Source organism: Chionomys nivalis, chromosome 15 (assembly GCF_950005125.1).
Source record: "Chionomys nivalis chromosome 15, mChiNiv1.1, whole genome shotgun sequence".
Classification (NCBI taxonomy): Eukaryota; Metazoa; Chordata; class Mammalia; order Rodentia; family Cricetidae; genus Chionomys; species Chionomys nivalis.
The window spans coordinates 29,987,375-30,059,463 of NC_080100.1; the positions used below are offsets into that span (position 1 = coordinate 29,987,375).

General features: G+C 42.0%; 1 protein-coding gene across 1 annotated transcript; it reads right to left on the minus strand.

The window, feature by feature from the left end:
* Nucleotides 1-5,368: 5,368 nt before the first annotated feature.
* Emb (embigin) lies at nucleotides 5,369-54,829 on the minus strand. The gene is made up of 9 exons (XM_057789868.1): nucleotides 54,506-54,829; nucleotides 43,099-43,188; nucleotides 27,655-27,847; nucleotides 27,358-27,446; nucleotides 20,086-20,213; nucleotides 16,983-17,262; nucleotides 14,091-14,124; nucleotides 11,421-11,475; nucleotides 5,369-10,920 (listed from the first exon to the last, which is right to left on the minus strand). The coding sequence occupies exons 1-9, from the start codon at nucleotides 54,612-54,614 to the stop codon at nucleotides 10,903-10,905; spliced, it is 996 nt and encodes a 331-aa protein (XP_057645851.1). The 5' UTR covers nucleotides 54,615-54,829; the 3' UTR covers nucleotides 5,369-10,902.
* Nucleotides 54,830-72,089: the final 17,260 nt, after the last annotated feature.

Here is a 72,089-nt window from a genome sequence, read left to right on the forward strand (position 1 = left end):
GTCCTTAACAGCTTTTTGTGGGGGGCATGATTTCCTTTCTCTGAAATAAATGCCCGGAAGTGAGACTGCTCAGTCATCCAGTGTGTTTACTGTCTTAAGAACCAGTCAGACCACCATCCACAGTGGCCCCATCTTCCCACAAGCAGTGTGTTAGAGACATGATTTCAGGTAACCCTCATTCCGTATTGATTTTTCAGTGTGTTTTCCTTGTCTTTCTGTTGTATGTACAATGGTTGTGATTGCTGAGATTTTAATTTTATTTTTCTTAACATCTAGAAGGCTGAATGACTTCACTGTATTTTCGTGTCATCTCCATGTGCTTGATTACAACAGAACGATGCCAAACTCATGGAGAGGTGAAGAGAAATGCATTAAATAGCTCCAGCCTGCCGCTCATCAGGGTTAAGCTTAACTGACTTGAAATGTGACCAGAGCACTGGCATAAACCTAGTGGGGCAAAACCACCTACAACAAAGCTAATACTGTGTCCTGCATGCATGTCTGCCTGCAGGCCAGAAGAAGGCACCAGATCTCATTACAAATGGTTGTGAGCCACCATGTGGTTGCTAGAATTGAACTAAGGACCTCTGGAAGAGCAGCCAGTGCTCTTAACCACTGAATTATTTCTCCAGTCCCCACGAAGCTAATTTTATAAGACCATATGACTTAATGGGGTTGCTACGCACAGTACAAAGTGTCCACTGTGGGTAACACAGTTGTGGCTCACTGCCCATGCTCAGTGTGGGCTGAGGACAATGCACCCTGCACCAATAGCCCCAGGAAAGAACACATCACAAAACTGAATGTGCACTTTTAGAAGGATGTAACCAGTTTGAGCATCGCTGAAAAGCATAAAAAAAAAAAAAAAAAAACTTTGACTTCAGGAATAGGGGTTTAGCACATGCCTGCACGAGTAAGGTGCTAATTGCCAATTCCAGCATCCTGAGTGGATACCACCCGGAGTGGTACAGCTTTCCAGTTAGTTTTCGCATGCTGCATGGCCCTCGGTAGTCAGGCTGTGTGGTAGCTGTAAGGTTCCTATCATCTAAGATGCTAATTTATGTTTAGGAGTTGTTTTGTAAACAACTGAGGAAAGCTGGGAGTGGGAAAGGTATTCTTCCTAAAGATAAACACACATTATACGGACTGAGATGGCTCTGTTTAGGGTACATATACACATACATACATACACACACACACCATAACAACTAGAAGTAAAAAGCAGGCCATAGATTTGAAAGAGAGTGGGAGGGTAGATGGGACAGTTTAGAGGAAGGAAATGATATATTATAATCTTAAAAAAATTTTTTTTTTTAGATGTATTTATTTACTATGTATACAACATTCTGCCTCGATGTATGCCCACACGCCAGAGGAGGGCGCCAGATCTCAGTACAGATGGTTGTGAGCCACCATGTGGTTGCTGGGAATTGAACTCAGGACCTCTGGAAGAGCAGTCAGTTCTCTTAACCTCTGAGCCATCTCTCCAGCCCCTTAAAAAAATTTTTTAAAGAGTTAGCTATACTCTCTATTGTCTTTTACAACAGTATTGCCTGGTTCATCTTTAAGACATTTCTTTTATTTCTTTTTCTTTCCTTTTCAGTCTTACAGATAGCTCTCCAATTTTATTCATATTTATTTTTAAAATGGATTTTTATGTCATTGATTTTCTGTATGGCCTGTGTTCTGAGCTTCATTGATTTCTCTCCTTGTCTTCGTTATCTGCTTTCTTCTGCTGACTGGGACTGCCCGGCAGTAGGAGAGTGTGGTCATGCCTGTCACTAGCTGGGAAAGTAAAAGCAACTGTGTTGGATTATATTATTCTTTTTTAGCTTCCTTAAAGGTAAGGAAGACTTTTCCTCTTTTCTAATCAAAGAATCTAAGGCCACAAATGCCTCTCTTGACGTGGCCTTTGATGAACCTTACACGTTTTTCTGCCAAATGTATTTTTTAAAAATTTCCATTTAAAGTTTCTCTGTAGCTTACAGCTTTGCATGTGTGAGCACACACATGTGGGGCTTCATATAGCCTCCCCCTCGTTTCTTTCTTTTGCTGTGTTTGTTGTTTTGAAATAGTCCTGTTCAGTGGGTCAGAATAAACTCAGTTTTACAGTAATCCTCCTGTCTCAGTCTCCTGAGCTGCTGACATTACAGGCAGCTAACTGCTGCTGTTCTCTCAACTTGTTATTGAGGTTCTTGACTGAAATTGTAGAGTTCCTTCAGTCCTGTCAGTGACTGTTGAGTCTCCGATGTGCTTTGCACCTCCCTCATTTGGCACACCTTTCTGGGTGGGTCAATTTTTTTACTACTGCCTAGTGTCCCTCCTATCTCTGCCAACTGTCTTCACAGAACATCCAGTACACTGAATATCAACATAGCCTCTCCTGCTTCCTTTCAGTTAGGGTTTTTACACGTGACATACATTTCCAGGCCTTCACTTTCAGATTCTCACTGCAGAGAGTTGGGTTCTTAATTATCTATGTTCTGCAAATGTCCGTGTTGTTGATTTAAAAGTCTACTGAGATTTACAGTGTTATTGATATTATTAAGGCCTGGGCTTGCAAGTTTTCTTGTCTTATGTTTCTTCTTGATGTTATTTTTTTTTTCTCACCTGCATTACGGGGGAATAATTAGGCCATCTAGAATTGATCATTTTGTTGGTTTGGCAATTTCATCCATATACGTTATGCATCCTGCTTATTCTCTCGCACACATCTTGCCTTATCTCCCCCATCCCATCCCCTAATAGTTTCATTGTATCTTTTAAGAATTTGCCACAGGCTTTAAACAGCTTCCTTTAGCAGGTGCTCTATGGGCTATATAAGTCATCACAGGTTACGTGATTTCAATCTACTATTGACATTTTACTAGCTGAAGTGCGTTATGGGAACTCTGACTTCTTGGATGTCCTTTTTCTGCTGGTAAGAACACTAAGCATTCCCTTTCCGTTTGTATTGCACTATCAAGCAGTGCAGGTCTGCAATTTGTGCTTCCCCGGGCAAGCACAACAGAAACATGGAACTGTTGGTTTTATCCACGGCCACTGTTCCTGTCTACTGCTCTCCCCCTCTCCTGTTGTTCCAAGATTCCCTGTCATTCCTTTTCCCCCCAAGAGAACTTTCTCTAGACATTCTTCCCAGGCTGGCCTACTAGCGATGAAGGTGCTTAGCTGATCCTCACTGAGCTTCAGTTGTTTCTCCTGTGGAGCTGAGGGACCGAGTCCAGGGATTTTACAGCTGGCAAGTGCCCCACCGCTGAGCGTCACCCCTGTGGTCTTCCACTAGAATGTCCTGCTTGCCTTTGATGCTTGAAGGATCATTTCCAGACATACAGAATTCTGAATCGACAGTGTGAACCTGATTACAACATGGAGACATGGCATGCCATGGCCTCTGACCACAAACCTGCTGTTGATCAACCTGTCCTTTTCCAAGAGATACCAGAGAAGAACTCGGTCCAAAATATTGTCTTGGGGCTGGAGACACGCTCGGCAGTTAAAAGTGCCTGAGGCTCTTCCCCCAAATCAGAGTTCACATGCCTTGGACAGTCCACACTCACTTGTAACTCTGGCTCTAGGGGACTCAATGTCCTGTTGGGACCATTTGGAGTCCTGGCCTCCAGCTGTTCTTTCCTGCTAGAGATCTTTACTTTCCTTCTGATTTGAGTTACTGAAAGCTGTGTCAAAATTGTTTACCAGTTCTGCTTCAAAAGCACATGTTGCCTTGCCGTGAGGATCAGAGGATAAGGTTTTCACCTGTCGGCCCACCTGACTGTTGGGTATATAAGCCTCCATGGTGCTACTGAATAAAGGGCTTCTTATCAGCGACTGGAGGTCCATGTCTCTGTTTCTCTATCTGTGAATTTGTGTGTTTCAACCTCCAGCACCATGCCTGAAGCTCGCAAACTGTATGGTAGCGCAAAGAGCACAACTGGCATGGTGTGCGTTGCAATGTCCTCTTCTGGCCTCTGCAGGAACATGAAAGCATGTGCACTTACAGGAGATAGACATAATAAAAAATAAGTCGTTTTGCGAGATTATGTAGATTCCATGATTTTGATTACCATGTATCCTGCTGTCTATTTCACTTCACTTATTCTGTTTGAGGCTTCCTCGTTTCAGTGAATATATTCAGTTTACTCACTTAGTTGGCTTAGTTCTGTTTTGGGGAACCGGGTCTCACTGGTAGTCAAGACTGGCTTCAAACTCCCTGTTTTCTACTTCAGCTTCCTGACGGCTTGAGAAATTATTTTAGTAGTAGCATTTGAATAAAGTGAGAATCATTTTCTTTGTTTTATAAAGCCTAAGATTATCAGCTGCAATTACCAGAATAAGATAAGTAAATATGTAATAACTAAAATATAATCGTAAAATAATAAAAATAAGCAAAATAAAAAATAGGTAAAATAAGTAAAAATATGCCTGTTCTGTATGTCTACAAGTTGACCACCAGCCATTAGCTTTTAAATTAATCATAATTTTAAATTAATCACAATTACTCATATCCAGTAAATTGTCCTAACATGCTAGGGATGAACACTTGTTAATTAGCTATTAATCATGCTGATATGTAGCTACTTTGATAAAGATAGGAGTCAAATATAATATTACTAAACTAATCCAGTGTATTGCTTAATAATCTTTTCTGTAACTATTAGTCATTAACTTGCCCTACTTGAGATTCTCTTTTATCACATTAGATGTTTCCATAGAATGATTGTTTGAAAATTTTTAGTTTCAAATAAAAACCTGAAGCATTTTACAATAATTTTCGCTGAATCAATCTAACTTGATTAATGAAAAGCTAAAAGGAAATGACTCAGGAAAACAAGCAAATTTAATCTAGTCACCAATTTCATCTTAAATGTTTTTTTTTAAGTCATGGTCATAGTTGTAATTGAAACTTTCAGAACATGTTTTAGTGTTTTGAAAATGGCTTTCTGGTTGACTTTCAATTTAGTGTGTTAAAACAGACTCAACTAAGTCTTTTTGTGTGTTAGGCTTGAGGACAATGAGTTGTTCAGTAAAACTTTTTTGGTACACAAAAATAATCGGTGTTTTCTATTATCTAGTGCCTTTATAACCACCTTTAAATCATTAAAAATAAAAAAATATTGGGCTGGAGAGGTAGCTTAGTGTACCTAGAATTGCTTACTGCTTTCACAGAGAACTAGAATTCAGTCTTCATCCACACTGGTGATGGCAGCTCTCAACATCCTGTAACTACTACAGCTCCAAGAGTTCCCAGGTCTTCTGGTCTGTGCGCGCGCGTGCGCACACACACACACACACACACACACACACACACATGAATTAATCAAGTGAAAACTTTGAAAACACATTCCCCAATACTAAAGTTTAAATCCTTAGAATACATTTTATTGAGCTTAATTGTATATTAAATTCATTCACAACATGGAAATTTTCACAATGTTCCTGTGTTGACATTTCTGGTGTTACATGATATAAAAAGTCGGCGATGAGAATCTAAACACACATGGAAAAGAAACATAGCTATTAAAAAAATATAATCAATGGTACTTGATTTAAGCAAAATTAAACATTTATGATCAAATATCTATTCTAAAAGTTAAAAAATATAAGTAGCTATTCTTTTTGTAACATTAAGTAGCATCACATATGTAATAAATCTAATACTTTTATGAATATCAATAAACTTTAGAAAAATAATGTGATAATTTTCCACAAATTACATTATTTGTTTTAATAAAATGCTTTAAAACATTAAACACACCAGACAAACACACTATCTTTAACCAAGACCCTAAACAGGTTTCCATAACATGCTCCCATTGAGCTGTAAAGGGACAAGGAAGGCAAACCATAAATCGTTCGTGGAACTCAAAGTAATTTGTCTGTTCCATTCATGTGCGATTTTCAATCATTTCACAGGCAAATTTGTTTCTAAAGGATCTGCCATCATTGGCTCACTGGATTCACACAAACATGGCTACTACCACACAGGAACCAAGGAGTGCACAAATCCAAGGAACTGGCCAGTAGTTCATCGACCCAGCAGCGCAAGCAAGATGTTCTTCGCTAACTTCTCTTACGACCCGCGCATCCAACTTCCGAATGCCAGACCACAGTCATCCTAAGATACTTAGAAGCAATAAAACTTTAAACTGAGTAAATGATGTCATTATAGGCACTTCCCCACAGCAGCACTCGCCTGACACCTACTGAAAATGGTGATTTCCCCGCATTAGCTAAAATTGGCTATTTCCTTGAAAGTTCATTTCTGTCAATCATTCCAGCTTGCTGCTGCCTCTGTGACAGAACCCACACAGAGCAGCCGCCTCCTCCCTAGGGGCTGAATGTGAGACCAGAGGGCCTGCTTTCTCAGTGAAGTTATACGTAGCATCTTTCTCATTGTCAGTGTCTGGGTGATAAATCACATGGTCATTCTCACTACTCACAAATACAACCAGAAAATAAAAAATGTCTTAAATATGTGTTGATTCCCCAGCACCTGCGTGAGGACGCAAGAATGACAAAAAGTGGGTCCCAACTACAGTAAGATTATGGATCTTGTGCTATGACCTGCCACCTAAAAGAGTGAAATTTAAAAAAAGAAAGGTAATTGATAACGACCTCAATTTTTAGGATGTCAATTAGTCACCCAGTGCTATTGAACTGGTCAGCTGAGCCTAAATCTGGATTTCAGTTGTGATCATGTACATCGTGGGTTTGTGTGGTTTTCATACGGTCTCTGAGCTTGAGATTGTGCACTGAGGAAAACAGGACCATTTACGACAGGAGTAAAAAGAACTTTAAAGCATATGTTAAAGTGAGTGCGTAGCGTGCAATGCATTCAACAAACTAGCTAAGTACCTAAGTGTGTGTTACTTAAAGTTGCAAACCAATCAAGTCTTCCTTCCTCTTCCACTCACGCCGTCAATATTTTTCTGAGTGCGGACGGCACACAGGTGGCCGTAACTGTTGCTCTATTAACACCAGAGCACTTGGGCACCTTTCCGAGAGCTGAACCACTGAGCAGAAATTCCCTAATTTTTTTCCCTAGATTTACTTAATTACCAAAGGTTCACTTTCCTATGGAAAGTTTAACAGAAAGCAAATAATTAAAACTGTCTCAAAGATGAGGATCAGAAACAAAAAGGTTGAAATGAAAGGTTTTTCCCCCTTCTTTTGATCAATTCGACGAAAAGTATGCTTTCAGTGTTCAAAATGTAATAATAAATCTTTCTGTCACATGCTGCTGTTAATATTAAATTTTGAAGTAAATTTTGAGATGTTCAAAGACATACAAAACTTGGGGAAGTGGAACGGGTATGTTAGTAGGGTGAGCCCAAGTGCCAGCTCTCTGCGCCATCCAAAGGAATCTAATCATCAAAATCCTGCATATTTAGGGCCAATGTGTCACCTTATGAAATAAAAGGCTTCTGTGCATACTGACCACGGGATTCTAAGTGTGACAGGAATTAACCCCATCAGAATGGATGTGATCTACCCTGTACAACCGCAGGATTTGCATAACTTGGGTTCTTCTGTATAAAATTGTTTTGCAATTTTAACATTTAATAATTAAAATAAGTTTTCTAAACACAGGTACACACATTTTACATCACCTATAACTTTTTCCTTGTACGAAATACTGGGCACACAACTAAAGCAGAAAAATTACCCTGACAACAACACGGAGTTGTTAGCACATGGGATCAACTCTACCCCACGGATATGTGAATTTCCCCTAAACCTTAACATGCTGAAGGTTAATCTTGAGTTAGTGTGACGGGTTAAGCATCAGAGACACATTCTGGGCTAATCCAAGACCCTGGGAAGAGACAGGTAACTAGGTGACGTGCAGAAATGACAACAATGTGCTGAAACCTGGCACGTCATGTGAGACCTTTGTGTTTAAGAAGAAAGACTGAGAAACTCCGTGAAAAATGGAGGACTGGACAGTGAGGCCAAGGTAGGGAAACCTACACCATAACCTTGCAGCTGGTGAAGGGGAAGTGGGAGAGGTTCTGGGAGGATTAATGGCAGTTTAAGAAAATCAAAGGAAACCAGGCGGTGGTGGCGCACGCCTTTAATTTCAGCACTCAGAGAGGCAGAGGCAAGGGGGTCTCTGTGTGAGTTCGAGGACAGCCTGGTATACAGAGTGAGTTCCAGGACAGCCAGAAATACACAGAGAAACCCTGTCTCAAACCTCCCCACCTCCAAAAGAAAAGAAAAAGAAAGAGAGAAAGAAAAAAGAACATCAAAGAAAGAGGGATAGATTGGATTCCTGGTCAATAAAGAAAAGATCATAAACAATTTTAGGTTTGGGTCCGAAGGACTCACCAGTAAGGGAAGGAAAAAAAAGGAAAAGATTGCAAAAGGAAATTTATATTTCAATACAAACCGAATTTAAGATTATCTGGACATTTTATGGCATCATTACATCTAGTTATTATATTGAAAATCCATCAACTGAAAAGATTGGTAGATTTTCCCAGGTGTCTACAACATAGTCAGGGTAGTTTTCCTGCTTTCGTCTTTGTTTTTGCAGTCAGTTTACAATGGGTCCTTAGACAATCCATTTATCGTCTGGTAAGGCTAGTCAACAGAAGCAGTCCATTTTAATCTAATAGGGATGGGACAATTTCCAGAAGTACTCCAGAGAGACCCTGGAAGGCCAAAATGTTACTTAGATAACTTATCATTTACAAAAACAACATATATTACCCATTAGCATTTCAAATGTATCATATAAGTATTTCAGATTATTTTACTTTTGTGTAGCTTTTTTTTCCACGTAAACAATTTCAACTTTGATGGAGGTGGGTCTTGCATTTATCTGTTGCTTTCATTGGTTAATTAATAAAGAAAACTGCTTGGCCCTGATAGGACAAAAAATTAGATAGGCGGAGTAAACAGAACAGAATGCTGGGAGAAAGAAGCCGAGTCAGGCAGTCGCCATGATTCTCCCACTCCAGACAGACGCAGGTTAAGATCTTTCCTGGTAAGCCAGCTCATGGTGCTACACAAAATATTAGAAATGGGTTAGATCAATATGTAAGAGCTAGCCAATAAGAGGCTTGAACTAATGGGCCAGACAGTGTTTAAAAGAATACAGTTTCCATGTAATTATTTTGGGTAAAGCTAGCCGGGTGGCGGGACGCAGCCCGCCACTCCTATTACTACACAACTTAAATCCTTAGTGGTGGCAAAGCAAATGAATGAATCTTGTAAGTAAAGATACTTGGGGTTTTGTATGTAATCCAGTCACAGTTAGACTGTTGAGTGGGACTTGCTCTCTGAATTCAAAATGTTTAGACTAATTATATTGATTGCCATGAGCTCATCAAGAGAATCTTGTCAAATTAAGCATGAATTAAAGCAAAACAAAAGTATCATTCATAAGACTAAGGAAGAAAACAGGACATCTACTACCAAGAGGTGCATTCTAATTCAATAAAATCTACACGTATAGTTAACATGTATTTGAAAATACTGAACTTTGTTGCATCAACAAAACAGGAAGCAGCTGCCATAATATTTTATATGTACTATTCTAGCTAGTGATATTGGTAAACATTAGCTGAGATATTACAGAATTTTCTCTATCAGAATTTGGTACTTTTCTTAGCTAGTGTGCAAGGCATACACTTCTAGTTTTCAATGCTAATCAGTGGATTCTTTCTACCCAACCTCTAAACCGTCAATCCCCAAGAACCATAGACTTCTTTTACTACCATCCCAAGTTGTTGTCATTGTTCTTAACTCTGTTCTCAGGAAACAGTATGTCATAAAAACCCGGCAGCGCCAGGGACACCTAATCTACTACCCAAGGCACTGCTTGCTTGCTTGCTTGCTTGCTTTATTTATTTATTTATTTATTTATTTATTTATTTATTTAATTTAAAGTCAGTGACAACTGGCTACGTCCATTCAAAGTTGAACTGATTTGGTTTTATTGAGTTTATATAAAATATCTCAGTCATGTATGTAATGAAATCCTTCCATTTTAAAAGTTAAGTCTAAGGCATTTGCAGCAACATAAAAATAGTGCACTAGCGCTCCTGGTTATCAGTCAAAGGAATTATTGTTGGAAAGCAGTAATAATGCATTTTTTTACATTTGGACAGCAATGACACGAGAAAGCAGATAGCAAATCAAGGTCCCCAGGATCCACGAGCCACAAAGCCATGCAAGCAGCAGTGTCGGACTGTGACCACATTGGATCTGGACCCTGAAACGTCAACACCAGGAGGACAGATGAGGCCCAAATGCCGTGGCAAAGAATGAGGAAAATGTCCTACTGAAGACTAAGAAACCCTTTTTCTTAGCATAGACGGTTTGTACTGCCTTAGTTGACACCATTACTCATGGAGCCAAAGTATACCTTAGCGTAGAGCCTACAGAGTAGACACCAATATCGAAAGTATAGTTCCTATTTACTAGGGAAAACACTTTCAATACCACAGCAGAATACATGTCACAGGAAAGCTGTTATCAATACTTCTGTAGGTAGTCATGCATGAGCGGGAGCAACACGTGTAAGACAACAGGCAAAAGCTTTCTCTTTAATGAATTCTTTGGTAACAAACACATCTTTAGTGAAATTTCTTTGTGGATTAGCCACTCATTTTGCTGCTGTCTGTCCCGTGTCCCTGATCTCCCAGACCAGGATAAAATTTATTGTCTAGCTTACAACAGGCAGAACACACCTGAAACAATTCACCTTGCTTTAATGAAAAGCAATTACAAAATGAATACACATCTTTAGGTAGGAGATGGCCTATATTGTTTATAAAGCTACCACTGTGGGTGCTGAGGACGTTTTCTGTCTTCTAAAAATCTAAAATTCACATGTTCTTGAGAGGAAGCAAGAATACAAACTCTTTGTACGTCTTCTCAAGGCAGAATACTCTTCGCTCACTGTTCCACTGACTCCTGAGTTAAACAAAACAGAAGGCAACAGTTACCGCTACATGATTCTATAATAACTTCCAATTGTTTTAGCAAAGCAAAGGAGTACTAGAAAGTGAGCTTGCCATCTACTGGCAGAGCAAGTCCTAACACTGACGAACTAAGACAGTTAAGAATTAATTAAGGAAATTTTCTGTGACGGACGAATTCATTGCGTCAACCATATGGAAGTCTATGAGAATAAAATCAAAGAATACAGAAAGTTTGAACTGAGAAATTAAAAATCACACAAAAGCTTTAATCCCAGCACTCAGGGGGCTGAGAAAGAAGAACTACCACCTATTCTTTGGTAGAAAAGGATACCATTAATTTTTGCATAAGTCCATATTTTCTTCTATTACTGTGTAAATAAGTGTATTTAAGCACAATGGACTAGGTCTTCTATGAATCTGAAAACAGTAAAGTTTAATAGCCTGGTATATTGAATTTCGCCTTTTCCTATGGTTTAGAAGTAAGTAACTTACAGTTTTTCTGAGCCTGGGGGCATTGTTTTCTATACCGTTGCTATCATCTGATTTCCTGTGTGAAAAACAAAAAGGAGAATCACCAGATGTTCACGATGCATAAAATTAAGTCAGTGTAATATTTTACACTATACTGGAAACAAACTCTAAAATGTCAGTGCACACTCAGTTCATTCTTCCTAACAGTGTTCTACTTTTAATGTAGATTTTTCTCATGCCATTGCGTAGGGAGAACCTACTGCCATGGGCATAATAACAAAGACTTGCGTGATCTAAGCAGAGGGAGAACTACAAGAGTAGGGTCATGGGCATGTATGCAACTGTGATCTCTCACAGTATTCTGAAACATGCAAGATAACAGTCAATAGGGAGCTCAGCCAATTTGTATGAGAGAACTCATAATTTGACGGCTATTACATCAAATTAGAAGCTGCATATGACCTTTTGTTTCCAAACAAGACTAATAAGGATAGCCTTGAATTCTTCAGCACAACTGCATGAGAAAACCATTGAGCACAGTGAACATTAGTAGAGATGTTGTGGGCAGACCCATGCTCATGAGGCTGTTTCATCAAGTAAAATCAGAAAAGCAACCATGCATGTCAAAACTGAAGTGTAGAAGTCTTGGATGGTAGAACAATGATCAAATAAATGAGTCTACTCTTCATTGAGTTCCTCGAGAGAAGTCATTGCTTTTGATATTATATATTTATTGTTATTTTTTAAATCATTTTTACCAAGAAACTACAAAAGACCAGGGTTACCAAAGCACACAAATATATGTAAAAATATATCAGTTATATAACACACGAAAATGTTTTTCTGTGAAAAAAATTAGTTATTAACTAAATTAACTACGCTACCTAAAATGAACTGCAACAAGGGTTGATCTGAAAGAGCTTAAAATACCATGGTTAATATATACCTAAAACAAAACACTTTCATTGTGATGGCTGCAATGGAACAAAAGATGGAAACATGTATATTATTCCAACTTAAAGTAAAAGGTATAAAACAACTTTATATATTTTTTAAAAATATTTATTTATTCACTATGTATACAGTATTCTGTCTGCGTGTAGGCCTGCAGGCCAGAAGAGGACACCAGATCTTGCTACAGATGGTTGTGAGTCACCATGTGGTTGCTGGGAATTAAACTCAGGACCTCTGGAACAGCAGGCAATGCTCTTAACCTCTGAGCCATCTCTCCAGCTCCAACAACTTCATGTTTTAAATTGAATCATGTTGACATTGCTTTTAAGATGTTTGGGGGGCAATGAGTGGGGTAAGCTGTGGTAATAAAAATTAAATCACACAGAATTGATAGTCCATTCTGGCAGCAGAGCAAATCAGGATGCAGCCCCAGCCCCTGGAGTGGTCAGAGGCAATGGACATGATGGGGGTGAACAGAAAGATCAGACACTAAGAGAACGCGGTTAGCTGTCTTCACATTCGTGAATGGCTGTCACACACTTTATGAACTTTAAAAAATAAGAAAGATGACCAATAAATAAATAAATAAATAAGAATTGGGGTGATTTAAACTTCAACTTATAATTTTGTGTCCTTAACTTGGAAGCACATATCCTGTTGGTACATTTTTACCTACTCTGTATGAACTGGGTCCAAAAGCCTCTTTGACTATGGCTGCAAGTATATGAAGGACCGCACTTCCACCATCTTGTTGGGCATCGGGGCCCCTTTCAAGGGCAAATTCTCAGTTGTCTTAGTCTGGTCTCTTTTCTGTTTCTCAGATTTTAGTTCTTTCCCTGGCAGCCTTTATTCTCCGGTTTGGAAGAAGTAGTCCACCATCCCCACACCAAAGTAGACCAACTGCCCTTTTATTTATCAATGGCCCAGCCATGATCAGAGCCATTCTCAGCTATCTCTAAAGAGATCTATCTGTAAGAGAGAAAAACATGAGTTCTCTCAAAAGTAGTTCTCACAGAATCCTAGTGAGTGATTTTCATTGTGATAAAATCAGAATCACTGAAAGATGTTTTTAGAAAATCCAGGTTCTATACCCAACCTAAGTGGTTCTTTCTGATCCAGGGTGGGGGGGTCTAGTGAGGTCTGAACACTGAACTCTCTCTCTCTCCTGTATGGATGTTTTGCCATGGAACATGTGTGTGCCATGTGTGTGCACATGACTCCAGAAGAGACCACAACAGATACCCTAGAACTGTTGCTATAGACTGTTGTGAGCTGTCATGTAGCTGCCAGGAATTGAACCCGTGTCTTCTAAAAGAGCATCAAATTCTCTTAACCACCAAGTCATCTCTCTAGCCTCAAGAACATTGTATTAAGATGCTTCAGTGATCAAAACTACAACCAAGGTAAAGACTCATTTAAATAAATTATACGCCTGGTTACTGTGCTCCAAAGTCTGTCCCAAGCATTCATACATAAGTTATCACTAATTCAACAAATGTGTGTAGGAGCACCATGATGAACCCATCGTGCAGAGATGAAACCAGAAGCAGAGAGCAGCTATTGATGGAGGGGTAGACTCTGGGTATCACACTTCAATATCACAAAGATGTATACAGAAAATAGCATGCACACCAACACGTTCTTGTTGTTCTGTTTCTAACTGTAAGCATTTTACCTAATTTCGTATTTATCTGTATTTTACCCAAGTGAGAAAAAAAAATAAAAAAAACTACTTACAACTGTTCAATTTGTTCAAATTCTTTCCCACCATCTGTATAAAGACAAAGAAAAAGGATATGATATTTAAGCATGCAATGCTATGTTACATGATCAATTCAACCTGCTCCTAACAACTTTTCCATGGAAAGGAGAGAAGTGCCACTTTTTTTTTTTTTTTTTTTTTTTGGTTTTTCGAGACAGGGTTTCTCTGTGGTTTTGGAGCCTGTCCTGGTACTAGCTCTTGTAGACCAGGCTGGTCTCAAACTCACAGAGATCCGCCTGCCTCTGCCTCCCAAGTGCTGGGATTAAACGTGTGTGCCACCACCGCCCAGCTCGAGAAGTGCCACCTTTGATAGCTTTGTCTCCCTCAGTTCCCATGTAACAGGACACCAGATGCTATCTGAATCTCTGGTCAGAACTGTTTGGCACCCTGAGATTTTTTTTCCCCAAAACTATGCAATGAAAATCATATATATGTACGTATACATATACGCATATATACACACACACATACATAAACATATATTTAAATGGCATCAGATATGAAAATCATACATATATGTATGAAAAATCAGAAAAGAATACAGAATACATGTTTACTGGCAGGTTTTGTGTATCAACTTGATACAAGCTAGAGTCATCAGAGAGGAAGGAGCCTCACAAGGCAATGCCGCCATGAGATCCAGCTGTAAGGCATTTTCTCAATAATTGAACAACACGGGAGGGCCCAGCCCCGTGGTGTGTGGTGCCATCCCTGGGCTGGTGGTCCTGGGTTCTATAAGAAAGCAGGCTGAGCAAGCCAGGGGAAGCAAGCCAGTAAGCAGCACCCCTCCATGACCTCTGCATCAGCTCCTGCCTCCTGGATGCTGCCCTGCTTGAGCTCCTGTCCTGACTTCCTCCAGGGATGGATCAGGATCTGGAAGTGTGAGCCAACTAAACCTTTTCCTCCCCAACTTGCTTTTGGTTGTGGTGTTTTTCGCACAACAAAAGAAGCCCGAACTAACACAATGTGACAAATTCTATCACGGATTTCTCATCCAATAGTCCAACAGACATGGGTTTGAAACAGCAACCCTAATGCCACCTGGAATTTAGGCACTGAGAATCTAGGGATGGATAAAATACTTTTTAAATGGAGACGGGGAGAGAGCTTACTCACAAAGTGTTTGCTGTAGAATAAGGCACGGAGCTCAATTCCCAGAACCTGCATGAAAAGCCAGGTGTGGCGTTGTACACTTAAAACGCCAGACAGGGAGAGGGAAACAAGACAACCCGTGGAGCGCAGTGGCTGCCGCTCTAGTCTAATTGGTAGGCACCAGGGTAGTGAAAGCCCGTATGTCAAAAAGGAGTGCAGAGCATTCCTAAGTAAATTTATGCTCTGACCTCCAAATACACACACACACACACACAAAAGCAATCCCCCTGATGCAAATGATCAAAATGAATTATCTAACTGGAAAAAAAAAATCTGAGACCATTTACATGAAAAAAATCCAGTTGTTCCCTAACATTCTTGAACTGCTGCACAATGGCACCGAGAGGAAATGCTTTAATTTTAACACTAACATTTTTGAGGCAGATGAAACAAAGGCCAAGAATCCAGGCTCATAGACCATTTCCATCATGGTTCTAAGCATAGATATTGGTCCAAATAAGAATTTTTTTTGCTTTTTTTTTTTTGTTTTGTTTTTCGAGACAGGGTTTCTCCGTAGCTTTGGTGCCTGTCCTGGAACTAGCTCTTCTTTTTCTTTCTTTCTTTTTTTGTTTTTTTTTTTTTGTTGTTGTTTTTTCGAGACAGGGTTTCTCTGTGGTTTTGGAGCCTGTCCTGGAACTAGCTCTTGTAGACCAGGCTGGACTCGAACTCACAGAGATCCGACTGCCTCTGCCTCCCAAGTGCTGGGATTAAAGGCGTGCGCCACCACCGCCCGGCTAAGAATTTTTTTTTACAGATCATTTTCACTTATTTTGTATGTGTATGTGTGTATGTGCACATTTACATAGTGTGGATATATGTGTACAATGTAGTCTGGCTGTGAAGGTCACAGCATGACCTCAGGTGTCTGTCAGTCTTTGGCTTCTGCGCTGATTGGGTCTTCCTGCTGGTTTCCACTGAGTATGCCAGGCTAGTTGGCCTACAAGCTGCCAGAGGTCTGCAGCCTTTACCTCCTTACTCTGCACAGGGGCACTAAGATTCTAACTGCTCATGCTATGTATCTTGCTTTATACATAGGCTCCGGAGGTTCTCATGCCTGTGCAACAAATGCTTTTTCCTCAGTGAGCCGTCTCCCCAGCCCATCCCCAGAACTTATAAGTGGCTATGTGTTAATCCACAATGCACATCCTAATGAAGTGATAATGTGGAAACCGAGACAGAGATCCACATCTAAGCACTGGGCCGAGCTCCCAAAGATCAGTCGGAGAGGGAAGAGCAAAGGGGTCAAGACCATGATGGGGAAACTCACAGAAACAGTTGACCTGAGCTAATGGGAGTTCACTGATTCCAGATTGACAGCCGGGGAATCCTCATAGGACCAAACTAGGCCCTCTGAATGTAGGTGACTGTTGTGAGGCTGAGGAACTCTGTAGGGCCACTTGCAGTGGACCAGGATTTATTCCTGCTGCTTAAACTGGTTTTTTGGAGTCATTCTTTTTGGAGGAATACCTTGCTCGGAATAAATATGGGGGGAGGACCTTAGTCCTGCTTCAAAGCGATGTGCCAGACTGTTGACTCCGCCATGGGAAGCCTTACCCCCTCTGAGGAGTGGATCGGGGATGGGATGGGGGGAAGGTGAAGGAGTGGGAACTGGGTTAGGTATGTATAATGAAAAAAGATCGTTTAAAGAAAATAAATTAATTAAAATATAAAAAATAATGAAGCGATAATGTAATAGAAAAAGTAAGACATCTTACCTGGATCATTCTTTTTTTTCTGTGTGTACACTTCACAAAGCAGAATGATAGCCACTAGGAGAATAACTTCTGCGATTATTGCGAGAAACGGCTTGAGGGGCACCATGAAGCTCAGCACAACCAGTTCAATGTGCTCTTCGCTCTCACCTAACGGGAAGGCTGCCCGGCACCAGTAGGAGCCTCCATCTTCCTCCGAAAGATGCTTTACTTTGAGTCGTGTCTCATTAGCATAGGATCCATTTATAACATACTTATCATTCTTGTGAACATCAATAGGAGCCTAATGCAAGGAGACATTAAAATCCTTACATAATGCAAAAAAAGATACATGTCCCATGAGATCTCATTCTGGACAAAGCTATAAGTCAGAGCCAAGGAAACCACTTACTGGAAAGGAACATATTAAAATTTATGAGTCTTTGCAGGAGGTTGGTGTTCCAGCAGCAAGGGAAAAAGTCTGCTCCGCTATGTGGACTCAGCCCTGAATGTCTGAACCTACAAATATATGTCTAGGTTGTCATTAGTAAATATTAGGTGAAAATCCAAGGCAGAAAATTTCCAACCATCCTGGCTTCCCTTTCTCATATATCACTAGCTCTTCACAAGCAGAGGCAACACCCACCTCTAAAGATATTATTCTGGTCAGTCCTGATGATAGACCACCAACTGACCACCTGAGTTCCCTACACTGAAACTACAGTTGAAATCCTCAAGGCTTCTAAGCTGATGCCCTCCAGTGACCAGCTCTCTCGTCCTAGACCCCTTGTTCCTTCCTGTCATGTCCCCGTTTCTTTCTCTCTTAGGTAGACTGGTTTCTGGGAGCTGCTGGGTTTTCCTCCCACTCACAAGGTCATAGTGGGAAGCTGTTCTACTTAATCTAAATTAAACTTTATTCTCAGGACATTTGATGTCTTCACTGTTCTATCATTCAACTGAGATGCTCAATAAATGCTAATCTGCATACAAACGTTCTCAGATGATCCAAGGACGAATTCTCTGCAAATGTATTTGCCGGAAAGAAGGAAGGAAGGAAGGAGGGAGGGAGGGAGGGAGGGAGGGAGGGAGGGAGGGAGGGAGGAAGGAAGGAGAATGACCATGACCTATCAATATGTACATAGGCAGCAAGCACAGTCTGTAATATTCATGACACAAACCACCATATGAATCAGAGATAATAAATCAAAGGGCTGAATTTTACGAAAGTACAGAGCTAATTGTGATGCAGATGGTGACTTGACCTAAAATGATGACCTGTGACCCCCTCCCTGGCCCTGTCTTACAGCTGATCATGATCAGACTCAATGCTAAATGAAGAAGAGGATAATGATTCATACAGCAAACCCAGGAAACAACTTTAATATAAGATGACTTAGGCTCTAGCCTGTTTGCTAACACACATGCATGAATAAATTAGGCTACAGATTTCAAACATCACAACTGGTATTTGATTTTATAATTTTTATTTTAAAAACATCTGTAGATATCTGTCCTGCATCACCAATAAGACAAAGGGCAGAGGATTCACTGTTTACGCTGACCCCTGCATGACTTAGAGCTATTTTCTTGAAACATTAAAGCAATGTTAGCACAGAAATAGACACGCTCCTTCCAAAGCCCTTCTTCCATCGTCCACAGCCGCAACTTTGTTTCAGTGGGCATCGAATCCCTCATTGAAAGACTGGTTTTGTTTCATGTGTCCCATCTAGAATTACGGCTTTTCTTTAAAAGGACTTTAATTTGAATACTCTTTAGCAGCACGGCAAGAAAGGGGCACCCCCAAGCACCATGCCCTGAGTTTCAAGCTCTTTGAAGCTATCTGGGAAAGGACAGGACGTCAGCGATAATTTATTCATTGAATACTCTTGTTTTCTTCAGACCAGCTCTGCGAAGGCAATTGTCTTAGATGTACAAGCCTCGAAATCCACTTCTTTCCCATGTGTGAAGTACAAAGGGCTGAGGACACTTAACAACTGAGACCTAAGTTTAAGGGACCAAATTTCCATTCATTGTTTCCAAATGGCGCCCAGACATTGCCTCCCACATCAGATATTTCAGGAGACAAACCCGAAAAAGAACCTGGGAACTTCCCCCCCCCCCCCAGTTATTGATAAGAAGTAGAAGCGGGACTTTTCTGATCAAATTACTTCTAGCCTGGTCAATTAAAAATGTTTTGGTTTTGTCTCATTATGTAGTTTGGGATAACACAGAAACCTTTACGCATGGCCTTGAAAACACTGACTTCAGCTTCCCATAGGTCTGGGATTCCAGGCACATGCCATTAAACCAGGTAAAAATTCTCTCTCCTTTTCCTTTTAGTTTTGTTTTGTGGCACAGCCTTGCCATGTAACCTTGGCTCTTCTGGCTTTACCTGGCACCATCTCTTTGGTGCAGGTTTACCTCAAATACATGGCAATCCTCCTGCCTCAGTTTCTTTGGTACTGGGATTACAAGCACACACCACTGTGCCCATCCTGAAAGCAAATTTTGATTTTCTTTCAAAGACTTTAAATAAATTTCAAAACCTAAAAAGAAAACGATGTAGGATCCAATAAAACACTAAGATCTTCTTCACACGTAGAATGTCATGTGCAGAAAGCATCCAAGGACAACTCCATCACTGTGTGTTCCTGCGAACTATAAGCGCTAACAGGAGTGCTTGTCTCCCTATGAACTAAATGGCTTCTTGTTTTCTTTTCTTCAACCCTGAGAAAAAAGATCTTCCATATATATACACATATATATACATATATACACATATGTATATGTGTATGTATGCATGTATATATTACACACAGGTATGTATACATGTCTGTATGTCTGTGCGGGTGTTTTGAGCACATTTACATGTGATGAATGTGGAAGCCGGAGATAAATGTCAAGTGCCCTTCCTCAATTGTCTTCCACTAAATCTGGAGTTCACCAGCAAGACTAGCCTGGCTCAGCAAGCCAGGAATTGTCCTGTCTCCATCTCCCTCAATCACAATTGAAATGCCCCGTTTCTTATATGGGTACAGGAGATCCATGTTCTTGTCCCTCCTGCTTAAAGGACAAGCACTGTGACCAAATGAACAGCCTTCCCACCCCCCAGCAAACACGATCTTACCTGTACACTTCCATTACTCGTGTACCAAGTCCAATTTAAAGGATCACCATCGTGGCATTCACACTTCAGGACGGTAGAATCCCCCACGTAAGTGATCAACGGCTTGTTTTTCCCATGAACGCTGGGTACTAAGAAGAAGGCAGAAAAGTGTTTATTACTGAGACTGTTTAATCAAAAGAAATGTACTGAACTTGACTTTCCCTACTTCATTTTCTAACCAATGCAGTTTTCGTCACACAGTTCTGACTGTACATACAATGAAACCACCTTGTAGCCATCGGAGATAGCAGCAGTCGTAGAAGTGGTTGGATAACCCCAATGGGATTGTCTGCAGTGTACCACTGAAGGAACAGCCTCCAGTGATTAAAATTAGAACCATACCAACCTTGCAACAAACAATGACATGCTTAAGAAAGAAGCTCTCTGTTTCCAAGGCTGCACCTTCTTCTCAATACGATAGTGGGACCCCTCTTCATAGCCTTACCCTCACCTTGCACGAGTAATAAGACAAAACGTGCAGGCTAGGAAATCTTTTAATTGACACAAATTTGTAAACAGCCAGCAGAGCTAGAGAAGTGATAATGCAAAGGAACAAAGGAAAGTCAAGGGGATGAGGACAGGGCTCTGTGCTGGCCTAGTGTGCACACAGCTCCGCCTTGCATAGCAGCAGGGTCAAGGGGAAAATTAAAGAAGAGCATTAAAAACAATGAGATTTAGATACATATTTATGTCATGTCAAAGGGACACACACCAACATTATTATGGTAAATTCCTTAGTCAAGAAAGCTTGAAGCATATACAATTAGGAACAATGCTGGAGAAGGCAAAATGAACAGGAGCATTCAACGAAAAGTCACGAGGTGAAAGTCGTCCCTCATCGTTTCCATACCAACTGTGAAGATGGATCAATAAAGACACTTTGGCCGGGCGGTGGTGGCGCACGCCTTTAATCCCAGCACTCGGGAAGCAGAGGCAGGCGGATCTCTGTGAGTTTGAGACCAGCCTGGTCTACAAGAGCTAGTTCCAGGATAGGCTCCAAAACCAGAGAAACCCTGTCTCGAAAAACCAAAAAAAATAAAATAAAAAAAAATAAATAAAATAAAAAAAATAAAGACACTTTGTTGATTTTCCTTTTTCCTAGTTTCTCTAATTTTAAGTTCGTTTAATTTTGTGTTTCCCAGTGGCTTATTAAACTAATCAGCAAGGAGAGATAAAACTAACTCAGCCAGATATAATTAATCAGCAACAGATAAAACTACAATGTCTAAATGTCATATTCGATACCATATTATGGTGTGAAAATTTATAGGTAATTTTAACTTTCAGTGCAGAGATTAGAAAGATTTCAGCTGCCACAGCGAAGTCTCCAGATTAAATGTGTTGTCCAAGCAGTCTTAAATTTTCTACTACTGATGTAACTGAGCGTTTGTATGACGCATGAGCTGTGAAGATGGAAAATAGGGAAAAATCAGTAATGATTGGGAAAGAAATTATGATGTTAATTAACCAGACAAGGAGCAAAGGTCAAAAACAGTTTCTTTTGTGGGTTCTGTCCTCAGGTAATCAATGTACCAGTGACAGAAACCAGCCTGCTGTAGTTTACTGTTTAAAGAGAACCAAAATTGTTGGTTTTGATACAAATATATATCATCCTTGTCCTCTTTAGGGCTACTGATCAGCAGTGTATAATAAGGCAATGTCGACACTAAATAAAGAATGGTGTGGATGAAGGAGGCCACCCATGAAGATATATGTGCTTCCATAACCAAATGACAGACACAGCAATGTCTTAAGGCAATCTCTAAATCAGAGGGTGTGAAGGTTTGAATCTCTGGCATTTACATAGCCTCTGGCATTTGAATTCTTAGTCCCCAGTTGGTAGCTGTTTGGGGGAGGATCAGGGTTGCCTTGCCAGAGGCAGTTGTCACTGGAGGCAGGTTTTGAGAGCTTAAAGCCTTTCACCCGGAAATTTGTGTTTTTTTCCTGCTTCCTGCTTGATGTTTAAGGTGAGAGCCCTCATCTTCTTCGGCGCCAGCCACCACGCCTGCTGCTCGCTGCCACACTTCCCTGCCGTGATGGACTCTTACCTCTAAAGTCACCAGCACAGATAAACTCTTTGGTATATAAGTTGTCTTGGCCATGGTGTTACCACACTGACAGGAGGAAACCAAGGCACTGGTTCTCACGCTTTTCGTAACCACAGAAACATGTTTTGATTAAACTAAATGGACAATAATTTTATAGAAAGCAAAAAGGTGTGAACTATCAATCACACACTGCACTGACCTGCCTAGGTGGAAACTCTGCCTCTGCTCCCACTCCTCCTTCTCCAAACCCCTCCACCCAGAGAGGTCACCAATGGTCAGCTCTTCCCTGCCCCTAAGAAAGGCAGCCAATAGTCAATGCCTCCCCCAAGATAGTATTTAAGGCCCCTTAAGGCCTCTCCTCGGGAGCAATCTTGTGGTTTCCCCCTTGTGCCTTCTCCTTTTTCCTGGGACAACACAGGAATGTTTTGCTCAGATTAAACCTAGACATTAATTTGTCCTGATCTGACTTATCACTCACCACCGGGGAAGTTTTAGTTATCACTTAACCATGGGACATGATTAGAGATGGGTGTGTGTAACCAGACTCAGGAGCTGGGATTCCAATTATCCCACCCAGAAGAAACAGAGCTGACCCCCTGGAGGAGCTCAGCATTCCTTTTGCTAACTCTCCCTTGCACGCCTTGCTGACTCCTGCTCAGCAATAGATCCTTATGACAGTCTTCAAAGATCGGGTATACGTGTTGGAAGGAAGCCAACACAATGTTTCAATATCGTGATGAAGAGATTTAGGGCCAGGAAATAAATATTTGACCCAATGACAGCTTTGAAATAAAGGTATCTGATGGGTATGCGCTTGCTATGTTGTTGTAAAGGGTTAAATAAGAGTTCCTCAAACGGAAAGGGCTTGGTACATATTGGGATTATGCCATGGTGCAGCTCCCGTAAATCAAGCTTTCTATTATTGATGGTTATGTCCTTTATATGTAATGTCATTAGCCATCTTAATAAGAATAATTCCTGTCCTGTGCGATTTTTTAGGTCAGTTAGCCTTTGTGGAGCAGAGGAGAGGTAAGTTCTACAGGGGAAATTCATCTATGTATGCCTTAGAACTGTGACGATGTCTGAAATCACCCAAGAACGGGAAGAACTTTAAACTGAGTATCTCTATGAATCATCCGCACCATCTGGAACAGGAGATGATAAAGACAAAAAAATGAGATGAGTAAATAGGGGGAAAGGAGAAGAGTGGAAAATATTAGGTCCGGACCCCGGTGAGAGCCCTAGTCCATTCACATACCACAAAGGAGACAACCCCTCGGTGAAGCCATGGGACAAGTTCTCCTACTGTTCTGGCCACACAGCAAGTGCTAGGTAAGATTATGGATGCATGTTGTAGTCTAGCATTAATTATAACAAGTTAAACCAGGATGCCCAGCTAGGTGCTGACCGATAACAAGAAATCAAACTGAATAAAAAGATCAAAACAAGCTTCCTTCTAGACTTATGTAATATGTGGCACTGATTGGATACATAGGGAAAAAAATCACTTTACATATGATTATGAAACCTAAAAGTAAAACAGAAATACCCCACTTACAACATACTGTTTATAATGAGAAAAAGACAGAAAAAAAGTTGATAGCAATTTGATAAAACCAAGAACTAAAATTTTAAGAAAATAATTTCAATCTAAATGTACTTAAATGGAAAGGGGGTGTTTAAGAGGCATCTCTCCTGTAGGTGTTCTAACCTAAGTTAGGCTACTATATGCCAACATCAGTCTCCTGCCTCAGAACTCGTTTATAAATCCAGATGGTTCAGAAGCTGAGGAAAACAAGCACTATGAGAAATTGGAAGCAGTTCTCAGATCCAAGGGAATAGCAGAGCGTCTGTCTTGATGCTGATGTAACAAGGATATTTTAAGTTATTGAGGAAAAGAAAATGATTAAATGTCAAAATATTAAAGGCTCAGTTGGGTGGAATCCCAGAACATTTTATTCTGATTTGTTTCTTATGGCAGGGTCAATGTCTTCACTAAAAACTGATGCTGAGAGCCGCCGAAGGCTGGGCAATGGTCTGTGGACCAAGGTCTCCATTAAATTCTATATAAATTCCTTCCTTTCATTCAACACTCTGGTTTCTAGCCTTAGAGAGCAGAACTGGCAGGACTTATTCATATTGCAGCAGGCGGACTTGTCTGTTTTCTAGAACTGGGAACTAAGAGACATAAAATAATTCTATCCCTATTGACTCTTGTTTTTTCCAAGTTCGGATGAATGCACTCCCTTCTCCATAGTCATAAACACTAAACTGAGCTGTAGAGGGATAGATTATTTTACTTTGATTGAAGCTGGTAAGCCATAGCTGGGAGGGGGAGAGAGGAAGGGAGGGAGGGAACGAAGGAGCTACCCACATTGTCAAGTCTTCCCCTGAACTGATACAAGCACGTTTTATATTCCTGGCTAGCCAATAATCACATGATCTGGCTCCCTTTTTATGCATGGTTCCCTATCTGTGGTTTTTGCCATGAAGAAGGAAGACTGGAAAGTGAGGGACTCAGCTGTTCCCGGACGTCCTGACAAAGCACCCTCAACCTCCCGGCTCCACACCACCTTCTCCCCGGGCTTCTTTACAAATTATCCAGCATTTGGTGAGCTCTATAACTGATGTGAAATATGGTAGCACCCCAATGTTTGAGTGCTGGTGGTTCATCTTAGGGAGCAGAGGGCTCACCATTGTTTGGAGGGTTTCAGTTAAAGAACTACAGATCAAGCATGGGGACCAGAACCTGCCTATCTTTTTCTGAAACCACAAGGTCCCCTCCAAACCTGAAATAGAGTTGAGCCACACCTCTCAAGGCCCATGTGGAGACGCAGAAAGGGTACTTTGAAAGCACTGGTTCATTGACTTCCTGTGCCAGGCTCAGCTCACCAGTAGGGAAACACTACTCCAGAGCCCAGCTTCTAAAGCCAGCACTAGTCAGGGCCACGGTCCTGCTATCCCAAGCTCTCTTCCTTCTAGACACTCTATTTCTCAAACTCGGCATGGGTCTTAGTTAGGGTTTCTAGGGCTGTATGGAACTTAATTATATATATTATATATATACTTATATTACAGATAGATGATAGATAGATAGATAGATAGATAGATAGATAGATAGATAGATAGATAGATAGATACAGAATGTGTGTTTGTGATAGAGGTTGTGACTGGGGGTATCCCTGGCTGGCCTAGAATTTGATAAACAGGTTGGCCTTGAAGAGATCCACCTACCTCTGCCTCCAGAGTGATGAGATTAAAGGTGTGTGCCGCCTCTCCTGACCCAGAAGTATTTTATTTTCAGCTGTATTGAGGATCACAGTTTGTTCTGGGCCACGCTCCCATCTAGAAACCTTTACTGATATAAGGACAGGGTGATGGTATTCCGAGACCCCATTTTAGTGCTTTGAAACTGAACAAAGTGGGGTGCATGGGAGTCTAGGACGGGAGGGTGAAATGTCTAACTCAAAACTACTGAAAGAGGGGCTCGAATTACCCAGTGAAAGTAGCAGCTCTCTATTTGCAAACGTGAAGCTCTGTATTTGTTCACTCACAGGCTAGAACGCTGGTCCAAATGCCATGCTCATTTCAAGGGCAATTAAAAATGATCCTATGAAGCAAAGGCAGCGAAGACACCATGAGGCGACTCTTAGGCTACTTTCCCATACTTCACACGGGAATAATTCTTAGGGAAGGCAGAGAACTGATGCAGGACCAGGCACAACACATGATGCATTACCAAAATCATTCGACTTCGGCATTTTTCTGTCTGGTTTGCTTTGGTTTCTGTCAAGACAGGATTTCTCTGTGTATCCCTTGTTGTCCTGGAACTAGTTCTGTAGACCAGGCTGACATCAAACTCAGAGATCCACTGCCTCTGTCTCTTGAATGCTGGGATAAAAGGCTTAGGCCACCACACCGGGCATATTTGAGATTTTCAATACTAATGAATATATTACAGAAGTTTTCTCTCTCTCATAACATTGGACTTCCCACTAAGAAACATGCATGTCATCGTTTGTGGATGGGACATGATCACCAGCATATTAGCAGCTCCGCTTTCTTTCTCTGGCTAGCATCAATAAACACAGAATCAGCAGAATATATATATATATATATATATATATATATATATATATATATATATATTGTTTAGTCATGCTCATCAGTAACATTGTTGTAGAATATTTGTATACTGTGTAAAAGTGAACTGCTTTAATTGGTGTAATGAAAGGCTTAAGTTGTTAATCTAAAAAGATGTTTTAAGGTCTATAAAGATAAATTTTTTAGGATGGTAATACAAGTTATGATAAAAAGTGGTTTAGGTATAAAAATCAGAACTCCCTAAGGAAGGATAGATAATACAGTACTTTCTCCAACCTTCCCAAATGCAAATGGACTGGACACAATAATCCCTGTTTCCAACGACAAAATCAAATAAAAAGAATAATCTGACTCAATTTACAGCAGAAGATAAAACTAGCTTTTTATCCATATTTATTCGTAATAGGGATAAGCAAAGATCATTCTCCCTAGGGAAAACCATAAGCAAGCCATGGAGATATTTATAAAAATATTCACTACTATATATGCTTAACAGACCTAATAAAATAGTAACTATGACTTAAACTGTTGTATAGATGTCTTTAAATTCTACTGATATAAAATTATTTCTCCAAACAATAATTAATTTTAAATAAATTACACAGAGTTATTATTTTTATCAAGGAATCTCTGAAAGGACCCAAATTACTGATTTTATAAATGTCTTCATGATATAGTACATACTTAAAAGTTACATTAATGGTAAGCGGGCATTAAAACAAACGAGTTGAATTAAACTGCTTCAAGCAAATTTTAAAAGTAGATATGCAATAGCTTTTTCCAGCCCTGAAAGAGATGATTAAAACTTGCAATGGAGTTAACCGTGGTGGCGCATGCCGGTCATTGCTTGGGAAGCTGAAGAAGGAAGATCAAAAGCTAAACAGTCTGGGCTATACGAGACCCTGTCTCAAAAAAAGACAAAAATAAAAAACCTGTGGCTGGGAGGTCAGAGGCCCTGGAGGAGCCTATACAAAGTAAATAATTTTCTTTCGATGGAACTACATTTATTACTATAGCAATTACTTAAAACTCAAGGGACATAGAAACCTAAGAACGTAATGTTGTAGTTATAAATACTGACCTTTGATATTAAATGTTCCTCTGAGCTTCTTTACTCCACCAAAGAAGCAAGAATAATTTCCCATTTGCTTGCTATTAAAAATGATGAACCTAGTGATAATAAGAATTATTAATACAAGCTTGCTTCTTACAAATATTTAATAAAAATGAAGTCAATCAAACTTTTAAAACAGAAATAATTCTGTAAACGGGAAAATTGAAATGCTAGCATAACATTCAAATGACCTCAAAAAGGACAAATGCCTTTTGTAGAAACGTGTAGTTGAACTGGCGGCTATGGAGACCCTCATGTACATACCTGTACTGACTGTACAAGGTGTTTCCCACTTTGGTTGTATTGAAAACATCAATATTCTCCAGAAGTTCACCATCCTTTTTCCAAGTCACATTCACTGAATTCAAATCCCCAGATGGCGTTAACTGGCATAAGAGCTCCAGGTCAGAAGGCTTTTCCAAAGTAATGTTTTTTTCTACTGGTAAACTGGACTCGTCTGTTCATTACAAAAAAAGACAAGAAAATGTGTTATGAAAAGTTATCTTTGTGGGCGAATTCAATATATGGCTCTGTATAGATGACTGTTTTTTATAAGTAACATGCAGACACATTATAAATTTTCAGTAGCGGTCTACCGACAAACACTTAACGCCCTTCATGTGTCTGAAGACTAGCTCTTCCGCAACGCAGCTCTGCTGCCCTTCCTTACTGTCCTTTATCAGCAAAGCTGAAGCAATGATCCCTTGCGACATTAATAGAAGCACAAAAGCCTAAGGCTGTCATATCTGTCTCCGGAATGATACAGAGGAAAGAGCTTCTGAGAACGGTCCTGCACATGAGGTGACATGCACTGGCAGGGGCAGACCCGAGCATTGATTTCCTTCCGCTCAGGAAGTATACACCCTTGGCAGTTACTGTAAGATTTGAAGACTGAACTGATGTGCTAACTTCCCTCACTCTCCATTTTCATAAGACACGGAGAACTGTTTCAGCTATCCTGGGTCTTTGGAGCTTCCATATAAAATTAAAGGTGTCTTTTTTCAGCTGGGTAGTGGTGGCACACTCCTTTAATCCCAGTGCTCGGGTGGCAGAAGCAAGCAAAATCTCTGATTTCAAGGCTACCCTGGTCTACAGAGCAAGTTCCAGGACAGCCAGGGTTACACAGAGAAACCCTCTCTCAAAAAACCAAAAAACAATGTGTGTGCGCGCGCGCACATACACACACACACACACATACACACACACATTCAGTTTCTGAATATCAGCACAGAAATTTTGAAGGAGATTTCCCTGAATTTGTAAGACTGCTTTTGGTAGGATGGCCATTTGCACAGTATACATCCTACTAACCATGAGCATGGAAAGTCTTTCTGTCCTCTGGCATCTTCAATGCCTTCAAATTTTTATTGTACAAGTTACTTACTTCTTTGGTTAGATTTATTCCACGATACTTAAATTTTTGAGGTTAATATTAATGATATTGCTTCCCCAACGTTTTTCTCAGTGTGTTTATCATATTATGATATATTTATCTTATATAATATTTTTATTATATATAAAAAATACAGATTTTTTTATTGTTGCTATTTGTTTAAATTTTGTATCCTGCTACTTTGCTGAATGTGTTTATCAAGGGTAGTTTTTTGGCAGAGTCTTTATGGTCCTTTATATTTAAGAATCATATCATCTGCAAATAAAGATACTTTGACTTCTTCTTTTCCTTTTTGTATCTCTTCCATTTCTTTTACTTGACATCAAATACCATATTGAACAGGAGACAAGGGAGATTATGTCCTTGACTTATTCCTGATTTTGGTAGAAATGCTTTTTTTCTCTCATTTTCTGTTTAGGATAATATTGGCTCATGACAGGAATGGGTAACTTTATTGGATTTGTTGGCCAGTGAGGTCACACAGACCCTCAAATATAACAGACCCTCAAATATCGCCATTGCTCTTGGTTATGCTCCAGACCTAGACAGTAAAACCCTATTCCTGAGGACATCATATATTTGAGTCACGCAATAAAAAAACCCGGTCTGACCTGGAGCTTCACTGTTACCGGCTCCCTTTTACAGTGCCGAAAGCTGCTTGCTATATGTGCCACTGGAGGAGGGAAGAAATCAATCTAGCCCAGCTGTGGAAGCCGCAAGCTGACATTACAACCTGCCTGGCAAGCTATACCGACTGGCACAACAGCGGCATGAATGTGGTGGGAGTAACCAGTTGCTTAGTGACGGACTTAAGGCCCATTCCTCAAATGAAACCAAACCTGGCAGCATTACCAGGACCAAGCATCTGTGGGGAGACAGATAAAGGCTGTAGGTGAGAATCTACTACTGTGACTCCCAAACTAGTTCCCTGCAGAGTCTCATTATTTTGTGCTGGTCAGAATGATAAGTATCCCCCTATTTGGTCTCCAGCTGGCAGTGCTGTGTGGGCTGGTGTAGCCTTGTGGGAGTAAATGTCACCAAGGCTTTGAGAGAATGTCACTGCTCCCTGGGATTATAAGCTTTATTCTTGGTCCCATTTTATACCTCTGCTTCTTGACCACAAGGAAGTGAACAACTTCATTCCCGTAAGTTCTTCACCTATGACATTCTGCCTGACCATGATCCAGAAACAATGGAACCAGCCTCTCAGACCATGAAGCCAAATAATGCCTTCCTCCTGTTCTTATGTATTTATCACAGAAAACTCTTATATACATATATATGTATATGTATAGATATGCAAATATATACACATGTACTTTTTGAAGAATATAACAATAAAATACAAAACTTATTTTGATCAAAAATATGAGTTTCTGAAATCTTTTAAGTAAACACTCAAAATGACTTGACTGTTGAAAGTCCTCTCCTCCGGGCAAAGGAACAGTCTACAATAGAGAATTCTTACACCACGCCTGAGCCTACATGACCACAAACCTATCATGTGCCCTGTTGTTTCTCCTACAGACGATTTACTTTTACATTCCCATGGCCTTTCACTCCCTGTCCTTCCACAATTAAGATGTTAAACACATAAATGTGGAGAAAAAAATATGTTAAAACAAAATGTCAAGCCCAAGAATTGAAATGCAAATTCAAATTGAAATAGTTTATTTGTGTGAACTAAAGAAATGCTGACTTTATATAAGAAGAGTGAATAGAATCCTAGTTTGTTTTCTGTTGCTGGGATAAAACTTTCTGACCAAAGGCAACTTAGGAGAGAATGGGTTTATCTGGCTTATAGATTACATCCACCATCAGAGGAAGCCAAGGCAGGAGCCAGGCAGGAACTGACTCAAAGAGCACAGAGGGATGCTGCTTACTGGCTTTCTCTCCCCTGGGTTGATCAGCTCGTTTTCCTATAAAACCTGGTACCATATACCCAGAGGTAACAACACCCATGTCAATGATCAATGAAGAAAATGCCCCACAGATACACCCACTGGCCAATCCGAAGGAGGCAACTCCTCAACTGAGGATCCCCTATCTGATGACTCTAGTTTGTAACAAATTGACAAAAATTCAACACAAATAGCATTATCAGAGACTGAGGAGGGTGGAGGCGAGGGGAGGGCAAAGGACAGTTAACAGGCATTGGGGTATGGGTAGATATTCTAATGCTCTATAGCTCAGAATGATAACCAGAAAATACAATTAACTGTGACCTTCAAAACAGCTAGCAGATTTTGATTGCTACCAAAACATGATTTTTGTTTGAGGTGGGAATGGATTTGGCAATTACCCTGACTGGATTACCTGTACCGTGAAAAGGTCTCTTAAGCCATATTCAGACTGAAGAACATCAAGACCATTTGACTCTGGTGTTGAACATCATCTGTCCATTTGCACAGACAGAGTCTTGCAAACCCAAAAGCAAAGTTATCTGGGCCATCTCTATTTCCTTTGAAACCACTCACTGGCCACCACTGTGCTTCTGGATAAAAATCTTAGGTGTTCAGTGAATCCTGACTCATTGCTAGTCTCTACTGACTTGAAGCCGAAGAACAGAATAACATGTGGATCCTAGTGAAGATGCCCTCCTCACTCTGAAAATCGGCTCTAGCTAATGGCTCCACCAAGGCACACAGGAAATACACTGGCTCACGACTTTCTTTTGTTGTGTGACCACACAAGTTTATGTGCCCTCTTCCACTATGGAGTACTTCACTTAGGGTAACTTGAATCTGTGTTCTGGGCCACCCTGGCCTCTCATAACTACCTCAAAAAAATTTCTTTTAAGCAAAATTATTTTAGATTGACAATATATGCACACTGAAATATCTCTCTGTATCTGGTAAGCTGTATGACTATTGTAGCAATTAAAATTTCTAATTAAAAAAAAAGAGTATGCATGATATAAACCCTAACTGCTCCCTTAAGTCACTTTTTCTCCAATGACTATTATAATTATAACTAAACCTATCTCTTTCTATGGCAATCTGTCTTTGGTTGATTATTTCCAGGAACCTGTAAACAAAGATCTTCCTACCCATAAATCTGGCTACATAGAAGAGATTGTTAAAACTCATGACCAGTCCTGCTTATCCAGAGTCTATAGCTAATAAAGTCAAGACCTCAGACCAAGGCAAGTCTTCTTTAGCGGCAGGAAAGCTCCATGGTGTAGCGGGTCAGTGTGTGGCACTTCGATATCTATTTGTCTGTAGGAGAGTCCCAGTGAAAATACCAAACAAAAAATGTCTTGTTTCCATCTATGCGACTGACCAATCAAATGGAAGCAAGAGAAAAATTTCTACTTATGGATTCTCAGCAAATCAATAAGCAGATAATCACACACCTACTGAACTCCTGTCAAGGCAATTCTGTAACAGCCACCACGGTCCCATAGCCGGGGTGAAGAGCACTGCCAACTCCTCAACACCTGGAAGGAAGCTGGAGAGGGAGGGGAAAGGCTCAGAAATAGATTGTCTGATTTCCAGTTACTGGATGTAAAGACAGAAAAGGCTTATTAAACTGTATCCCCGTATCCCAGAGGAACGGCCAACAAAATCTAGATTGTAGGAAAATCCTACAGGATGAAGAGTCAGGTTCTTTGCTGCAGGAGAGTTAAAGATGGAAGAAGCAATATGTTTCAGAAACCTGGGGGTGACAAACACCTCTAAAAATGAATAAAATGTCTTTATTTAAAAAGCAAAATATTGTGTGAGTTCTAGAAAGTCAGTGCTACACAGAGAAACTCTGGGCCTCGAACACCCAGCTCTCAAAAGCTAAATACTTTACTTGGAAAATAAAACAATATAGAAAAAAAGGAAGCTTTTACACAAATATCAGAGCAATGATAGTCCACAGTGGCACAGAGGGTGCTGTATGTAGGAGAGACTCTTTGTGGAAACTCATTTCCCAAGTGTTCTAGTTCATTCTTAGGGAGCTCAGAACCAAGTAGAAGACAAGTGGACAGAACATACATGAGGTACCCCATGATAACTATACTTAAAACTTTAGACAATGTGCTTTCCTAAGTAGTGCAAGGCATGAAACTTACAAATGGGGAAGGGTAGCCAGAGAGAAGCCAGAGTGTAGCCAGAGGGAAGGGTTTTGGGAGAAGACTGGAGAAGTAACTACTATTTAACTGCAAAATTCCTGAACTGACTTCCTCCCCTCCCAGGCACTGAAAAACCTTAAGAACAGTCAAATTATATATAGGGGGAAGACCGAGTAAGGACAATTGAAGGAATTTTCACATTCCTGCATATCTGCTGAGAGCCACCTACATACCAGAATTATATAGGGGCTGGTAATGAGAATAGATTTCAAAGTCAACTATATTCAGTCTTAAAATTATGTTTTCTATATGTTTTTCTCACATTTAGCTATGGGTACTCCTAAAATTGAGCTCTCTCGGCAAAAATTTAGTCAATTTCTTCAAACATTAGATCTTAGCCAGGCGATGGTGGCGCACGCCTTTAATCCCAGCCCTCGGGAGGCAGAGGCAGGCGGATCTCTGTGAGTTCGAGACCAGCCTGGTCTACAAGAGCTAGTTCCAGGACAGGAACCAAAACCACAGAGAAACCCTGTCTCGAAAAAAAAAAAAATTAGCTCTTCTGGGATTTTTTTCCCCTATATTCTCCTTTTAATACCATGTATTCTGTCATCTTAACCCATGATATCACTTAAATTGGTCTTTCTTTCATTAAAAATAGTCTAGTGTCAGTAAGACAGCTTGGTAAGAAAAGGGGCTTGCCACCAAGATGACAGTCTATTCAGCTTCAGCACCAACATGGTAGAAGGGATGAAGACTCCCACAAATTGTCCTCTGACCTACACAACATAGTATGTACATATAATACACACACACATATGCAGGATGAATGAATTTTTAAAAAATTTAATAGCTAAATTATTTAATGATTTTCGCCCAAAGTTCACATTTTTTATTTTTTATGTATGAATGTTTCACCTACATGTATGCATGTGTACTGTGCATGTGTGTGGTACCCTCTGAGGCCAGAAGAGGGTGATGGGTCCCCTGGAACAGGGCTATAAACTGTCATAAGCCGCTAGAGTGCTAGGAACTGAACCCATCAGAGCCCTCCTCAAGACCAGCACGTGCTCTTAACCACTGAGCCATCTCTCAGTTCCCCAAAGCTGACATTATCTGTTGTCTACAAAACATCAGATATTGCCAAGGTCTTCCATTCTTTGTGCCTATTTCACTCTCAATAAACTTTAACATACGCCAGGCACACCAAGTTCTTTCAATGCTCCTTAGTATTCACGCCCTGGGGGATTTTGCTTTCTGGTCCCTTCCCTTCTCAATTTGGCACTCTTGTGTTGAATTCAATGATTAATCTCTAATACCCTCAACACATTTTATTTGAAAAACAAAGTTCCCCTCAAAACCTCATTCTTGATCATTGACCCAGGGCTCTACATGCTCTCAGAGCATCTAAACCCTGATATCCAAAGGAACTTCAAAGCCCAGGCTGGCCTAGGGTGGCACAATAGCTCCCCCTTTCCTTGGATACTAATTGACTTCCAATGCAGTAGCATTCTATTATACTATACTGACTCTGAAATGTCAACGAAACGTGTGTCTCATTCCCTCCAACCGTCTTCCCCACAGGCCTTTGTTATCTTTCGCTAGGGCCAGGAGAATGATTCCACACTTCTGAAAATTCTCTTCAGCCAGATGTAGTGGCAGAGGCACAGGCCTTTAATGCTGCCCTCGGGAGGGGAAGGTAGTCGGCACTCTGTAAGTTCGGGTCCAGCCTTGTTTACATAGTCAATTCCAGGACAGCTAAAGCTACACAGTGAGGTCCTGTCTCAAAAAAACAATAGCAGCAAAATAAATAAATAAATAAGGCAAGAAAGAAAAGGAAAAGGGAGGGAAAAGGAAAAGAATTATTCCTCTTCTCTTTTTTTAGAAAACTATAATTATACCAAGGCTGTGCACTAACAGAAAAACTCAGGTTGTTCAGCTGCCCTGGTGCAATGCTAAATCCAGATCAACAACTTGATCAAATCTCTGGGAGATAAACCTCGAGGACAGTCTGTGGGGAGCCTCTGAGACAATTCACTAAAGGAAGAGCCACCCTGGATGTGCACAATACCATTCTATGGGCCAGGGAGCAAGCCTGAATAGAAAGAAGAAAGCTGAGCCTGGCATCCAATCCTACTTTCTAACTACAGTAACAATGCGAAAAGCAGCCTCCTCCAAGCCTTCTCCACCATGTGGGTCTGCACCCTCAAACCATGAGCAAAAATAAATAAATGCTTCTTCAAGTTGCTTTTGCCAGGGATTTTGTTATAACAAACAAACAAAAAATTTCACTATCCAATTGATTAGACACCTTTCATTTGCGAATTAAAGAATATTTGTAATGGATACTAATTGTTTTGGGTTGTTCAGGGTGGTATGTGTATGTGTGTGTTGCTGGAGAGCCATGTTTCATGTTTGTTTGGGGTTGTTGAGGGTGCTGTGTGGTGTGTGTGTGTGTGTGTGTGTGTGTTTGTTTTGCTGGAGAGCCATGTTTGTTTGGGGTTGTTGAGGGTGCTGTTTGGTATGTGTGTGCATGTGTGTGTTTGTGTGTGTGTGTTTTGCTGGAGAGCTATTTTGTTTGGGGTTGTTCAGGGTGCTTTGTGTGTCTGTGTGTGTCTGTGCGTGTGTGTGTGTGTGTTTGTTTTGCTGGAGAGCCATGTTTGTCTGGGGTTTTTGAGGGAGCTCTGTGTGTCTGTGTTGATGGAGAGTCAATCCAGATCCTTGTGTATCCTAGGCTGCTAGGCAAAGGTTATAGCATCAACTATATCCTGAGCATCCCACCCCCCAGTTTCCTTGCCTCATGTCCTTATTTTGATATCAAAATGGGCTGATACACATGAAGTCTACAAAAGGCATTATGGCTGCAGGGGAGCCGTGCTCAGTGAGCACTTTCCCTCTCACTGTCTTGGTTCAGAACGTAACAAACCCAGGCATGGTACGAAAAGTTGCATGCTGACTGCGTCACTTAGTCGTCATGACACCATCAATGAGGTAAGCAACCACTCCCATTTCACACATGAGGCAAAGAGGAAACTCCCTCACCCAGAGTGACACATCAAGATACAGGCAGCGCCGACCTTCAAAGGTAAGTGTGGCTAAGTCCAGATTCTCCCCTAACCAAGAGTCCATACAAACTCTCAAAGATACAGAATTCTTATGAAATGACCATCAACTTCTTCACCATCAAACGGTTCAAACCCAAGATTTCAAATGTAATGACAGACGTCAAACGGAACTTAAATTAACAGCAGCATACCCAAGTGAGCAAAATGATAGCTGACTGCCGAGACAAACACATGAAAAGCACTTGCATTCTCAATGAAATGTTCTTCCACGGTGTTAAGTATAGCATAGCCTCTCCGTAGCATGGCCTTTCCCAGGCCGCCCTCCGCAGCTGGTACTTCACTGTTTCCTAGGACATTTCTGCAGTTTGCTTTTCTTCCTGCCAAGGAATCAGAGCAGTAGCTCTACACAGGAAATTCTATCCCTCCCCTGAAAATCTTTTGGGGTTAACCAAGAAACTGAATGTGAGCTTCAGAAAAACAACACTTCAACTTCCCTAGCATTGCACAAGAGTAACACCTCTCCACTGTCTTGAAGTCTTGCAAAAACACACATGACGTCCGCAGCTCTAGGAGTGAAGAAATATGTTTAGTTTCTGAAATATCTGAAAATTTCTGTGATTTCCACAACTTTGGAGGCTGGGGCAGAAGGAACATAATCTTAAGGCTAGCCTAGGCTACATTCCAAGAATTTATCTCCAGCAAGAATTATAAATTCAGTTCTTCATAGTAATGCAACATAATAATTTATAGCTGCATAGATATTCTCTTGTAGTCATACATTCTTGGGAGAAACTTCTAGCAACTTGCCATCTTAAGAGGAAGGATGGATACATCTATTCTGACCCTTTAGAACCCAGTATTGACAGTATTTTCAAGAATATTACCGAAAATTTCTACATAAAATAGTACTTTCGAATATGACTTAAAAGTCCAATAAATTGAAGCATCCCCTCTTGGAAGGAGCAAGGCCTCTTATAAGACTTCAGAAGCCAAGTACAGAATGGTGGTGCACACCTTTAATCCCAGCACTCCAGAGGCAGAGGCAGGCAGATCTCTGAGAGTTCAAGGCCAGTCTGGTCTATGGAGCAAATTCTAAGCTAGCCAAGGTTACACAAAGAAACAATGTCTCAAAGAAACAAAAACAAAAAAGGAAAAAAAAAAAACAGGACTTCAATCACCAAAACTTAGAAAGTTCTAGAAACTCAGAACTTTTCGACACATCAGGAATGTGGTAAACAGCTAGGTATGAGTTTGGCAAGCTTTTCCAAGTTGGGCAGAGAGCTCCAGGGGTTCTGCCTTCTGCAGAGGAGGAGACTGGGGGGAGGGGGCAAGCAAGCTTCATCACCTCTCTCTTTCCAGGAAGAAAGAGAGCAGATGGGAGGGGACAAGGCAAGCTTTCTGGGAGAGGAAGCATGACAGGTGGAAGGTCTGTAACCCAATAGGCTTCTGTCCAGGGCTCAGAGCAGGACCTGTCCCTGGGCCTTGTGCCCCTGGGCCATCCCAGTATTTTTCCTGGAACTGGAAGTCATCTTTCTACACTTTCCCCTCTCTTTTACAAAACAAAAATTCCCAGGCCACTATCTTGTCTCCAATTTCTTATCTACTTCAACCTTCTCTGCCTTGATGGCAAAATTTCAAGTTTGCACACTAGCTGAGATTGCTTTGTTTCTTTTTTTCCTCTCTTCTCTTTTTTTCTAAAGATTACTTTAGTTAACTATTTATTTATTTATTTACTTACTTACTTACTTTTCTTAGGTTGCTTTCTACTGCTGTGGTAGCCACATGACAAAATGCAACCAGGGGAGGGAAGAGTTTATTTGGCTTTCACAACCTTATTACACTCTATCAGGAAAGTAAGTGAGGGCAGGTTCTCAAGGCAGGAACAAAAGCAGAGACCGAGGAGTGCTGCTCACAGGCTTGCTCCACACAACTGGCTCAGCTCGCCCCGCCTGCCATTTTACAGCACGCAGAAACAAGGCTTTTATCACTGTCAATTAAAGAGAGTAAAATATAAAAGTCCTCCAAAGCCGCCAACCTAGAGAGGTTTGGCTAAATCTAAACTTTTATGCCTAAATCCAAAATGCTAATTAAAACAGTGCTTCAGTTTTGCTACTCACAAAGAACAAAGTTCAAAGAACCTGATAGTATCTTGTGTGAGTGAAGACACAGGGAAAACGAGGCTCCACCGTGGGTGTGGGAAGGAACAAGCTGTTCGGCTATGCTGGAGGACAACTTCTCAGGAGCTATCAGAAGTGCACATAATGTCTAACTCAGTAATGCTGCTTCACAGTATTCGTTACACAACGCATCCAAAGCTACACCCCTGGAGTTATCTGTAGCGTGTTCATCATTGCGTAAATTTATAACAGAAAAACATACATGAGCAAGCTCATTAAATACCCAAACGCCTTTAATCCCAGCACTCGGGAGGCAAAGGCAGGTAGATCTCTGAGTTCGAGGCCAACCTGATCTACAAGAGCTAGTTCCAGGACAGCTAGGGCTATTACACAGAAAAACCCTGTCTCACAAACCACCCTCCCCAAGAAAAGAAGAAAGAAAAGAGGGGGAAAAGAAAAAAAGAAAATATCCTAGCCAACTAGGCTATCACTACTGTTCATACAAGTAAAGATACAATCTAGCAGCTTGTATGCACTATGGCTAGATCCTCAAGAACTGACATTGAGCAATAAAAAGCATGCTCCTCACATTTTCAACAGTTCCCATCGTGTGTCTATACACAATCTTTCTGCAGTGTAGTTCCGCAATGGCTAAATCTGCTGCTCCTCAGTGGAGGACGTCAGAGGAGTCCCCAAGACCCTTGAACGCCTTATGTCACATTCTCTAGAAACCGAAGCATTATGGCCGGAACACAAGGAAACAACAGAACATGAATTCATCAGTGAGATCGATGTACTGGTCAGTGATTGGGAAGGGAGGCAGGGCTGGGGAGAGAAGGGGACATGGAGATGGACCTTGTCTTTCGTTCCTATGCACTTAGTGTACACTTAAGAGAATAGTTACTCTATTTCAGATATGCCTAGGAGTGGTAGAAGGGGGTAGGCACACAATCTTTAATTTACTATATTGCTGGATATAATATTTCAAAATGAACTCATTGTTGCAAACTGAAAACGATAAATGCCTACAAAATACAAAGACCCTGCATTTCTCTGTTTTCCTGAAGATGTGGCTTTTGGCTTAGTTCTCAAAGAAAGACAGAATTTGAACACCAGAAGGAGGAGGGAAGAGGTGGGATCCTGCTGACCCTGCTCACATCCCCCCGCTTAGGCTATTCCCTGTGCCTAACTCTGCCACCTAACTTCCTGATGGAAAGCTGTATTAACTGTTCACAATGCTGGGATGTTTAAATCACATGTCGTCCCATAATGCAGTTATGAAACGGCCGCAGGGCACTAGAGCTTGGATGTGGGTTGTCAGTCAAAGGTCCATGTGCTGGAGACAGGATCCAGGAGAGTGTTAAGCTGATGAAATTTTTAAGGCTGTGGTGACACATGCCTTTGATCCCAGCACTCGGGAGGCAGAAACAGGTAGATCTCGGAGTTTGAAGCCATCCTGATCTACAGAGCCAGGCTGCACAGAGAAACCCTGTCTTAAAATAATAATAATAACAATAATAGTAATAATAATAATAATCCTTGGATTACTAGGGCCCCTACAGTGAAATTAGGTTGCTCTTGACAGGACTTTAGAAGTCAAGCAGCCAGTCTGGTCTCACAGAACTCTCTCCCCCTGCCTCCACTTTCAAGGAAAGGAGAGGCTTCCTCCCACGGGGCTTCCACATCTCCTGTGGGCAACACTGACTAAGCCAATCTCTTCAGGAGTTCCGCTGCGGTGACAAGAAGCTAGGTGAGACACAGAACCACCCTTTTTAAAGTGCAAGGGACAAATTTATCCCCCATGCACATCTGTCCTCACATCATGAACACAGAGTCCTAAGATTCTACTACACATCCATCGTACAATGCCGCAAACAGCCCTCCCCACGCAACAACGAACTATCCAATCCAAAAGCGTCAGGATTTCTGCTCCAAAGACCCTACTTAGAGGTCAAGAGCTGCCTGCTGTTGCTGTCCTGTGTATTGCTACGGTGGAGCGGTGTCCTGTTTCCTCTTCCCCTCACTGTGGATGTTAAAGCCCACTCATGTTTTTCCTTCCTTGTGCATCACCAGTCTTTCTGTTGTCCTTAAAAGACTAGATCCCGAAAAGGTCATGAACAGCTTCCAGCCATTAAAGTAGTCTAGGATCTTCCCTGCAGCAAGCAGTCCGGGAGACCAGATGTGCAGGACCTCCCCCGCCTTCCTCCACTCCTGACCCTACAGCACGTGTGAGGTCCTGCCTGCCTGTGGCTAGGCAACAAGGCTGTATTTCCTCATCTCTGGTGACATTAGCAAAACCTGACAGCACCTAAATTAGCATATGCGCACCTCCAACTTCTGCTTACGCTTCCTCCTTCCCTCCTGGGGGCCTTGCCAGGTCAGCTGGTAAACACGACATGGGTTGGGTCAACAATGCAAAAAGCTTACCTCAGCCGTCACCGGGCTGATGAAGAAAGCAGCCAGCTGATGTTTGGATTTTCATCGCCTTGTTTAAAGGACAACATTGATACACTAACCAGCACCATTTGCAGAAGAAAAGAGAAAACACTGAAGGTAACACTAGAGAAACATTCTAAAGTGCAGTCGTGGAAGCAAGGACTGCCAAATGGTCCATTAGCAAAGACAGGTTTAAAAGCCCAGGAATGACACAGAGAGGGGAAGAGACCCTTCTCTCCTTAGTAACATCAATTATACTTCTACAAACTTGCTCTAAAATTAACCTGGTCAGGGTTAAAGCATTTACTATGACCTTATTTCATAGATTTTGAATATATCACTTCAAAGCTCCTATATCATCCGCCTTAAAGCAGGCACAGCTGTTTGAGCAATACTGCTAAAAGAAAGGAATAATCCGGCATTAAAAAGTTACTTGGCCCAGCAGAGACTCTGGCGCCAGGCTGCCTGGGTTCAAAACCCAATTCCCAGTTGGGATTTTGGTCAGTACTCTCAATGTCTTCGTATGTCTCTGTATTCAACTACTAATTGAAATAACAACAGTGCTCACCTCCAAGAATTGTTATGAAAGGGTAAAACTTATAAAGAAAAAAAATGCACACAGCACACACACAACAGGATGAATTTCTCAAGTAAATAATGTCTTACGTTAAAAAAGTGAACAACCAGCATTTTTGTTGTTGCTCTGTTTTTAAATCAAAGGCCATGTTTTCTCATTCTCCCAGGCACAGGGCCCCTTTCTCACTAAATAAATTTGTTGAGTGCAGCCAAAGTTGTCCTTCTGATCCAGAATTTGTAACTAAGATATTCTGCTTGATTCTCAAAAAAAAAAAAAAAAAAAAAAAACCCACACTAATAGAAATGTCAGTTTCTAAATGTCCAGAGGGAAAGAAAAACAGGAAGCCAGCAATAGGAAGATGCCATGAGTACTATTTACAAACAAGGATGATGAAGAAATCGTTGGTGGCAGAATGGACCATTCACGGAAAACATGAAGTCTGGTCAGTAATTAGCAACGGTGGCCCACATCTCTAATGCCAGCACTTGGGAGGCAAGACAGGTAAAGTTTAAGATCAACCAATTTTCGTGAGGCATACTCTTGAAAGAAAGGAAGGAAGAAAGGAAGGAAGTCAGTCCTGGCAGTAAGAAAATGCCTATGGTTCCTATTTCAATTCCATGAACCAGTAAACGTAGCTCCCAACATGAGAAGTTTTGACAGGATGGCAACCAAAGCAAAAAGGCCATTGAAAACATAATCACAGCTCGGAAGAGTCAGAATTCCAAAACTGCTGTCGGATCTTTGCTTTTCTTAAATAAACATCAATCAGACCTTTATAAAGGATTTATTTCGTAAGAACTGGGGCAACAGAAGAAAACTTCAAAGTCAAAGCCTTCAAGTGTCTCCATGTCAAACAAGACTTTCTTTCATGGGGACGACAGGCAGACTGCGAAACGGGTAAGGAGGAGAGTAGACGAACAACCGAGTGCACAGAAGTCATGAACGAGCCTCGGCGCCAGCTCTTAAGATGCATTTTGGTGCTTGTTCAGGCTTGGACAAAGTGAAGTGCGGCGGGTACAAGGAAGGGAAAAGCCAGGCGGACATGTGCACAAATCAGGGCAACAAACAAACCATGGGCAACTGCAAACAATGAGCCCTTTCATGAGAGAAATCTGGCTTCAGGTGAACCATCAGAGTTAAATCAAGAAAAGCTAAGCGGTAAACCTTCGGGAGCTTAGGTAAATACCTAGCACAATTTAGTTAATAAAGTATTCCTTGCTGTGGCCCTGAGCGTTAATCCTTGATTTCCTGGCACCAGGCTGTGCTGAGTGAGACTTGTGTCCTGCAATCCACTCTGCCAGCCTGGCCAAAGAAATTTGCAAACAGATGTTTCTCACCTGCGTCCCTCTTAAACAACTGATTCATCATCTCAGACAGACAACCAACAACTAGAATACACACAAAACAATAGGAGCGAGTCATGACGCAGGAATATGGGGCTGACTTTTACAAGAATAAATTCCAAATGCTGGATCGAGAATATCTGGGGAGAAACAAGAGCTGATGAAGTTCTTAGTTTTTTGTTTCATGTTCTATCAAAAAACTCAACACACACATTTCACTGGCCTTGGCTTGGAAAATTTGCCCCAAACATTTTCTGGTCACATGAAACAAAGTAAGAAATAGTTCAAGACTGGTGAAATAGTAAAAAAACTACTTGCAAAAAAAAAAAAAAAAAACCACAAAAAAGCAGAATACTAGTTACTAATGTAATAAACAGGATGAAAGAATTTAGATTCTAATTGTGCTGTTTTGATGTTTCTGGAAGAAACCACTCTTATTAATTTAAAAATTCTGTAATCATTTCACATATTGAAAACCAAAGCTGGGCCAGGTAGTTGTAGAACACGCCTTTAATGCCAGCACTTAGGAAGCAGAGACAGGAGGATCTCTGTGAGTTCGAGGCCAGGCTAGTCTGCAAAGCAAGTTCCAGGACAGCCAGGGCTGTTACACAGGGAAACCCTGTCTCAGAAAACCAAAGCTGGGAAATACCAAAACAGTGACTCAACACCTTTTAAAATTTTTATTTTGGCATTTTACTATTTGGGGTGTGATCCTCTTACCTGTCAGTGATATATTATGGCTCTCCAAGGAAAGGTTTGAGTATTTGGCCATCATTTCTTCTCGAACAGGTAGACTTGTAAAGGACGAATCTGTAAGACAAATTACATGTGGTTACATTTACGATATCCTCGCCAAGACTAGATGATTATTTAAAAACCAGCTTGGAGCTGGCCAGATAGTTTAGTGGATAAAGGTGCTTGCTGCCAAGTCTGGTGATCTGACTTTGGGTGTGTGTGTGTGCACACATGTGCACGCATGCTATACATATGCATGCTAAAAAAGTCTGTTCAACATTCTTTTTCTAATAAAAATTACTTAGTCACACTCTCGGGCAAGACTCATGTAGAGATTATATTAAAGAAATAATACAGTAAGTCCGAGACAGACGCCACTCACTCAGTGCTAGTTAGGGAGAAAAGCGGGTCAGAAAGAGCTATCGTGACTGCCCTCTGATCTGGAACGGTGCCCGCATTTGGAAGCCCTCCTTTCCTGGCCTCGAGATCTACTGTGATACTTCTCATTGCATGTCCTAGTCCTCACACGAGCATGGGACCCCTTCAAATGGCCACCATTACTCATTCTGGTGGTGGTGACTGTCATTCACACTGTCGGCTATAGGAGAGTGATAACAGTCGGGGAAAAAATGCTGTGTGTCACCTTCACTTCATCCTGACTCCACTTAGGCAAGGATAAAAGTACCTGGTGTACAGTGTGCACTGGCAAGGAGCAGGACGTGGGGTAAACTGGATCCCTAAAAGCTAATGGATGATAAAGTAACTGTCAGAAGCATTTATCCCTGGTATTAGTGTCATGAGCTTGCGTCTTTCATACAAATTAGCACAGGATCTATAAAGGGTAAGCTTGACCTTGGAGATGGCATGAAGGTCAAGGTTACTGCAGGAGAACAGGGCTGGGACGGCTTTCCCCTCCTCACCTCCAGGTACTAACTCTGGAAGAACCTATCTAGATCTACAAGAAAACAAAGAGAGGAAGGGGCTTCAAAGGCTGAAGTTCACCAAAATCTCAGCTCACCACAGCTGAAAGAATAAGAGAAGGGAAAACAAGACACCTGACGCAAGAGAATCTGGAGCATTCCAGAATATACTAGCTGCTGCGGCCATTTCTAACTAACAATTCACATATTAAAAGATAAACTCAGAGAGCTGCCAACCTGTCACTAGCTGACACTAACATCACATCTTCGTTAAAAATGTCAATCTTTTTATTATTTTATTCTGCTTTTCGAAAACAGAGTTTCTCCGTGTAGCCCTGGATAACCTGGAAAGCGCTCTGTAGACCAGGCTGGTCTCGAACTCACAGAGATCTGCCTGCCTCTGCCCTCCTGAGTGCTGGGATTAAAAGCGTGTGCCACCACCTCCTGGCTAAGCATCAGCCTTTATCAGGTTCTACTTTTCACTGAACGTGCAAAAGGATTCCCTCAAGAAGCAGCATGAGCAATTGCTATGACTATAAAAAGCAGGCGAGGAGGCTAGGACAGATGCATTCTTGGTTTGAACAAGATATTCTGTAATCACAAAAGGGAGGCTGTAAACCTCACGGCTTCTACACCAGGACAGGTGGCAGTGAGGGGCAGATTTAGCAAGCATGTGTATGTAAAAGTAATTGGCGGGGAGGGCTCAGACAGATGTGGTTCAGATGTATCCCTGAAAGGGTTAGGCTCATTCACAAAAGGAAATAAAAATGAAGAGGTAGGAACTGCATGTCCCAAGCTGAGTTGGGCCAGTAGCTGGTGACCTAAAGTATCAAAATGCAATTGATAATAGCTCAGCACTTTGATGACAATGTCTCCACCATAAACCTCAGTTCTTAGAGAAAGCGGCGGGGAGGGAATTAGGAAAAGTCACACAAATCCCGAGTGATGGTGCCAAGTTCAAAAGATGCATTCTTCAGGGTATTACAAGCACCCTTTTCTTAATCATTTCTGGACATTTTCCACCTGGCTTTCTCTTCCAGGTAACTGATGAAACGCCAGCCTAAAAGAATCACAACTAGTGGTTGTTGCAGAGTGTCAGGAGCCATGTCCCCCCCAAAATTATTATAGGGAGCATTGCCTTGAGAAGTTTGCAGAGGGCTCTACTTCCCAATTGTATTGAGAATTGTTTTATTGACAAAGCCTATCCCACACCCAAATTAACTGTTAACAGAGAGCTATCTGTTAGCGAAACCCGCCTCACATCCCAAACTATCTAGAGAACTAGGTGTGTCAACTTGTGACTTCCTGACCAAGGAATCATGACCTGACCGATTGTAACCTCTTGGCCTACGTGACCAGCTTGGACCACGTGGCAAGATCCCGTGCCCCAGCCCCCCAAGCTCCTCATCCAGGGGCTATATAAGCTGCAACCATAACTCTAGTAAATGGAGGCTTCGACAAATTTGCCTAGCCTCCTTCCTCTTATCAGCCCATGTCTTTCAGGTGGTACCTCTTCGTGACCCTGGAATAACTGACCAGCCAGGCGGGTTACAGACCCTAGACAGAGTGACCCGCCAAGGCAGTCTACAGCAGAGATTAGAGGACTGCTCTTCCTCCCTCTGAGGGGAGATGGTACGTAAAAATACTGCATCAAAGAACTGAGTGGCAACCTAATTTTCAACCCATTGTTACTTGACGCAAAAAAATATGGTTTTATATTACGTTTTAAAACAAGTCTTGTGCCGAGCAGTGGTGGTGCATGCCTTTAATCCCAGCACTCCGGTGGTAGAGGCAGGCGGATCTCTGTGAGTTTGAGGCCAGCCTGGCCTACAAGAGCTAGTTCCAGGACTAGGCTCCAAAGCTACAGAGAAACCCCTGCCTTGAAAAAAAGAAAAACAGGTCTTGCTAGAGGGGCTTAAAATTGACAGTAGTACCACCATGGAGTGGAATAAAGGTTACAGTGTCTTCCGTTGTTTCACATCTTTAACTGTGTGCTCTGTTTAAATTTAGCAGCAGCCTGGAGAGGGTGTAACAAGGAAGAAATGCTAGGAAACGGGGAGGAGTCTTAAGAACTGTTTGTTTCTGGAAGGAAATCTTCAAGAGCATCTCCTATAAGAATAACTACTTCCTCTATGCCGGGCTTGCTAGTGCAGGCCTGTAATCTTTGCCATTACTCACAAGGCTTAGACAGGAGGACTACCAATTCTGGGCAACTCCATGAGTTACTGCTTCAAGATAGTCAATGAAAAGAGGGCTGAGATACCAGTGGTAGATATCACTTCCCACGTATGTGCAAAACCCTGGCGTTCACTCCCACTACAAAAAAAAAAAAAAACAAAATTAAAGACTGTACTAATATTTCTCTGTTGCATCTTCTCTAGATTTTTTAAATTTTATTTGCATGCATGTGTGCTTGTGTGACTATATGTACCACATGCATGCAGGAGCCTGTGTAGAGCAGAAGGAGGCATCAGGCCCTACTGAGCGTATAGATAGATGGTCATGAGCTGCTGGGTGGGTGCTGGCAACAAAGCCAGTTCCTCTGCAAGAGCAGTACTTTTCTCTTAACCACAGAACCATCTCTCTAGGTCTTCCTTGTTACAGTTTAATATTTTGGATTTAATACTTTTTGTTTAAAATGGCATAACTCAGGGGTAGAGCATTTGCTTAACATGTACTGTTCAATCTACAGGACTGCAAAAAAAGAAGTGCTAAGTTATTATTAAATTAAATATATTCTTCCTTATGCTTAATTTGCATATTTATTTTAAAATGCATACTAAGATTATTTTGATAAGTCTTTATTTTAAAATTCTGACACACAATAGTATAAATACACAATTATAAAAACTACAACTTAGGAATAGGTAAAATATACTACCGAAAATTCTAAAATATGAAAAATCAGTATATTTTTTCATGGAGGCAACAATATACGTAAAAATAGGACTGCAATATTATGGCTTACCTACAGCTTTAAAACATCTTATTACCAGGTAAAATCCTGCTCACGAACAATGCATTCGGAATTACATTTCTAGGCCATCTAGTATTTCTATCCCCTTTCATAACTGTAGTACAAGGGAAAGAAGCAGGGGTGGTGTGTCAGGATACTCCGAGTTGTGGGCATATTCCAGAGTCTGTTGAGGAAATTATGAGCTGCCAAGGGTACAAGTCAACCTTTAACAGTCCCAGACAAAGAACATTCCAGGCAGGTAACTAGTATAGTTCAGATAATAAGAGAATTACTGGGCAGAAAGGCCATTTATCATTGAGCTTTAAAGAATAAAACCCTGACAAGCACAATGTGTACTTTTACATGACCTCCTAAAGCATTCCATAATAACACCAACACTAACTAAGCCTTACTCAGACCAAAAACGAAACGGCGCAAAAACTGAGAAAGCTTGGCTCTGAGTAGCTACATCCTCAACCCCTGGTCCCAATTCAGTCTGACTGCTTTTTTAGAATCTACAAACATTCCTGTAACCCCGAGGTCCTGTTCTGCAGAGTTTACACATAAATATTTTAAAGCTTAGATATCAAGTCGGCATTCACAGATAACTAACAAGCTCCTGTTCCTGCCCCGGGTCTACTCTGAGGATTGCTTTAGGAAGAAACCCCATTGCTGGGTGGGCGAGTGAAGTGTGAAACAAGAAAGCAGCTATGGCTTGCTCCTTGCCCCTAGATATAGGACAGAGGCACTTGGAGTGTTAAGATCAATCAAAATTCCCTTTCGGGTTCTTAACTTGTGCAACTCAAAGGCCAAAAAAGATTTTATCTTGGCCTGGATGTGATGGTACACGCCTATAATCTCAGCACTTGGGAGGTGGTGGCAAGGAGATGAGGAATTCAAATACATTCTTGGCTACACAGTGAGTCTAGGCAAACCACAGATAAAACCCTCCCTCAAAAAAACAAAACCTAAACAGAGAAGACTCTATTTGGGGATTAGGAGGGATACATTAGTTACGCTAACCTCAATAACTTTAAAAACAGGAAAAAAAATGTATTCAATAAAACAAACAGCACCATCTTTAAAGACAATGTCTCTCATTCCTATAATAACATTACAGAGGAATTTCGTTATGCCTGAATGATGATGGTACCTTGAGGAGCTTATTTTTAACAAAATGTTGTAAAGGAGTCTTTTTTTTCCCGTCTATGTTAGTGTATGTGTGCAAAGTGGTTTAGTCATAAGGTTGTCCTTATTGCGAAATATGAGAATATGAGATGCCGGCAGCCAAGAGTAGCTCCTAGGAACTGCAAGGGAAAAGGAGGGGGGGGAGGAAGGAAGGAAGGAAGGAAGGAAGGAAGGAAGGAAGGAAGGAAGGAAGGAAGGAAGGCAGGCAGGCAGGCTCAGCACACATCTGTTTCTGTTTAAGGGCATGTTCTTTTTTTTAAAAAAAAAAAAGATTTATTTATTATGTATACAACATTCTGCGTGCATGTATGCCCACACGCCAGAAGACGGCTCCAGATCTCATTACAGATGGTTGTGAGCCACCATATGGTTGCTGGGAATTGAACTCAGGACCTCTGGAAGGGCAGCCAGTGCTCTTAACCACTGAGCCATCTCTCCAGCCCCTAAGGGCATGTTCTCTAGAAAATAGTACCAAGAGTTGGAGGGACAGTTCCACAGTTAAGGTCACTTACAGTTCCTGCAGAGGACCTGGGCTCAGCTGCTAGCATGCACACCCACCAAGTAGCTCACAGCCACCTGTAACTTGAGTTCCAAGGAATACAATGCACACTTCTGGCTTTCCCCAACACCTAACAGTACATGTAAACACACACTGGTACATACTTACACATAAATTTAAAAATGGAGTCAAACACACGGGTGACCAGTTCTCAACTACTGTTTGAATGGAACACCTGTGGTTAGTTAAGCTTCCTCCAAAAAAGCTTAACTAATTTTGTTTCTCTTCAGACAAGCTCAGGTTTCTATGAAATGTCAAAAACTGGCATTTCTCCCCTGATCATCGTGAAAGGAGCGCTGCTGATATGATGAAACAGGCCTCTCTGAGACATTACTTGAGTCTTTCCTGCATCAGAGATCCCACAGCATTGCAGGCCACACTGAAATAGGGAAGCTGCCATGCCTGCACGGCCAGCTCATGCCAAACCCCTGCTAGGTCTCTCTCCACTGGGCATTTCTGTAGACGGCTCAGGAGCACATGCTGCCATCAGCTTCCCGTCCCTCCATTCCCCTTCCAGGCAACAGCTCTCATCTTCACATCTTCAACCTTGACCCTCAGGAATATCTAGGCTATTGTACTCTTGGCAGCAATGTCAAAGATAATGCTGTGTTGTTTCTTACCATGTCCTATCAGACCAGATGGCAAAAGGAAACAAACAAACAAAAACAAAAAACAAAAAAAGAAAAGAAAAAAAAACTTTTTAAAAGATTTATTTATTATTTTATGTATATGAATACCTTATTGACTTTATGCCAGAAGAGGGCATCAGATCCCACTATAGATGGTTATGAGCCACCATGTGCTTGGTAGGAATTGAACTCAGGACCTTTGGAAGAATAGCCAGTGCTCTTAACCTCTGAGCCATCTCTCCAGCCCCTAAAAGAAAACTTCTTAACAAAATTGTAGTGACTTTCACTTTGTTTGATTAAAGCCGTACTGTCACAGTTCCCTAACATAAAGTTATTCTCTCAACATTTGCTATTTGTGAGATTTTAAAATAATTTTATATGTATATGTATGTGTATTTTTAAAGGAAATATTTTTTAAGATGTATTTATTTATTTATTAAATATACACTGTTTGCCATCATGTATGCCTGAAGACCAGACCAGAAGGGGGCACCAGATATCATTATAGATGGTTGTGAGCCATCATATAGTTGCTGGGAATTGAACTCAGAACCTCTAGAAGAGAAGCTAGTCCTCTTTACCACTGAGCCATCTATCCAGCCCTACTTGTAAGATTTTTATAGGAAATTACTTTAAGACTAGGAAATCCTTTGTCCTTCAGGAAACAGTCGACTAATTTAATTAATTTTTAATCAATCTGTATTCATGAATTTCTATATTATTTAACTATAATCCATTAATACCATACTCAGGAGATTAATGCAAGATTATAAACACAAGGCTAGCCTAGGCTACATAGCAAGACCTCAGCGAATTGCCATCATCATTTAGTACCCTTACTTATTTGGATGTGCAGTTTTTCCCAGATCTGTTCTGTGTGAACCCCTTCAACTGGCTCCTGACTCTTTCAAACATGGCTCATCAATCTTTGAATACTTTCCTGTTTTCTGGTGGAGGATGTCCCAGGTTTACACACTGCTCCACACGTTGAAGAAATCAGCCATTTCTCCAATATTATTAAAAAGAATAGGACTGGACGCCAATACCTATGTGTTAAAATATACTTACTGCTTAGAAGTCAGTGGGCAGAGCTACCAACATGTGTATGTAAACTCAAACACACACACAACATACTTGTAACACGAAATATACACATATATAACATGCACATTATACATGTTACATAAATTTGTACATTTGTGACAGGAAGAGACAAATTTGTAGTCATGGGTTCATACTGATAACAAAGGTTTTTCCCGCCGGGCGGTGGTGGTGCACGCCTTTAATCCCAGCACTCGGGAGGCAGAGGCAGACGGATCTCTGTGAGTTCGAGGCCAGCCTGGTCTACAAGAGCTAGTTCCAGGACAGGCTCCAAAACCACAGAGAAACCCTGTCTCGAAAAACCAAAAAAAAAAAAAAAAAAAAAAAGTTTTTCCCTCCCCCAACTCCTCTTTATTTCCTCTTTCCCTAATGGAAAACCTGAATCCTGCTTTCCCTGATAGGTTTCCATATTTGATCACAAAATCCCTCTGCAACTGCCACATCCGTCCCTCAGAGTCACTCTCCTTCCTCACTCAGACTCGACCTTCTGGGCTGGTCTGCTCTGGAGCGTGGGTCAGATATTACCGGTCACCTTGCCCCTGCTCAGTAGCCCTTGTCACTTTGCTCAACTCTGAGACCAGGGTGAGCTAAACTTTTGTGGGAGCATCTCCTCCGCTGTGCGGAGCCTAACCTCGTCCCTGGAAGTCATCCTCACCAGGATCTCTGTGCTGCCAGCTCCACCTACCAGTCCAGGTAAAGATCCCTCCTGCTCCTGCTCTTCCAATGGCTATAGGCCCACTCAGGAAACCGTGAAGCAAAGGAGCTGAGGCGGGGTGATGGAGCACCAGGATGAAAGTTGGTCAAACATGTTCTTAACAAACATTTACATGAACAAAATTTGGAAATATTCCAATTAAAGATGTGCTTATAAAAGATGGGCTTATAAAAAATCTGTTCGTTTAAACAGTTTAAATACCTTTTAAAGAGCATATTTTACATTATTTTTATACTTTTCTGCACATTGGTGCTTTTGCTTATGTAAGGGTGTTGGGGTCCCCTGGGACTATGTAGTCACAGACAGTTGGGAGCTGTCACTCTAGAAGAGTTGTCAGTGCTCTTAACTGCTGAGCCATCTCTCCAGCCCAAGTTTAAATACTTTGAAAGACAAAAACTGCTAGTCTTTTCTGCAAACACGTTATCAGGCAAATGTGGGCATTTAAGTAAGATTCATTCCCACAAATATTTATTACTAGAAAATATAGAGACTAATAGGGAAGGGAGCAAATCAAATAGCATATAAGCTACTTCTTTGGAAGTTAAGATGCTTGTTCCAAATTATAGCATTGAGAAGGTTTCAAAAAAAAATTCCCTCAGTTTGTTCCATGTGATAATATGATAATGATGGTAAAATATTCCTGTGTTATGTTTCTTTCACAAAGGTATTTTTATATCTATCATTTAATTTAAAAAGAGTGGGTAGGCTGCTGACATGACTCAGCAGACCAGGGCACCCCAATGTCTAGCTTGACAACCTGGGTTCAATTCCTAGAGCCCACATGGTAGAAGAAAGACGACTCTCAAGTTGTCCTCTGATGTTCAGGAGCAGACTGTAGTATCCATGCATGAGCACACATGTACATACATACATATATACACAAAATAAATAAAACAATAAAAAAATGAAAAGAAAACTTGAAAAAGCCAGTAACTCACTCTCTGTGCCTTACCCCTGACTTCATTCCAGGACTCAAAACTGCATGTGTCCCTCAGCTCCTAACATACATGCAGACTCTCACACTATGCTCTTAGTCAATGCTTCCAGTTCTCTCAGAGAAAACTGTGTTTAAAAAGACAGGCTGTGGAGTCAGACTAGCTTTAAACTTTCTGCTCAATCACCAAACTAACTATGTGTACTCAGGCAATTGCTTAACGGAAGCCCCAACTTCCTCTTTTGAAAATCGGAGAAAATAAACTCTAACTCATCAGGCTACCCATGGCATAGTACAGGGGCTGGCGCACATCTTTTACAGAATGTAAGTAGAGGGACTTGTACCCAGTTTGTTAATGAAATTCGCCCTAAAGTCTTCTTTTAGCAGAACACCTATCTCTAAGTAGTTCAAAGTATAAATACAAAAAGCATCCATTGAAACTTGCAGTAGTTTTCAGCAAAGAAGACAAATCTCGTTAAAATATTGAATCTAGAAAGCTTTGTAGACCTGACTATTTTTGTGTGTATGTGTGATCTATGTCTCTCTCTGTATGTGTGTGTGTATATGTGTGTGTGATCTATGTCTTTGCCCCAGAAAGGCCAGAAGAGGGCATCAAATAGGATCCCCTGGGACTATAGTTACAAATGGCTATACCCTACCATGTGGGTATTGGAAAATTGAACCTGGGTCCTCTGGAAGAATAGCCAGTGCTCTTCATTGCTGAAAGTGTAACCACTTTGAAGGTCAGCTTCAAAGTAGACACAGATGCCATGCTTTTCAAATTCCCCATTGTTTCTGAACTTTCGTCTGAGCGGAGACTGTAAGGAAGTCCCATGATCCCCTCTGTCACCAGCACATGTATTAACAGCTTCAACCTGTGCGTTAAGTTCAAGGCAATGCCAGCAGAGTATCTAACAATACACCCTCAGGGTCCTCTCATGTGATTTTGCCTGCTTTACCTCATACATGGAGTTTTCAAAGATACTAAGGCAGACTGCCATCTATGCTAAATAAATCAGGTTTTTCTAAGGCAAGACCTGGGTATCAATCTTTTGAAAGCTCTCCTATAATTCTCACACACTGTCAAGTGGAAAACCAAACTTTTAGGGCTAACCCAAAATACTTTGATTCTCAAAAGTTGAGGCTGGATTTATGGCCCCATGATGGAGCTGCTTCCTTCCGTGAAGGAGGCCCAGAGTTACACACTCACAACTAAGGAAAAGGAGAGGGAAGTGGAGAGGGAAGAAAGGGGAAGGGAAAGGAGGGAAAAGAGAGGGAAACAGTATTTAGAATGGATGAAGACAGAAGAATCAGGTGTACCCGAGGAGGGGTGCAGGGAAGCGGGTCAAGCCCTGGACAATTATTTTTAAGTCTTACGATGGAAAACAGATGTGAAGCAAGAAAATCCAGAAACTGGAGGAATCCAAAAGGTTTTATGCAAGTTGTGTATGTGTCCCTTTGATCATTTTTAATAGTATATTGAACAAATCTATAGGTTATAAGCTCATGAAAACAATCTATAATAGCTGAAACCCTTCTGTAGAAGAATGTCTGGACTTAGTTCCCAGTGGGCCAGTCTCAATTGCTTGAGCCGTTAGCGGTGATTTAAATGGGAGCTAACCCTTCACTGACACAGAACTTGCACTGAAAAACAGGTTACAAGGACCGCTTGCGACACAGAAAGTATAAACAGGTGAGGTAATTCGGCAAACTCGATCTTGACTTTAGGTAATGTTTTTCAGATAAATCCTTCTGTTGGCATGCCTTAAGCACGAAACCCAACACCCTAGGGGGAAAAAAGTTTTGTTTTGATAAAGACCATGATGTAAAGACAAGATATACACAGATAATTTTCTTATCTGGGCTTGATTGAGTTGGCTGGGTGTGGTGATCTTTTTTAAAAAAACCATCTGCTCTAAAAAACATCCTCAAAGCCAACACCTGCCAGGAGGAAAGGTGATACGAGGGCCTCGATGTGGCCTCTAGGGAAGGGAGTCGGCCTCGGGGAATGTGGACTCCTAAAGCCATAGTAACAGAAGCCAAGCCCCCAGCATCCCCTGCACGAACCCACGCATTTTATTAGCCCACTTCGTAGGGAAAACCCGATCCTGTCCCAGTACCAGCTCCCGGGATCAAACTGGGATATATTGGAACCGGAATCACCCCCAGAGCGGGCGGACCTGGAGCCGCCCCTTCTCCCACGTTTCCTCCTAGGGTAACCCGCACCCAGCCAATGAGAGGCCACCTCCGCTCCGCTGCCGCCAGCGCCCGCATCCCCGCAGCCCCTGCGCGGGCGGCAAGGGATGTCCTCCGGCTGGAGGGTCGCGACCACTGCGCCCCTACTCGTGCGCCTAGAGCCCTCCCTGGTCCGGTCCCTGTACCCCAGGCACCTGCGGAATCGCCTTCTGCCCGATGCGGGCACGTCGCCACCAGAAGGCACAGAAGCACCAGCGGGCAGCCGGGCGCCAAAAACGCCCTCGGGCCAGTGAGCGAGCGCATGGCGCGGGCGGGTCGGTCCTGGTTGCTGTTGCGCCCTCGGCTTGCTGCGGTCCGTCTCCCGTTTATTCCTACGCACACTTGCTGGTAACCGGGCGCCCACTGCCAGTCCCGGGGACAGGGCACGCGAGAAAAAGCGGAGTGGGAGGGGCCGGCCGCCCTGGCCTCCTCCCCCGAGACGCTCCCGGCGCACCCGAGGCCAGCCCAGCTTTGCGCCGGCCCTCATCAATTATGCAGCCCGCAGCCCGCTGTTGGCTCGCCCGGATGTGCCGTGCAACCCGGGCGCCGCATCCTCTCCCGCCCCCACTCTCGACTTGCCCAGGTTGGGGTGGCAGCTAGCTAATCGAGTCAGCCAGGTGATGTCTAGCCCATCACCTCCGGGACGTGTTGCAACTCCCTACAGACTGTAGTTTGCGTCCATTGAATGGGTTCGCTTATTTACTTTGAGGAGACAGGTGAAAAAGATAGGATACTTCTGCTCCAGTGCATCTTAAATCTACAAAGGTTTTTACCAGACCAGAGGCGCTATCCAGTGGCCCTGAGCCCGGTACTTAGTGTTCCTCAGAGCTTCCTATCAGTCGTGCGCACCCTCCTCCAACCCAATCTCCGAAGGTTTAGATAGTTCCCTCCGGATTAAGGTTTCAGAGTCCCAAGGCCCCATAGTGTGTCTCCTTTTGTTTGCTTGCCGCAACAGTTTTCCTGGCGCCAAAGAGCTCAAAAACAAAAAACTAAGTAAAGGGAATATTATGTAAAGGGCAGAAGGCCGCTCACCTTTGTCGAACTTTGTGAAATACAATGTTATCTCTTATCCATGAGGGGCCTGAGGTTGGAATTTTTTTGCTCTCACACCAAATAAAGTAAGATAATTAAAAACGATTGTTTTGCTGGCCAGGAGAGAAGGACCCTATATTCTAACGCAGCAGCCTTATTTAGTAGGCTTTTGTCCTTTAGGGACCTCCACCGGGGAACACTGCAGGAAAGAATTTGAGAATGAGCCGGTGTTCATGAAGCACCGGTGGAGTGTATTAAAAAGGCATTTTTCTCAAGACAGATTTAAATATGAGGATTAATTCAAAACCGTGTGTGTGTGTGTGTGTGTGTGTGTGTGTGTGTGTTTCAGAGCTGTTAAATAAAGGGCAGGAGGCTGTTAGCCACCATTTTGGTGGCTAACAAGTTACAGCTCAAAGGACTGATAAGAAACTTTTTTGTTCTTTTATCCTGCTTTTTTGTTAGATGAAATTATAGGGTGACTCCAATGATGCCTTGGGTGGAATGACAGTGTGATAAGATCAAAGCAGGGGCTGCACCCAGTCCACTGGATAGCTAAGCCGCTCTTTGTAGTATATGGAGTGAAATTCCTGAGAAACTGTAAGGTTTACACGTGGAAAATGAGAAAGGCCATATACATTGTGGCGTTAAAGGTGACAAGCTGCTCTTTTTACATTTTCCTTTAAGGTGTATGAAGGACCCAAGCAGGCCCAGGCTTGGCAAACAGGGCTCCAGCAGCCCTTGCCCTTCCTCCTTCCCTCTCCTTGTAAACCAGAGATTATAACCCTAAAGCAAGCTCCCAAGGCCTATTCTCTTATTTGGCCAATTCCTCCTCCTGAGGCTGACTACCAAGCTACAGCTACCAAGGAATTGACATTCAGCAATCAAAAGCCTCCATCTAATTGGCATGCCCAATCAAAGTATACCATCCTAGCCCATCCTAACACTGACCTCCCCTTTCTTCCTGACTCAAAAAGCCTCCACTTTAACTTTTCTTTCCGTTTAATGAAGGATCTCTGTGAAAACAGGTGTTTGGGTGTTTATGCCTAACCCAGGGGACGGGGAGCCCCCCCCCCCGCTGTGCACGGGGTTTCTTCTGTATATGAAAGCAGCATTTTCTCTGTGTAGACAGTCTTCACAGCAAATGTTAATTGAGATGAGTTCTTGACTCCTAGCTGGAGAGAGGCGTCCTCAGACTCCAAGGGAATGGCATCCTTTCCTTCCCGTCTTCCTAATTTTCTCTATTCTATCTTGGCCCCCCTAAGATTTTGTGGGATATTGTGACACAGTAAAGATCACAAAAAACGAAAAAAAAAACACTGTTTTTGGAATTTTTTTGTTGGTTTGTTTTTTGAACATCACCTGCCTGTATAGCTGAGGCTTTCCTCCAGTCCCTGGCCTCAAGCAACCCCTCTACCTCGGCCTCCCACCATGGCAAGAAAGAGTGTGTGTGTGTTTAAGATATTTCTCACGTAACTGGGTGGTAGTGGCTCACAACTTTAATCCTAGGACTCAGGAGGCAGAGGCAAAGGGATATCTGTGAGTTCAAGGCCAGCCTGGTCTACAGAGTGAGTTCCAGGACAGCCAGGGGTACACAGAAAAAATCCTGCCTCAGAAACAATGTGTGTGTGTGTGGGGGGGGGGACTGTGTTCCTCCCCTCTTTAATCTTTTTGTTTTATTATTTTTATTTTGTGTATGGGTGTTTTGCCTGAATGTATGTCTGAACCATGTGTGTTCCCAGTGCCCACAGAAGTCAGAAGAGTGTAATGGATCCCCTGGAACTAGAGTTACAGATGGTTGTAACTCTCATGTGGATCCTGAGACTCAACCCTCGTCCTCCGGAAGAGCAGTCAGTTATCTTAACCGCTGAGCCATCTCTTCAGAGCCACGCCCCCTTATTCTTCAAAAATAAAGCTAGGTTTGATAATCATAAATTCAAAGCAGATTAAAACGAAAGATTTCCCAAAAAGGACAGACACTTTTTGCAGAAAGAAGCTTATCTCATAGCCTGAACTACTGAACAAGAGACTGTGCTTAATCCAGGGAGCCACTGTTAATTTTTAGTTAGTAATTCATATAAAATATCCATATTTCTGGGTTAATATTACTTAAGAAAAATCCAGGAAAGAATATGGCTTCCAGAAGTGCGGTGGTGGCACACACCATTAACCCCAGTGCTTAGATGGCAGAGGCAGGTGGATCTCTGTGAGTTTGAGGCCAGCCTCGTCTACGAGAGCTAGTTCCAGGACAGGTTCCAAAGCGACAAAGAAACCCTGTCTCGAAAAAGAAAAACAGAACATGAATGAAACAGCTCTTTCAGCAATATTAACGATATTAAGACGTATCTGCTGAGTACCAGGGCCTGTGTTTAAAAGGGACTGCACATAAAATACATAACACACAATAGCTGACTTGCACAGCCGTTTGCCTGTGCACACAAATGCATGGACTTATTCCTGTCATCAGAGTAACAGTCAGAACCTGGGCCCTGGTGGCCCCAATAAAGGCAGCCCCGGCCTCCTGCCCTCCATAGGTCATAGAATAGAGAGAGGCTATTTAGTCACTGTGAAGAGAAACAAGAGGTCCAGTGACCCACCCATGTTCATCTTCAAGTTCTGATTTGAGATTTAGGGTTAAATAAAGGGCAGGAGGTATGCATGATTAAGAAGACCCTTTAAGGGACTTAATTCGCAGTCTTTTTGACTCAGCTCCAGTATCTCCTGTAAGGTGGTCTGACCAGCTGTCAAAACGGAGTAAAATCTCTTTCCAGGAGACAAGTTTCTTCTCCTAGCGTGAGAATCCCAGGAAAATTCCAATTACTTGATAACACTTTCCATAGTCTGTTAGCCCGAGGGTATTCATTCTTTCCTGAAAGGATGATTAGACTCACAGTCAGAAAAGGTACATTTTTAATAACTAAGCCTCCCTCTTCAAGTCTTATGAAGATCCTGATGCCTGTACCTTACACACTGTGACCTTCCCAGGGCCTGGGGTGGACTAGCTAAACCCAAATTTCCTGAGCAGTGACGGTCAATTCACACCAATCAGCTGCCCAGTGATGCTAACTGCAGGCGCTTCCCTGCACCTGGGGAGCGGTTAATTGCAAGCCCTTCTCAGCCCTGACCTCACCTGACCTCTCTCAATTAGTCCCACAAAACTTGTCTCAAATTCACCTTCCTTCACAGGAGCTGACCCTAGCTAAGAGAACAGCTTAGTTTCAGTTGAATCTGTCCGTTTATCAACAACTGCAGGGACTTGCGAAACCCAAGGTTAATGCCTGTGGTCCTTTTCTGTCCTTTGAGCAAAGAAGTCGAGAAAGACACATAATTCTTGTTTCACCAAGCGTTTGGAGACTCTGTGCACCTTTGTTACACTGTTATAATTAGGTATTCTGGCTTGGCCTTGTCTCCGTTACACGTTTTCAAACGTTTGGTATCTTTTACAGCCTGATAATGGACTAATTTCCCCGTACAGCTTTTCTGGCCTTTCGATTTAGACTTGGCCTTTCCCTGCCTGATAAAACAAATGCTTTAGTGCTCTCTTGGTGTGGTGAATCAGAGGATGGTGGGTGGCTCTTCTCTTTTGAGCTGAACCCCTGACTGACTTCACACACTGGAGCCTTCGGATCTAGGTCACAAGCACTTGCACTTCCTTTCTCTTCGAGGAGAGTTGCCAGGTGAGACCCACAGATGCAGTGAGAAAGGCACAGATGAAAAACCACATCAGGCCTAAAGGAGACAAGAGTGCGCTGTACACACAGGACAGTTTGTGACGATGAGAAGCAAAGTTTGACTCTCAAGAGTTTCTGCGCAGTTTATAAGGCTTAAATCAAGCATTTCCCTGATGTCTCTTGGGACTGGCCCAAAAAGTCTGTATCCTTTTGAAGCAAGCGGAGCTTTACAAGCTCATCTGTCCAAACCTAGCTGTTTCAAATTGTCATGGTGGCAAGAAGAAGAAGCTTAAGTATGTTTTGTTAGAGCTTGCAGTTCAAGGAAATTAAGATGGCTCAGTTTCTGTTCTGCGCCTCTCCTGGGGGTTGGCATGGCCTAGGGGTGTACCAAACTGTGGCCCCCATTGTTACTATATTATAAAGTCCCCCGCTCTGGGCTGATCTGAGAATGTGACCAGATTATTACCAGTTCTGCCACCACCATGTGCTTCAGGCCCTTGCAGATAATAAAGAGGAATTTTAATAGGCCTTTCCAAACTGCTACTCCCTGTAGCTTTTTTTTGTCAGTGCTCAGGGGCATCCTTTGCTGAGTCAATGGCTACTGGGCAGCATTTAAGACTCTTAAGAGATAGCCCTTGGTGCTCAACAAACGTTATCACTAGAACCAATAGCTAGATAGGACCAAGAGTCTGATGGTATCGCAAACCAAGATCCCAAAGCCAATATTTAGCCAACCGAAGAGATAAGTGATTGTGCCTTCCTGGCTCCACGGAAGACTGGCATCTGATCCTTTAGATCTCTCAGATGTGAGGCTGGGTGTGTCTCCTTGGTGTGTTTGCTTCATTCGCAGGCAGAACAAAGGAGTTAGAGTTGGGGGGTCCTAACCCAGGAGGACTTTGCAATGCTCTTTTAAATTTATCAAGGACCTTCCTGTGTCTTGTTTTCTGAAGAGAAGCTGACTGTGTGTTCTCTTTAGTTTGTGGACTGGTCAGTACAAACTTAGAGACAGAAGGCCCTCAATACACTGCACGGAATTCCAAGGAATCTTCTGTGCTGCCTTCCGTCACAGTCTGAAGAGAAAGTTGGATGATATTCATATTTTTCAGAAGACAGAAGGGCTTCCTTGGTTGATGTCAAGGCCTAGATAAGGCCCCATTACTCCTCAGAAGTAAAGCTCATCACGGTTAGTCTTAAACCCTGAACAGAATCAAATGCTGAGGCCTTCTTAGATGCCATGTAAAGGTATGAAGTAGCATTGGTTAATTTCTGAGGAACTATTGTCCAAACAAATATATATATATGGATATATAGCTATATATTAAGTAATACATAGTGCACATATTATAAATATATATGTTATTTGGGCTGTATATATGTTAGCGAGAGACTCACTATATAACCCTGCTGGCATCTCTATCTAGCATGCATGATTTATATTTTCAGTTAAAATCAGTAAGTGGTCTTATCTACAGGAATGCTTGAAGAAGGAAAACATCCTCCCACTCCGGTCAACTATTGACTGGGCTGCTGCCATTGCCAGCAAACATTTGGTTTTCTACCCTGAGAATCTTGGTATTCTAATTTTGTTGATGGCTCTCAGAACCTGTGCAGAACTCCACACACACCCCTCCTTGCTTTGTGGACAGATGTGTGAAGAAGCTCAAGGATTAGCACATGCAGTTATTAGTCCTTGTTTAGATTCTTTTAGCAGAGTGGAGCTTACATTGTTTCAGGGATCAAAAGCTACTGAAGCAACTTAGGAAGCAGTTTAGGTTCAATCAGAGCTGCAGAGGCTTTGGTGTGTCTGATGTTTCCCACGTCTGTACAACAAGAAGCCTTCTTTCGAGGAGCACCAGGAATTTCAGAACGGCGTGTGTCTGTGCATCTGTGCGACTTAATAGTCACCTGTAGACAAGTCCAGTGTCTCGGTAGCAGATGGATCTTGAAGTGCTAAGCTTGTTTCTCCAGAGGAGCGTGTTATTTAGCCTCCATTAGAATAGCAGGAGTCTCTTCTGGAGATTGGCAGGGACAGATCACATAGTAGGAATTTGTAACGCTCAAAACCAGGGCAATGATGACAGTCACGTGTTCCAGTAACGAAAAGCCTTGGCCTTGCTTAAAATCCAACCACTGAGGTATTTTTACTTCTCTGAACGCTTCTTAATGTACTATGGCAATGTTCAAGAGGAAAAACAAAAACGCTGTGTTAGCTATCAAATCAGTACAGTTCCCTCCATTTATCAATCAGTACAGTTTTCTCTGCATTGATTTCCTCCTCACGGATGTACTGGAATGGTTGGAAGTAGCTTACCAAGAAGGTCCTTGTAGCCTAATTAACACAGACTTTTAAAAGCGAAGGCTATTCCAGCTGCCTCTTATTCAGCAAACACCACCCACCCACCCCCAAATGCCTACCTATCTCGATTACAGTAACCATAGGCATCTCTATCAATAGGGCAACTTTGGGAATAGGTTTGAAAAGTTAGTCAAGGTCCCAGCAAAACTATAATTATTGGGCCGTCACATCCTTGTCTGATGGTTTCTTCTTGAAGCCATTTCTTTTTTTTTTTTTTTAAGATTTTAATTTATTATGTATATAGGTTTCTTCCTTCATGTATCCTGCAGTACAGAAGAGGACACCAGATCTTATTACAGATGGTTGTGAGCCACCATGTGGTTGCTGGGAATTGAACTCAGGACCTCTGGAAGAGCAGCCAGTGCTCTATTCCTCTGAGCCATCTCTCCAGCCTTGAAGCCATTTCTTTAATGAATGTTCTATTAGCTGTTGCTGTCTGGTCACCTCCCATTCTGCTTCAGGATTCCTCGTTAAGTCACTTATTCCTGTGCACCACCCATTAGCAAGAGAGACGGGTCATCCTTTCCTTTAAGATGGCTGTGTTTTTCCTACAGGCAGGCCACAGCTGATTTATTCTGTGTACTTTTTCAGGATCAGATTAGGATCCAGTCAATGCTCCCGGGGAACAGTTGGGTGGAAGTTCTTGGTGGCCGTTAACCCATCTCTCAGGCCCATCTTATCCTTTCTTTCTTTCTTTCTTTTTTTTTTTTTTAGATTTATTTATTCATTATGTATACAGTGTTCTGCAGGCCAGAAGAGGGCACCAGATCTTACTACAGATGGTTGTGAGCCACCATGTGATTGCTGGGAATTGAACTCAGGACCTCTGGAACAGTAGGCAGTGCTCTTAACCACTGAGCCATCTCTCCAGCCCCATCTTATCCTTTCTTAAAAGCTTGCTTGGTAACCTGGTAATTCTGCCACTCTCCGCTCTCGTCCCACAGAATTGTAAGTATTATTTTCTAGACAAAGAGGCATCTTACCAAGAACTTTTTACTGAAGAACATGCACAGTATACACAATGAAGTCAGGAGCTGGAGCTGTGGAGTGCCCAAGACACTTGCCCTTGAACTTAATGTCTGCAGGAAAGCTGCGAGGAGAAAGGTCTCTGGTTACTGGCATCCACCCAGTCACCCTCTGGAGCCTTGGGGCCTAATCGAGGCCGCTTTGGATCTCACTTCTGACACTAGACACTGAAGAGTCAGATCAGATAAAGTAGAGAGGACTAGAAGACTACAATTGTGCACACAAAGGAACAATCTGGGAGCTGGGGGACATTAGCTGTGGTAAGAAGAAAGCACGCATAGCTCACAAGGGTCACAGAACAATGAGGAAGTACACTGACCCGGCGCCAAGACTGACTCTAAGAACCACATTCCTTTCGAGACAAGAGGAGCTGTAGAAAGCCGTTTGCCTGTCACTGACTCTTTCAATCTTGTCGCATTGACAAAAAGAGAAATGTCAGTTCTGTTTATGGTTAGAGCTTGCATTTTTTGAGCCGTGATGGGTTAAGCATTGGTAAGAAAATGACCTTTGTTGGCCTCTACTTTGACTTTTGAAATAGCCCTAGATGATAAGCAGCCATCTGGAGAGGCAGAGACAGACAGCAGTGAGCTGCCAGCCTTGTGAGGGACCCTCGCAGAAAGCCTGCTCTCAGCTGAGCGCCGTGAAGTTAATGTGCCTTCCAATGGAAGAACCGCTAGCTGAACCCTAACCATAAGCCAGCCCAGAGCACAGCGAGGCGCTTGCCGCGTTTTGAAGTAGTTGTATCATCACAATAAATAACCCGAGCCCTCTCCTCCAAACTCATAGTGTCTGTAAGATTAATTTGATGATAAATAATTTACAGCCTTGTGACTGGAGCTTTATTATTGTCTTGAATTTCAATTTAAATATTTCATTATTACTCATTTTGTTGTGATTTTTATCTTGTTTCACAAGTAATATAGAACTCTTTATAGTAACAGCAAATGTTCTAAAAATAATATTATTGGCTTATTATGTTGTCTTTTTTTTAACTTACTAGAAAATTTATGTAGGGAAAACATTTTATTTTATTTTATACCTTCCTTACCATGTGCACTGGCTGGTTTTATGTTAACTTGATACAAGCCGGAGCCCTCACAGAGGAAGGTAACTAAATTGACACAGCTATGGCTGGGCAGTGGTGGCACACGGCTTTAATACCAGCACTCGGGAGGCAGAGACTCTGTAGATGGATCTCTGTGAGTTCGAGGCCAGCCTCTTCTACAGAGCAAGTTCCAGGGCAGGTTCCAAAACTACAGAGAAACCCTGTCTCGAAAAATAAATAAAACAAAACAAAAAAACAGCTTAAGGCATTTTTTAAATTAATGATCAATGGAGGAGGGCCCAGTCTATCATGGGTGGTGCCATCCTTAGGCTGGTGGTCCTGGGTTCTATAAAAATGTAAGCTGAGCACGTCATGGGAGCACACCAATAAGCAGCGTTATTCCATGGCCTCTGAATCATCTCCTGCCTTCAGGTTCCTGACCAGTTTGAGTCCCGATCTTGACTTAATTTGGTGATGAACACAGATGTGAAAGCTTAAGCCAAATAATCCCTTTCCTCCCCAACTTGTGTTTTGGTCATGGTGTTTCATTGGAGCAACAGAAACAAAGTAAAACACCATGTAAATCTGGTTGGCCTAGAACTCACTCTGCAGACTGAACTGACCCTAAACTCACAGAGATCTTCCTGCTTCTGCCTCCCAAGAGCACTGATTAAAAGGCATATGCCTCCATGCCCTGTTCATGGGTTTTGTTTATCTCTTTATTGTTTATGTGTGTTTGTTTGGAGACAGAGTTTTTCTGTGTCCAGAAGGTTTTGGCTGTCCCAGACCTCATTCTGCAGAAAAGGCTGGCTTTGAACTCCGAGATTCGCCTTCCTCTCTTTCCTGAGTGTCCAGATTAAAGGCGTGAACCATCACCGCCAGGTGCCTCTTTTCTTTTTTCTATAATTTTTTGCTGTGCTTGGAAAATGTCATCACATTTGCTTTGTTTTTCCTTTTATCATATAAGCTGTCAGTGAAAGATGTGTGTGACAGAGTCTCAAGAAGACATGAAAATTATAGTGGAAATGGGACTTAACTATTATGGAAAATAAAGTTAGAATTTATTATAAAGGATTTATTTATTTATTGTATGTGCCTGAACACCAGAAGAGGGCACCAGATTTTATTACAGATGGTTATGAGCCATCATGTGGTTGATGGGGATAGAACTCCGGATGTCTGGAAGAGCAATCAGTGTTCTTAACTGCTGAGCCATCTCTCAGGCCCTAGAATTTTTAATTATTAGAGAAAATACCAGATAGTATTTCCCGCAGAGACCTTTGTCTTTTTAGACAACTAAATATCACTATATTCTGTGATTGTTCAGTGCCTATTTTCCGGTTCCCAACTGACTGCATTTACATTGATTTTTTATGTTCTTTAATTTAGAAACAATTCAAAACTAAACCATTGTACTTATACTTAGTGGGTCATATGAATATGCACATAGAATATAATCATAGAAATAATCCTTTCCCCAAAAAAATTATTGTATTTTGAATTCAGAAGGATATTGCTACACTTCCATCAAACTTGTCTCATTTTGTGTTCTTGTCAACACTATGCATGCTTGCTTCTGGGAGCTGGAGAGACAGCTCAGCCATTAAGAGCACTAACTACTTTTCCAGAGGACCCAAGTTCAATTCCCAGCACCCACATGGAGACTCACAACCATCCATAATAACCTGAATTCCGTGGAATCTAACAGACACTCATGTGGTGCACGTACCTGCACGCAGACAAAAGATTCATACTCTGAAAGTAAAGTAAATAAATCTATGAAAATTAAAAAAGAAAGAATGCCTGCTTTCTTATGTTGATGCCTACAGATCAGATTCTTGGTCAATATTATAAGTGAAATAATAGCATGATTTGCTTGTCTGCTATGATTAGTCAGGTTAAGCACCTTTTGTATGGTATAATACTATGTGCAAACCTTGTGGCAGACAAGATCTAGTCTGGCTAGTTCTACCAGAACTAGAACCTCTTAGAGCTGATTAGGCATCACTTGAGACTGTTAAGAAACTAATACAAAAATAAACTTCCAGTAAAGCCAGAAATCACACAGTATAATGAAAGGGATAACCTTGGTGCCTCTTCCATCAGACATGAAGTGCAGAGAGACTGATGTCCAGCATCACAGCTGTCGCTGTTTCAGATGCTGCTTGTTGGCTGCAACACCTGGTTCTTCCTGCTACCACCTACACCAGTAAGATGGGAACAGAGCTTCGTTCATCTCTAAAGCAGTCTCACTAGGGTGTGCCTGTGGGCCTAGACCTAGGTCACATGCTTGACTCCTAGCTGCAAGAGAAGCCAAGGTCTAGGCCGCATGCTTGACTCCTAGCTGCAAGAGAGGCTGATCAGCTAGTAGTGATCCCCATGGAAGAAAGCAGGATTCACAATGTGAAAATTCCCTCAAAAATAGGAAGATATTCCAAATATGAAGAATCTGTCTCAGTATCCACACTATCAGTAGTAACTCTCCTTATCTTCAATTCTGAAACAACAGCAGATACTTCCCCAGCCCGTAACATTTTTCATTCACGTCCAATACAAGTATCTTCTTAGATCCCAGGAAATAATTAGAAAAGGAGACCATGGCTTGTATAGGTGCATCCTGAGGGGGAAACCAACAATGCATTCTTTTGCTAGTTGCTTTTGCAAAATTTGCTAACATCAGCCATTTAGTGAAATTATTTATGTCTATTGCACCTGCCCTAGTTTCTTTCTGTGACTGTAATAAAACACCATGACAAAAAGCAATTTAAGGAAAAAGGAGTTTATTTTAGCTTATAATTCTAGATGTTAGTCCGTTGTGGGGAAGTCAAGGCAGGAATCTGAAGCAACTAGTTACACCCACAGTAAAAGCAGAGGGAGCATGCATGCACACATAGTTGCTCAACTCACTTTTTCCACTCTTAGGCAGTTCAGGACCCAGCCCATGAAATAATGCTGCCCACATTCAGGGTGAGTCCTTCCACCTCAATTAGCCCAGGTACAAAAATCCCTGCTTGGCACGGTGGCTCACACCTTCAATTCCAGCACTCAGGTAACTGAGGCAGATGGATCTCTGTGAGTTTGAGGCCAGCCTGTTCTACCTGGAGAGTTACAGGACACTGATACACACCAAAAACTTTATCAGAAACAAACAAACAAACAAACCAGAATGCCTACCTGATAAGAATGCTCAGAAATCAACCCAATTTAATAAATTCCTGAGTGAGATGCTTTTCCAGGATGATCTTGGGCTGTGCCAACTTGACAGTTAAAAACAACCATCACGCCAAGCTACCCTTCCTTGTGTCTCACCACATGTTAGGTCTCATGGGAGTTAAGGATAAAGCTGGTAGTTTATTATAATAGAGCTTGTGTTCTGCAGTCACTTTGTGCAGAGGGAACTTGTTCAAGTGCAGCGAAGACATGGCCCGTGCACATAGAACTTCTGCTGTGATGCGCCCAACATTGTGAGTAGGCATTCTACCCACAGGTGACGTGCCAAACACAAGGGCTTGAGGTCCTACTGTCACTTGGCACCAAAAGTAAGTGCACAACATGAAATATCACAACTCATACACGTATAGACCCACGATCTAGCCTATGAGAGAATTCTAATCATTAGAGCAATTAAGGGAAGCTTTCAACACTCATCACATGCACTGATCACAAAGTTCATCCAGGTTATATTTTATGATACAGCATATTTAATTACATATACTCTACAACGTTTTTGTGGTATTTATATAAAATAGAATGTATTGGAAACAAAGAGTACTGTTTTGGCAGCACCCTTGATACTTTTGTATTCTCCATTTTCAATAATCTGATTTCCTCTGGTCATCAGTTGGCATCTGTTCTGATTCCAGGTTCTTCCTAAAGTGCACAACACAAACCGTCTGAAAGGAGGCCTTACTGCTATACTGCCCTTAGGACCCATGACTTCTGGATCATCCTCAGAGAGGCAGCAGAGGATGGGTTAGGAGTGCTGGCTCTCCTATACCCAGTGCATACATTTTAACTGCTTCTATAAAGGATGTGTGTCCCCATGTCCTCCCCTGGAGAAAAATAGTGGGTTTCTTAGTTCATTTAATATTTGAACACAATGCATCCAAATCTCTAAACGGATTTTTATCCCATTATCAAGCGTGGCTTTTTCTATATTTCTGAGACTAGCTTACTAATAAATTCACACTTTCTTCTTCAATCCATGACATGTTACTAATCCTCTTTCCTGGAAGAATGTTCGCCTTCTTCTAACTTTGCACCCCCCCCCCCGCTTCTTCATTCCCAACCAGGTTCCCTCAGAACGGACCTCCATGTGTGCTTTTGTGGGTACCCATTGGAAATGAATCATCTACTAATGCAATATAGCTGCATCTTTGGGATTTGAGCTGAATCATGTGTATTTTATATCCAAATCGGGAAGCCATGTTGCTGAACATGAGTAACTTTATGATTAGGCAGTTCACATGGCACCCTGCCCACGATGGGCTGGTATTTAGTAACTACCCATTGTAATCCCAGCCTCGGCCTCCATCTTTGGAGGCCCCTCCCCTGTGCCCTTAGATCCTTGACCCCTCCCCAAGGAGAGTCAAAGTAGCCCAAAATCCTTCCCCAGGAAAGGTCAAGACCACTCCCACAGGCTTTATAAACTGCTCCCCAGAAAATAAACAAGTGGTTTTTCCTCTTCCTCTCTGGTAGTCACTTCGTCTTCCTGATTCCTCTCAGGGCCATCCAGGAGCGCAGGTGTTTAACTTAAACATGGTTATCTTTTAATTTGATCTGATTTGGTTTGATTGGGATTATTTTGCATAGTCTGAGAGGCTCGGTGAGTAAAATATTCGTCTAGGGATAGATGAAGACACATAAGCCCATTGAACGATCTACACATACTTCTCTGCTAGAAGATGGTATTGGTCTATGAATAAGTCTGTGTTCGCCTTCCTTATTCCAGTAATAGATCTTTCTCTACATCACACACACACACACACAGAGAGAGAGAGAGAGAGAGAGAGAGAGAGAGAGAGAGAGAGAGAGAGAGAGAGAGAGAGAGAGAGAACTATGCCCACTAAGATTCCTAAGCTATTGCCGGGCAGTCACATTCTTGTGTTTTTTTTTTTTTTTTTTTTTTTTTTTACAACAGTGACCCCTGGGGTGTGCTGGGGTTCTTCCGTGGTTGAGGACGCAATGTGAGTAGAGACTGAGGGGAACCACCATGTACTTGTAAGATAATTGCTTGTGTGACTGGACCTTTTTGCGTGGGGGAATCTGCCACTTTGTGGGGAGAAACTGGAAGAGCTTCACCTGGCAAGGAACATTCACCGGATCTGAGCGTTTAAGAAACCCAGCGTCAACCTCAGTCTTAATTCTCACAGCCCCACTCACCGCCAGAAAATCCACTGCCGTCGTAATCTATAAAGTATTTAAATTCAGTTACCTATGGGTTTTTTAATTTTTATTTTTAACTTTCTTAAGCTTCGAAGCGGCAAACGACAACACACAGTTTTAGAATTGACAGAGGCTTCTTGCTTTCTGACACAGTGAGTTCAGCCAAGAATTCAAGTCTAACCTGAGCATATTCTCTGCTCGCTCCTTCCCTCCCTTCCTCCCCCTCCCCCCACCCCGGAGATCAAGCCTGTGACCTCAAGCATGCAAGTGCTTGACCCCTGAGCTGCACCCCAGCCTCGCTACTCTCTTTAATTTTCTAGCGCAACGAGAGAAATGAGCAGCCAGCACCACACTGCAGAGAAAGGAATTCACTCTGACCACATTAGCCAGAGAAGAACAAAATTATTATAGGGACTAGAAAGGAAGACTCACGTTTATGGTCTTAAACTGCACCTCACGGCTAAAGAAGACAGAGCTCTTGAGTCACTGCCCCCATCAGCATTAAAGTCCACAAAAATTTTTAATTATCCTGTAGCAAACACTGGTGCCATTTTGCATCGAGCAATGAAGCTGTCACAGAAAAATGAGCTGTCTTCACTTGTCCAAAACTGGAGGAAGCAGATCTTTACGGAGAGCCGGTTTCATCAGGGTGCCACACAGGTGCGACTGTTAGCAGCTAGATCTCATGCCGTTGCCCGCCCTAGCTGGGAATTCATGAAGTGTAGCATGGCCATTCCCCAAAGATTAAAAGTTTATTCCCGATGAGCAAAATGAAGTGTAATGACACACATGTATGAGATATCATAATGAAGCTAACTTAGAAAAAAAAAAGAAAAGAAAAAGAAAGAGCTATTTAAGGGGCCGGAGAGTTGGCTCAGTGGTTAAGAGCACTGGCTGTTCTTCCAGAGTAATGCAGGTTCAATTTCCAGCACCCACAGGACAGCAGCTAAGTCTGTTAACTCCAGTTCTATGGTATCTGTCTCCCTCTTCTGGCCACTCTGGGAACTGCATGCACATGATTCACACACATAAGTTCAGTCGAAAAGACCCATACAAATTAAACAATAAATAAATAATTTTAGTAGGTATATATTTGTACATATGTATATATTTATCTCTCTATAGACGTTATTTAAAATTCCAAAGGAAGTCATGAGTAGAAGAAGTGCAAACTGGTATGTTCACTTTCTTTTTGGTGAGCTGAAGTCATCAAACTCATTTTGTTTTTTCTCCCATTTTCTATTGTGTAGCTTCAGTTTCTGATGAACTCTTCCTGGGATGCCTTTTGCCTACAACGTTGTTTATCACTAAGCATAATTTGTTACATAGTCATATTGCCAAGTCCTTCAAAAAAAAAAAAAACAGCTTTTGCTAATGTCAAAATTAGAAAGAAAATTTTCATGAGAAAAGAAATAACCAAGTGTGGTGGCTCACACCTTTAATCGCAGCACTCAGGAGACAGAGGCAGGCTTGGAGGCCAGTCTGCTCTACAGAACGAGTTCCAGGACAGTCAGGGCTGTACAAAGAAACCCTGTCTCAAAAAACAAAAACATAAAAACCCAAACACACAAACAAACAACCCAGAACAAAACAAGAGAAATCAACACTAAGGTCCTTGTGTCGTCCTCTTGAGTTTTTTTTCTCTTCCAGTCTGTGGTTGAATCTCCCGTGAATTTGACAGTTTACTGAGAATGCCTTTTGGCTCATCTCTCTTCCAGTTCCTCCAGTTCAAGTATCTATTAATTATTGGGAGGAGGGGAGCAACTCAATCACATAATTGAATTGTTACATTGTAGGGCTGGGTGTGAAACAGGGGCCAACGATACAACAGGCAAGTCCTCTGCCACCAAGCCACATCTCCACACCCTCGTTTGCTATGGTTATTTTTACTTCCCAGCTCAAATTAAAGCTATCTGAAGACTGAATAGCCAAACACATAGATAAGTTAGACTCTAAAGTCAGCTCATCGCTTAGTTCAGCTGGAGTAAATACTTTGTAGCTGTGTTGAACTCCAAGAGAGCTCACGTTGGTGTTTCACAGGTGAAACAGTTTATACAAGACAAAATAGAAATGTCGAAGTCTTGCTTGAAACCTTATCTCCGTCTTCACAAAGAAGCAGTGTGGAATTTTATCTCCATTGTCACAATGAAGCAGAGGGGGTGGAATGAGGCCAGGCGACATTCCCCACTACCCAGGCTGGAAAAGTCAGCTTCTACTGTAATATTCGTGTGTACAGAAAGTTTTGGTAGTGGAATAAAAACTTGCTTGTTAACACAGGCTCTGGGTTTGGGTGGCCAGGATGTCCTAGCAGAAAAGTAAACGTTAATGAGAGGTCAGCAGACTGTGTCCATGGGAAACCGGATTTAGGCTGGGCTGCTCTCGGGGCTAGATAGCCAGAGACAGCTCTAGAACAAGGATGGGGATTGGCAGTTGGGTTTCGATTCCTTAGTGGGTAATTGCAGGCAGGTGCCTCCTCCGGCCCCAGAGGAGACTGGAGAGGGTGAAAACAAGAGGCGTTGGTGTTTGAGCTTCAGACTTGGAGGTGGGGCAGCCAAGATTGGCGCCATCACGTGTGAGGGCTTAGGCGAAATGGAAACACAGGCCAAGTGGGCTGAGAACGGTCATAAGGTGAGGGTGGATGTACAGACTGGTTCTGGCCGTTGGTAGCTGGCCTTGTGGAGACTATGGGGGGAGGCAGGAAGGTCAGTTTCTTTATACAAATAAAATGTTGGAGCTGGAGAGATGGCTCAGAGGTTAAAAGCACTGACTGTTCCTTTAGAGGTCCTGAGTTCAATTCCCAGCAACCACGTGGTGGCTCACACCCTTCTGAAATGAGATCTGGTGCCCTCTTCTGGCAGTAATGCATGTAGAAACACTGTAAACATAATAAATAAATCTTTAAAAATAATATTAAAAAAATACAAATAAAATGTTGAAGGCTGAGTGCTTCCAAGCCAGAGCCATTGCCTTTACTATCGGTGTGGGTTTGTAGAGCATTTCAGGTCATGTGCTCACTTCAGGTGCCCTCTGACCCATGTAAAGATTAATTTATGAGCCACCAAACGAATAAAATATGTTTAATTCATAAATAATCTTTTTTCTTTTTTTTAAGATTTGTTTTTGTCATTTGTGTGTGTTTGTGTGTGTGCATGTGCATGTGTGTATGCATGTGCCCACAGAAGCCAGAAGAGAACACTAGATCCTTTGGAACTAGAGTTCCCAGGGGT

What these genes read in the sequence shown, in the direction of transcription:
- Emb (XM_057789868.1), bottom strand. Translation starts at nt 54,614, where the DNA reads ATGCGCTCGCTCACTGGCCCGAGGGCGTTTTTGGCGCCCGGCTGCCCG. An exon ending in GAAAAAAAAGAATGATCCAG is followed by an intron (nt 14,125 to 16,982) that starts GTAAGATGTCTT and finishes GTCTTTATACAG; the next exon opens with ATGGTGGGAAAGAATTTGAA. An exon ending in TTTGAACAAATTGAACAGTT is followed by an intron (nt 11,476 to 14,090) that starts GTAAGTAGTTTT and finishes TTTTTCACACAG; the next exon opens with GAAATCAGATGATAGCAACG.